The 51,473-nt window shown below is 37.9% G+C and overlaps 2 protein-coding genes across 5 annotated transcripts in view; one reads left to right on the forward strand and one right to left on the reverse strand.

The window, feature by feature from the left end:
- The first annotated feature begins 3,525 nt into the window (after nt 1-3,525).
- On the forward strand, nt 3,526-35,922 carry CASD1 (CAS1 domain containing 1). 4 transcript variants are annotated; one of them, XM_009641882.2, is made up of 18 exons: nt 3,527-3,741; nt 9,966-10,062; nt 10,768-10,888; nt 12,433-12,477; nt 14,726-14,788; nt 16,165-16,209; nt 18,854-18,977; nt 20,662-20,876; nt 21,873-22,298; nt 22,711-22,800; nt 23,396-23,515; nt 25,671-25,827; nt 27,345-27,424; nt 28,250-28,351; nt 29,686-29,826; nt 30,375-30,452; nt 31,409-31,501; nt 32,562-35,921. In XM_009641882.2, the coding sequence occupies exons 1-18, from the start codon at nt 3,738-3,740 to the stop codon at nt 32,826-32,828; spliced, it is 2,268 nt and encodes a 755-aa protein (XP_009640177.2). In that variant the 5' UTR covers nt 3,527-3,737; the 3' UTR covers nt 32,829-35,921. The 4 variants fall into 4 exon arrangements, with proteins under 4 accessions (XP_035753383.1, XP_009640177.2, XP_035753389.1 ...); XM_035897490.1 differs by lacking the exon at nt 16,165-16,209 and having other exon boundaries at nt 3,526-3,741; nt 32,562-35,922; XM_035897496.1 differs by lacking the exons at nt 3,527-3,741; nt 9,966-10,062 and adding an exon at nt 13,091-13,202 and having other exon boundaries at nt 10,800-10,888.
- Nucleotides 35,923-37,980: 2,058 nt separating this feature from the next.
- SGCE (sarcoglycan epsilon) overlaps nt 37,981-51,473 on the reverse strand; it is a 16,211-nt gene continuing 2,718 nt past the window's right edge. The window contains exons 2-9 of the mRNA XM_035897508.1: nt 50,956-51,028; nt 49,913-50,111; nt 48,108-48,270; nt 44,451-44,662; nt 43,666-43,692; nt 42,765-42,953; nt 41,125-41,168; nt 37,981-38,527 (exon numbers count right to left, since the gene is read on the reverse strand). Of these exons, the coding sequence (XP_035753401.1) occupies nt 38,511-38,527; nt 41,125-41,168; nt 42,765-42,953; nt 43,666-43,692; nt 44,451-44,662; nt 48,108-48,270; nt 49,913-50,111; nt 50,956-51,028 (924 nt within the window). The 3' untranslated portion in view covers nt 37,981-38,510. The remainder of the gene's footprint in view (nt 38,528-41,124; nt 41,169-42,764; nt 42,954-43,665; nt 43,693-44,450; nt 44,663-48,107; nt 48,271-49,912; nt 50,112-50,955; nt 51,029-51,473) is intronic.

The following is a 51,473-nucleotide window of genomic DNA, read 5'->3' on the forward strand; positions in this document are numbered from 1 at the left end:
CGGCGTTACTGCGGGCGCAGCCCGAGCCTGGGGGCCTTGCAGGTCAAGTTGCAGGGGTAGAGGGTGGCTTCCCTGTCGCTTGCTCCCGTACAGGGTGATGAACGACCTCTACCTGGCAGTCAGTGATTGATGTCTTAATGGGTGTGAGGCTTGGTGTATGGTCTTTTACTGTTTGAACCGTTGCCTCGAACATAACAAAATCCAGCCGAAAGCGAAATCAGGGGTTGTTTGGTGCCCCGTGCTGTCCGTGGCTGTGGACAAGCCGGTAACCGAGATCTGGAAGCGGTAGCTGGTGAGCGTGGCAGGGCTGCGCACGGGTGCACAGCGGTTACGGGGGTGCTGGAGCTTTGCTGATTCTTCAGGTTGTTTTGGCCCGGAAGCTATGAATCTTGGCACGATCTGTAGATGCTAATAGAACTGCTAAAGGAATTATGTTCTTGTTTCTGATGCATGCTAAAAAATGTAGTATGTTTTTGTGGGTAAATCAAAAAGCTGATCCAAAGAGAGATCACCGCGGCTGCGTTTATTGTAGGACAACTGGTGTCCTTGTATGCTAACACCTGCTGCCAGCATCCGCGGAAGACAAGGCTGAGGCAGTTCATTGTGGGAATGGGAAGGGGGGTAGGGGAGCCTTTAATATGGATACAGCTCCCTAGATTCACCCTCTGGCTGGCGTGTCAGTGAGCTGGATAAACTGCATAGTACTAAGTTGCAAGATACGGAAGCGTTTGCTGCATTCTAGAGGAGCTCAAGCATGAAGTCGTCAAACTTGGCTCTTGTGCTGTCTTCCCTAAGGCCCAAATCAGTCACAAAACCGGATGGAAGGAGGGTGGCAAATGCAGTGCTTTTTTAAAGAGGGATTGTGAGACTGGCCTAAGGAAATGAGGACTGCCATATCAAGCAGATTACAAGGAAACCGGACTGTGCATAAATACAATATATGGTGAGAGATTAATAAGGGCCCTGAGTCACAAATTGCAGAATGGTGACAATCTGCAGGCCTTTATGTAAATTGGTATCTTCTGTATGGATTTGCACAAAGCTTGCAACAAGTTCCTTCGCCTAAGGCTTTTAGTTTCCTTAATCTACTGTAGGCTAAGAGAGAGGCTTTCTAGTAACTGCTTAAAAGATGGGGCATAGAGTGAGGGTGAATACAGAGTTACCAGTTTGGTCTCCTTTGAACAAGTAACATTCAAAAGACACTAGAAAAGACATTAGAAAAGGAGGGTGGAGTGTTTATAGCAAACACAAGTTTTCAGGATAGATAAAAGCAGAGGTGCTTAAGAGCATTCTGCAGCCCTTCAGTGATCTCAAACATCTGAAATGCAGCAAATGTGTTAGGATATTTTTGGCAATTCATGGAAAACAGAACAGAAGATTTCACGGTGATACTGCACAAGTAAAGCTAACGGGTACCTTACATACTGTCAACGGTGCTGCTTTGCAGTGGTGTAATAGAGCTTGGAAAACATGTTGGTGTGGTTTCACCCAGCAGGCAGCTGAATGCCACACAGCCGCTCGCTTGTTCCCCTCCTCCATCAGTGGGATGGGGGAGAGAATTGGGAAAAACAAAAGTAAAACCGTGGGTGGAGATAAAGACAGTTTAATAAAAGAAAAAAATAACAATAGTAATAGAATATACAGAATATACAAAACAAGTGATGCACAATGCAACTGATCACCACTCGCTGACTGATGCCCAGCCCGGCCCAAGCAGTGATCACTCTCCCACCAACTAACTCCCCCCCAAGTGTGAAGTCCTATGGTGTGGAATAGCCCTGTGGCCAGTTGGGGTCAGCTGTCCTAGCTCTGCCCCCTCCCAGCTTCTTGTGCACCGGGCAGAGCAGGGGAGGCTGAAAAGGCCTTGACTGGTGTAAGCCCTGCTCAGCAACAACTGAAACGTCAGTGTGTTATCAACATTCTTCTAGTACTAAATCCAAACCAGCACTATGCCAGCTACTAGGAGGAAAATTAACTCTGTCCCAGCTAAAACCAGGACACACCTACAAAAGAGCAACATAAATGGCAGAGGAATGAAAGAGCTTCTCTAGAAGAAGTCGTGAAACAGATTAAAATTCTGTAGCCTGGAGTAATCTGGTAATGGTCTCAAATATTATGAATTATTGGGGGAAGGTAAATTCATTGTGACTGTGTCATAACAAAAAGTATCAACTGAAAAATGAAATTAGCAGGCAGTACATTTAAAACGATCAGAAGAAAGCACTTTTTTCCACACAGGACATTTTGAAACACATTTCCAAGGTTTTATACCAAAAATACCTCAGAAACGGTTATCCTGATTTGCAGAGTGGATGAGGTGGGGCTGCAAACATGCTGTACTCCTTAGACCCTCCAGCTCAAAGTTGCTGTGCCGTGAAAGCCAGGCCATGGCAGGGAAGGGATTGCTCTGTGTTTGTGGTGCTTTTATACTTTGGCTTTGAGCATCTGTCGTTAGCTGCTGTCAGGAAGAGGAGAGCAGGCAAGACCAACTCATTCACGTGAATATATGTTCTGCCATGGTGGGGCAAACAAGAAATTTAACAATGAATTAACCACGCATGTGGATGCTATCTCTCTTTCATAGATGTCCAGGAATATGGCGAAAACAAATGAGAGCTGCATATGAACAAAAAGTGGTGAAATCTGTTTTGTGGGAGGTGTGGGGTTTTCCCCCCCCCCCCATTTGTTCTTTAATATCTGAAGAAACTGATAACCTAAAGTTTGCATTAGTTAAAATGGCAACTACCTGAATAACGGAGAAAATGAGATTAAAATTAGAGATGTGTTGTGGTTTAACCCCAGCCAGCAACTAAGCCCCACACAGCCACTCGCTCCCTCCCTCCCAGTAGGATGGGGAAGAGAATTGGAACAGTGAAAGTGAGAAAACTCGTGGGTCGAGATAAAGGCAGTTTAATAGGGAAAGCAAAAGCCACGTGCACAAGCAAAGCAAGGAATTTATTCCCTGCTTCCCATGGGCAGGTAGGTGCTCAGCCATCCCCAGGAAAGCAGGGCTCCATCACGCATAAAGGTGACTTGGGAAGGTAAACGCCATCACTCCAAACATCCCCCCTTCCTTCTTCTTCCCTCAGCTTTATATGTTGAGCATGATGCCATATGGTGTAGACCATCCCTTTGGTCAGTTGGGGTCAGCTGTCCCAGCTGTGTCCCCTCCCAACTTCTTGCTGGTGGGCTTCTTGTGTCCCCCAAGCCTGCTTGCTGGTGGGGTGGGGTGAGAGGCAGAAAAGGCCTTGACTCTATGTAAGCAGTGCTCAGCAGTGACAAAAACACCCCTGTGTTGTCAACACTGTTTCCAGCACAAATCCAAAACACACCGCCATACTGGCTACTACAAAGAAAATTAGCTCTATCCCAGCCAAAACCAGTAGAGCATGTTGTTCATGGAGTTAGACGTGCCTGATGATACAGGCAAGATCCTGGTGTATAGATGTCCTGTAGGGTATATGAAGGATGGCAAAGACTGCAGTTGGCTTTGAAGAAAAATTGTATGTTAAGTCAAAATGCTTTGTTATTTCATGTCCTCTATTATTTATAAAATCAAACTTATGCCACAGAAGCTCATTGACAGTGTTGAGACTTCTAGCCTGTGCTACTGCAGTTTTTCCCTTAGATGATTCAGCCAGAAGCAAAAAGCCACAAATAATGTGTATAACCAGACAGAGAACGGTACATGTGAAGAAGGTTTTTCAGTGATTAATCCTTCTTTCTGTGCGACAGCCATGGGTATGCAAAAACTCCTTGAGAGGCAGTACTTATTTTTAAAACCTTTTTTTTTTTTTTTGAGGAAGACATTCTGAAAGTGATAAAGGCATGTAAAGGCTGCTTCTTTCATACCTTTTTCTCACTATTCCTAGGTAGGAGGGAAAGTATTAATAATTAGATTTTCTATGTTTGCAGTGTGTCTGTACATCTAAGTTTTCAAACAAGTGGCAGTTGGATGCTTTAACTGTCTGGTAGTCAGCGTAGTTTATCTCGCTCAGCTTAGAAACCCATGTTGTGCAGACTGCCATCCATTTTTCTTCTCCCATCGAAATATTGAAAAGTTCACAAGGCATCAATTAAAGTTAAGAGCGTGCATTTGTTTTATAAAGTGGTTGGTTTTGTCTTGGCTTCCTTTGGGAACTTTTGGATGATTGAGACTTCAGTTAGCACTCCTTCATTTTGTCTGATTGTCTTCACATGTAAAGGTTTCAGCTAATTTTGACCACAGTCATGCAAATACATATTATAGATAGGAGTAGCCCACTGCACTTCCCACTAAAACTTGCCTGTATGAAAGTAACTTGTATGAAAAAATGCCGGACTGGGGTTGTGGACTGTCATATTCATGTTCAGGGAGACTATCATATTTAGGGGTCACCTACATTATTTACAAAACTGAAAGTGAATTGAGAGGACTGCCTTTAACTTGTGTACAGCTTCTGTGAAGAGTTAATTGGACTCAGTGTTTACATACCATCCAGTGAAGTTAGCGCTGTGTATTTTTCAGTTATTGTATTTCAAAGGTACATTCCTAAGCCTTGTTGGAAATAAATTTCTATTTAAAATTAAGCGTTCTTAAAATCAGCACTGATAGACCCTGTTTAAAACTATATTTTTATTTTGAGTAGTAGAGAACAACTGAATTTCCATGGCTTCCAAATAGAGAGTGTGCCTTTTAGAGAAGTACTGTGAAACACAGTCTGTCCTGGCACTGAATGAAGACTTTGAGATTTAATAATGTCAATGGAAAAAACATGATTCTGAGGAATGATAAATTAGAATAACGAGCATCATAAAATTCAGATAAATTATACTCTTTGTATAACTATACTGTAGTGTATCTAAATGCAACATTTGATGAAAATAAAAGGTAATATGTTAGAAGGATAATTTACACAAAGCACAAAGGAAGAGCTTAAAAAGAATGGTCTGTGTCTTGTGTATAGAATGGCACTTCGATTTCTTTTTCTCAAGTTTTGGGTTTTTCTGTGTTTTTTTTTTTTTTCTTTTAAGATCTCATTAATGGTTAAGAAGAAGGTGTGGTATATTAAAATGAGAGTGCTTCTTTGGCTGCTGCTGTGTATTTTATCTCCTAAGTAAGACTTGGGCATTTCTGGGAAGTGCAGTCTTGTCTGTAACCTCCCATTTACTCTCTTGCCTGCTGTTTCAGTCTTGTTTTATTCTCCTCCCTCATCTTCTCCCCTCCCCAAACTTCTACTATCATGTTTAAACAGACATCAGACATCAGTAATGCCCCTAACGAGTCTCAGGAGCTTTCTAATGTTGCTTGGGGAAATAGTAAGATATTAGTATTGGGAGTTTGGAAAGAAGGCATAACTCCTCAGCCTCAAATATTATCTCTGTGTTTAAAATGTATACAGTGTGTGATGTTTCAGTAAACATACTGTAGGATGGAGGATTGTTTTATTTGTGGGTAATTATGATGGGAGTGCCGTGGAGCATAGAGCTACCAAGCTTGGGTCATGAGCTTAAGATATGGAACATGTTCTCCTATGAAGAGTTGGTGGTGTGGTTTGCTCGCTCCCTCTCTCCCCAGTGGGATGGGGAGAGAATTGGGAAAAAAACTTAAATCTGTGGGTTGAGATAAAGACAGTTGACAGTTAATAGGACAGAAAAGTAATGGAAAATAATAGTAATGATGATAAAAGAATATACAAAAGAAGTGATGCACAATGCAACTGCTCACCACCCTCTGACCGATGCCCAGCCCGTCCTGAGCAGCTATCACTCTTCCCTTTGGTCAACTCCCCCAGTCTACATACTGAGCATGATGTCATATGGTCTGGAATAGCCCTGTGGCCAGTTGGGGTCAGCTGTACTAGCTCTGCCCCCTCCCAGCTTCTTGTGCACCTGGTAAAGCGTGGGAAGCTGAAGAGTCCTTGACTGGTGTAAGCGCTGCTCAGCAACAACTGAAACGTCAGTGTGTTATCAACATTCTTCTAATACTAAATCCAAACCACAGCACTGTGCCAGCTACTAGGAGGAAAATTAACTCTATCTCAGCCAAAACCAGGACAGTTAGTAAACCAAGATTCTTCAGTCTTGAGAACTTGATTGAGGAAGGATTAATAGTGGTCTACAAATCGCGATAGGCATGAGTGCAAACTGTCTGTTCCCATGGAAGAACTAAGGAGTGCCAAGTAAATCTAGTAGAAACCATATTTAAAATAAAAAGGCAGGTGATTTTTCAAGCAGCAACTGTGGGTATGAAAATCTCTTGTAGGAGGATGCTATGGATGCTAAAAAACTGAAGAGAAGGCTGCATAACTTTGTTGGAAAGAAATCTGTGGAAGGTTCCACAAAATATGAAGAAACCATGTCCAACTCAGAAAGTCCCTGGACTGAAGACAGTTGGAAGAATATTAGACAAAAACATAATATTTACTTGCCCTCTTCTTATTCGTCCCTGAGCACTTGCTTATGGCCCCTGTTGAAGGCAGAATACCAGAATACCTTGTTTTGATCATCTGCAAAGTGGAGGGCTTTATAGCAGTAGCTCTAGTAACTGTGAGTCACCTATTCTCATAATCTAATCACAAGCAACATGAGTTTGAGAATGTTTTTTGTTATTTCTGGCAGTTTCATTTTTATGCAACTTAACTAGAAATGATAGTTTGCATAAGTGTATATGCTTGAGAATCAAGGAAATTATATTGCTTGAAAGCCAAAGTATAGAAACAGGATTTTATTTGAAACAATTAAGAAAAACTGAAACTATGGTCACTTTGAATTTATGATTTCTACAAAAAGATGTCTACCCAGCAAATCTGAGCTATGCCAACATTATTTAAAAAGTAGGTAAAGATTCAGCTTTGCATGTCATCTGCTGGGTTCTGAGCTACTTCTGCAGAATTGTTGGCAGCAGGATCAGCAGCTGTCTTGTAAGTAGCAAAAGTTGAAAGAGGAGCAGAAAGGCATTGATCAGTTGTTTCTGGAAGATCTTTTCTTTAATCTGTTCAGAAATGGCACTGTACTGAATCATGAAACAGGCACAGACTGGGGAAAAAAATAAACAGATGATCTTGCTGACCTGGAATTACCCGTACTGGTCGAAAAATAGGAGAGTTACAGAGACTACCTTTCTGGAAACCTCTTGAGTTCAGTCTACATCTATGGTCTCAGCATACTTCCATGAGAGCTCCTTTAAGTGTTCAGAAGCATGTGGCTCTCTGCGTCTGGTCATTTGCCACATCCCATTGCTGCTATGCAGCAATTAATCAGTTTGACATGGATAGTGCATGTGCATTGAGGTTAGGAAGGAAGCGTTGATTTGATTTGATTTGTGGTATCTCAAGGATTTGCTGAGAGGTTACTGGTCAATTTGAGGGAATTCCTGAACTACCCTGGGGTGATTAATAGACTCTTATTGATGATAAAAGTAGGATTTTATCACCGTATGTATATATTTTATTTAAATTTTAAACACGTTGTTCTTCTGTGTTGGAAAATCTGCCTGACCAAGAGCTCCCAAAACTGAGAGATAAGGAGTAAAGAAAGATAGTTTTAATAAAGCCAGTGTATCATGCATGTTAGGAGCATGTCACGTGTGGGTTGCTCATGGAGAACCAACCCAAACCCAGAGCTATGACTCCAAGATGTTTATCCAGACCTTTTTCAAGACTGTTACAATTCTTCAGGTTATTCCAGCTTTTCTTAGTAGCCGTGATGCAATAGCAGTGATAAGTAATTGAAGTTCCAGGAGAGAAAATAAGCCTGGTTGTTAAGAGTTGCATTTTGAGATGAGGGAATAAGGAGCCTTAGATCATGGTAAATAGTACTACTTGATTGTGTTACCGCTGCTGGGTTTGGTTGGATAAATGAGCCAAGGAGTAACAGTTGTAATACAGTCTGTTCTACATTCCCTTTTCTGATTTTCATGAAAACAGATAGGAGGAGTTTCAGGGAGGAACGTAAGGACAGAAGATGTCTTCAGCTGCCACTTCTTCCTTCCTCCAAGCTAATTTTATATTCTTCTTCAAGAAGCAGCCCACATGAGCTGCGTTGTCTGTACTACTGCGTCTGAGATGGTCTTCATGCATCCTAAGTAGGAGAGAGCTAGAGGTTTGATGGAAAACTAAGAGTTTTGGGTGTCGGCTATACTTTAAACATGCATTTTGTTTTATGCTTTTTGTAATGTCTTACGAGCTTCATAGATGGGAACCTTACCTGTTTGTTTTTCTGGGTGGATTGTGAAGGAGCAGGCAGCTGAGTATCAGCTCCTAAAGTAGAGTAGCAACATCATTGCCAATGTTAATGCAAGAGTTATCTGGAGAAAAATCTGTGGTTGTGCAGGTTTATAAAGATTCTAATGCCATATTTATTGGAAATACAGATATGTTTCTGTCAGCCATGTAATTATTAATGCTTTCTGAAGTTTAAAATGTTTATAGAAAAAATATTTCAATATAGATACTACTGTCATTCTTCCCATTATTGGGGAATTATGGAAATAAGTAATTTTCCCAATTATCCTATGCCCAACTGAAAAAAGCCCCAACAACAACAGAAGTTGAGTCAGTGCATATGAGAATCGGTCAGCTTTCACTGTGATCTTAGGACTGTAACTTGGGATATGTTTTCTTACCAAGAACATTACACAGAAAGCCTTTCTTTATCCAGTATACCTTTTTTTCCCCCTCATTTTTTTAGTGATCGGACTGTGCTCGTGTGGAAGCCTTTGCTTAGGGAAGTGATTCCACAGCTCTGTCTCTATTTCCCAAGAGCTTTACTGTAGTACTGATCTTCAAGGACTATGGGCTTGGGTCTCAGTAGACATCAGCAGTGCCTTGTAAACTCCCATTCCTGCAGACCTCAGACCTCACACTATTTGCATTGCTTTCTGTTCACCAGGTCTAATCTGCAGTTCTAGATAAAGCTTCAGATATTCTCGTAATAATTGAAGCAGAAAGTCTGTCTCATTATAATGTATGGCTCCCAGCAGCCCTGAAAAGAAGTACTAGATAGAAAATGCCTTATTCTTTAGAGTTAGCGCAAGTTTCAGTGGAGTAAAAGAAGTGTTCTCTGTTAAGTTTAATGAAGTCAAGGTTTCACAGAAAATGTTAAGTATGGGCTGTCGTACTTTGTTTCAGCACAAGCTAGCACAGGTACTTACTGTTTCATTCACCATCATCTCCCTGTTTGTCAGTGCTCTGAATTGCCAAGTATGACAAAAATGTTGGAGGGCAACTTCCCTTGCAGTGAACGGTGTTCAGTGGTGTTCAGTTATAGGACAGCAGAATCTGACATGGAGTTTGCTGGAAGATAAAACCTCACTGATTTCATAACTGAGGTCTTTTGTTCATATGAACTTAAAGTGACCTGAAACATCACCACCTGTAAAGTGATTAATCTTAATTAGTCTAAAATTTCTTGACTGGAAAAGGTAGCTGCAGTTCAGAATGATGAGCAAATTCTTGTGTAAATGTTTTTTGTTTTGCATATTAACCCAGTATGTAATTTCACCTGCCCTAAGGTGACTGATATGTCTTAAGCAAGGAGATGTAATAGACTTGCAAATCTCATGTTGAGATTCATGTTCTATACAAGATGCTGTGTATGGTGATTCTGTGTAGAAGATTATTACAATGAACTGTTGTATTCTTTAATTGCATATTAGTGTATTCTGGATAGTAGATAGCACAGTGGATCGGCATCTTTTAGTGCAAGCGCCTTTCTAGGTCACAGCATCTTTTTGACAGCAGAATTGGGAACACTAAAATTTTGTGGGTAGAGGAGTGATTTACAGAGAAGTGTGGTATAATAAGTGAGAAAGCAATTTGCAGCAACTTGTGCAAGATGATTTTACAATAAGTTTGTTTATTGCTGTTGATTGTTTCAATTCCTATGTTTCAAATATTGTCAAATCTTTTTTTTTTTTAATAGCAATGAGGCTAAGTTTTAACTTCCATGAGTCTGAATTCTAATCTTAATATAACATTTTAAAGGTGGTGATACATGTGAGTATCTTCTGTCCAGCGGGAGATTTCTTGGAGAAAAAGTATGGCAACCCCACAGTTGTATGATGCACAAGTATAAAAATAGGTAAGGAAAACTCACGTCTTCTGTTCATCTGCCTGGAAAGAAGAGTCTTTGTCTGACTGCAGCTGTAGTAATTGCACTGTCATCTATTTTTCATTTTATAGCATATTCTCTAGGTTTTTAGAAATATGCAACATTTACCAGAAGGAAGACTTTTCCTTGTACATTATCTGTGTGTCTACAGTGTTTACCATAGTTGTATTTATATATAAAAATACAAATAAATGTTGGTGATAGTAGTACTGGTAGGTGTTATGGAGAGCCACAAGACCCTGCAAGAGACTTCATAGCTTCCTATGTCACTCTCAGATTGCTGAAAGGAGCAATGCTGACCTTATGTGTAGAACTGCAAGTAAAAAAAATCCCAATAAAAATACCAATCACTTTTTTTCACCTACTAGTGAGAGAACTTTGTTTTAGAATTACACTGTATATTACCATTTTGAAATTACTGTGTATGTAGCACCACAGAATAGGAAAGCCTGCTTGGTTGTCTGCCTAATCACATTAGCAGGAGAGTTCATTTTCATTTCTATGCAAATTACACTAAACTTTTTATTAATTCAGCATGATTAAAAAAAAGATTTACCATTCCTTAGAACTGGATCTAATGCTTAGAATTATCTATATTGCTCTGTAGATTTTCTGAAGACTTTTTCCTACAATACAAATTTCCTGTAACATGAATGTTGCTATTTTGTTTTACAGTGAAGCAAAAAATTGCCTCATAGACAAACATGTTGTGTTTATAGGAGATTCTAGAATCCGACAGCTGTTCTATTCATTTATAAAACTCATAAATCCTCAAATCAAAGAAGAAGGAAATAAGGTGAGCTTGTTTATTTTGATGATGTTTTTGTTTGTTGCTTCCTAATTTACCTTGTAACTCTTCTCTGAACTTCAAAAAAGCAAGAAATGATACTGTTTGCTGGCCTAGCTATCAGGAAGAAGAACCACAGAAAAGTCTTTTGGAGAAGAACAAGATTAGACCAAGATAATTGTTTGGGTACTAATGAGATGATTTGGAATCTTAAGAAGTGAACTAGGAAGCTCAAGAGAAAGCTGGCGGCAGTCTCGGAATAAATTAATGAAGCCTACTTGTCCCATAGCAACTTATGCTTCATATTTGGCATAAGAAAATAATTGCTCCTTTGTGTTTTTAAATAGTAGTAATTCGTGGCTTAGAATTTGTGATTTTAAATGTCAGTTAAATTGCTGATCTAATCTGTTCATAAAAATCCTTGGGGCAATGACAGATTTCCAGGTCTAACTTGAGGCTGAAACTAAAAATAGCTTCTGGTCTTACCTTCCTTTTGATTGCTGCCAAAAAGATGTTTGAATTTTATAAGGTGAAGTATGGAAACTGCAGCTTGCAGGGTGGAAGGAGTAAAAAAAGATTTAGCTGTGACATTTGTTGATCAGAATATTCATTTATTTTGCTATATCATGCTGCTCAGGCGTATCCCTTTATGAATGTATGTACATATGTGAGGGAAAAGACATTTCACTTTCAACTCTAGATCATATTTGTCAATTATTTAGTATTTCTGTTGTTTAGAAGTGCAAGCTGGCCGCTTTTTCAGCAGGCAGTATGCAGTCACTTTCATTTGTCAAAACAAGATGTTAGATTGATCAAATAACTGTTTTTTTTAGTCTCTTGGTTAGGTCAAAGTTGCTGCCCAAAAGTGAGGATATGATAGAGTGCTATAATTTATTTTTAAGTCAAGAGGTGTCTTTTGTCAAGTATTTATGAAATCAAGATCTCAGTTTGTGGAAGAGAAACACACTTGTTCTTTTGGACTAGGTTGGAAACTAATATTGCATTTAGTAATATTTTAAAGGAGGATTGTGTATGCAGTATCTGACTGCTTCCTTTCTCATTTCTTACAATCTCACTCAGCAAATTTAATAATGCATTCCAGACTTTATTTCTGCCTGAGATTATTTTCTTTTATTCTTTAATTAAAACTGTTCTGGTTGTTTTGTGCAAAGAAGATGGGCAGATGAAAAGGAAGGCTAGGGGAAAGGAATTGTAAGAAAAGGAAGAAAAAAAAGTCTGAAGTTTTTCTTATTTTGGGAGGCTAAATTTAGGAAAATATTATATACCTTTGTAACAGAGTGAACAGAAAGCACTTCAGACTTCGTTGGGCAGATTTCTTCCAGGAAAAATAACTCTTTATCCAAGTAGCTTGTTTTATCAACAAAGTAACATAAACATTTTGCATGAGTATACTGACAAGTTTATACAAGAAAAATACTTCCTACTAAAGATAAACTGTTGGGTGAGAGCGAATTAGCATATGAATGTAAATTTTTTTTTTCCTTCTGAATGTTTGTCTTACTTTGGTTTTATTGTTTTGGGTTTTTTGACAGCATGGAAATATCCCTTTTGAAGATAAATCTGCTTCAATTAAAGTGGTAAGTTTTTATCTAGCATTAAATTGCAAGCCATAATAATGCATACTATTATTTCATACAATGTAATCCAAATTGCAGTTAGAGCTGGATTTTTCAAATTTCTACAAATGCTGTGAAAGTCAAAGGAAGCTTTAGATCATCATCAGCATTCTTTATAAATTTTCTACAAAATATATCACAGCGTATCTTAACACTTTCTATTTTGAATAAGATTCTTTGAGAGACTTTGGCTTTGAGTATTCTCTGTTAGCTTTGGGCATAAGCTCTGGAAGTGTGTGTAATGTTTCTTTTTGTCAGATCTTATAATTTGGCCTTTCCAAGAATAGCTTTTGCCAGGAAGTTTACTCTTCCACTGCTGTAAGAATACGTATCTGGGGCTAACTTACTTGGCATGGTAATTGTCATAATTGCCATCAAGCTCTCTATGCTATTCCAGCAAGGATTCCTTCCACTGTTTTTGCATGGAAAAATAACCACAATGTTGATTATAATGTGGATATTTAAAAAAAGAAAACAAACAAAGTACTTGAGGGTAGATTTTATGAAGGACTCTGTTCTCTGCCCTGGCAGCTGAAATGATGTCCTCAATAGCTTTCTTTGCTTCCCATGACAGCTGTCAGCAGCGCTGGGATTCTGCTAGTCATGTATTTGTTTATCCCCTGGAGACAACTCATTCTGTGTTCATGAAAACCAAAGAAGCAGTGTATTTGCTGAATTGTCTGCAAGTGAGTTTTCAGTACCTGTTTGTGTACATGGTTAAAATTTAGGGTACAGAACAACATTTTACAGTGTGAGTCCATGGCAATTGAAGCCTATGCTGTCTGACTCTGTTGCTCTGTTTGTAGTGTAATTAGTCCTGGTACAGCTGTGGAGTGGGCTGATTTAGGTAGGAGTCAATTCAGCCAGGAAGTCTGCTGCTTCCTTGTTCTGATGCCATATTTCTGTTGACATTACTGGCATGTTACCTGAATGTTCACATTCAGAATGGCTGTGGCCCAATAATCTAGATGTGGAAAATACTTGACCAACAAAAGAGAAAATCACTGGGAACAAATGGAGTGTTTAATTTTGCCTGACCCTTCTGTCCTTCAGCCACTGATGATTTTGTACCTTGGTAACTTTGATTTTTGTCTTGGTAACTTTGATTTGTGGCTCGATAGTTTTGAATCATTGCTCCGATGATTGTGCCGTACAGTAATAGAGTGAACCTTGCCATGAAACTGTTATGTTGCACTTTTGCAACATTATATTAAAACCACTTTTGCTAATACCTTTGACAGTGATTCTTTAAGCAATATGAATCGCCCATTCGCAGCAAGATGGCTGCCTGATCGCTCACAGATTCCTGCCAAATAGAGAATTAGTAGTCATAGTAGTAGTCAAGGGAACCACCAAAATCTTTAGGTCTGTGCAGGTGGAAGATAGAGATTTCCTCTCTGCTGGTAGTGTTTCTGCATTCTGCATTCTAAAGTTTCCTCACAGTAAGTTCTGCATTTGTAATCCCTGCCATTTCACTTTAATGTGTATTTGTAGTCCTTTTGATAGTTCTGCACCTAAGGAGTAACTAGGTGCTAGGTAGTCTCAGCTTTATCTGGGAGACGTAATAGCACTAGCCAAAGTCTAGACCTGTCATTCTAGATGATGGTCGGGCACGACTCCTGACATCTAAAAAAATGTCAGTAGGTAATGCATTTAATGTCCATAGCACTATTAGATTTAAACAGCTAATAATTTATGAAATAGTAATGTAAAATAGGAATTTTTTTGTTTTAAAATTGTGATTTCAAGCTATCATTCACATTAGGTGAAGTTCTGGAGGAAGAAAAAAAAAACTGTTGGTAAAAACTTTGGGAAACTGAGCAAAAAGCAAGTTGTAATAAATAAGTTATAGAGGTAATCTTGGTTTTAGCCCTGACTGCATTGGAACCTCAATGACATCCCATTTGGCAGAAGCTAAACAATTACCTTCTTGATGAAATCCCAACTCCTGAAATTTTTTTCTTTTTTCATGGGGGCAAAGGGGTTTTTGGTTGTTGCGGGTTTTTTTCTTTTTTTTTTTTTTCTTTGTTTTCCATGGTAGACCAAGATATTAGGCTTTTCATGCTAATTATAAAGGAAATCTTACTTTGGGCCAAGTGTTTTTCCTTTACAGTTGAATTGATGGCAATTAGTTTGGGTTTTTTGATTTTTTTTATTAGTCTACTGCTTGTCCGTAAGTTTACAGAGTAAATCTGCATTTATTTTACAGGACTTCCTGTGGTATCCAGAAGTTAATGGCTCTATGAGGCAACGTATCAAATCTTGGACTGAGGTTTGTCTTAAAAAACTTTATTTTAGGAATATATAGCAACTGGCTGAGGATGACTACCTTTCTTTTTTTTCCATACACACAACTATAATTACTAGGAGTCCAGCAACTTCAGCATAACTCATATATTCAGTCGGTTATGTACCAGAGATCCGAAACTTGGCATCGAAATAGTGAAAGGGGGATGTTTACTGGTATATATGTTTCTGGGCATCTCCTGGTCTCACAAGGATGGCTTCACATGGGTCGAAAGAATCCAAACCAAACCAGAAAAAAACTACTTCCTAGGAGCAGGTTGATTCATCCTATTAAGAGCTGAAAGGATTTTACTCTGATGTGACATTTCTCTTCCTCTGTGTCTGCAATGGCTCCGCTTTTATGTGACCAGCAGTCTTTCCAATTTGAGATATTCTATGATTTTATATTTATGTGAATTTGAGTGTTCCAAACTGAAGGACAAAGGCAATTTGGAAAGTCAAGAATGCCTTATTTATTTTTTTTCCCAATATTTCCCTCAAATTGCATACTAAATATTTTACATGTTTCAGTTATGATATAGGTTGTCATGTTATTTATTCAGCATAAACTTATGTATGTAATTCTGATAATGAGTAATATGTTTACAGATTGGCAACTAATTTTTTCTTGGTTCTTCTTTTGTTGACCTTTAAAAAGCCTGGAGTTATTTAGCAATGGCGCTGGCGATTCTTTTGCTACCCTATTTGTCATTCTTGCACAACACCTTCCATCAAGACAGCTGAAGTTACTTGTTTTTCTGTGATTACTACAAAAAATTGAGAGCTGCTAAATTCTTGCTGTGTCAAGGCTAAACTCATACTGAGGTGATCAGCACTGTTTGTTTCCTTGTACTCTTGTGTTTGAGTACATACTCTGTTCCTTGTCCTAGACATAGCTTTCAGACCAGGACAATAAGGAAAACAACTAACTGTTGTCCTTGGTCTGTTTTTGCAACGAGTTTATGGTCACTTCAGTCAGTAAAACAGCCCAAACAGATGTTTGAGAATGCTGAGAGACACAGAGAGAAAAAGTGCTTCAATAGTATCATCTACAGTTTACTTGACCTTAGCAGGAGATGTTAATTTAGCAGCATAATTTCTTTTTAAAAGCTATTTAGAAATGTTTGCCAGTGCTTATTGATGCTTTGCACTTTTTCAGATTCTGTTATGTGAAAATTCTGATTTATCATATATTGATGGTCTCTGCAATATATCTGCAGTCTAGTCTCTTGTAGCCATTAACTGATGGACAAGTTGAGTCACAATTAATTAAGATTTAAGTCTTACTTAACTTGCTCAATATAATAGTAAGTATAATTAATGAATATTTTAAAACTATTTTCTTTTTATTTTGTGTCTTAGGGTTCTGTGGCAAAACCTCATATAATTGTAGCAGGAGCTGCCACGGTAAGTTAAAGTAAAGAAGGAAGTTCTAGTAGCATAACTTTTATGCTCTGAAGTTGACTACATAATGAAGTTACTAAACCGAATTTATAATAAAAAATACACTCTCAGTGAATTTTCTGTTATAACAAGTAGTTCTAAAATATCAGATATATTTTGTTATGGCTGTGTAATGTACAGTACTTGCTTTTTGGCAGCAGTACTGGTTGATAAGCATTGATTAGTTTGAACCTAGCTAATAAATAAAGTAGCTTTTTTCTTAAAAGCAGATTATTCATTAAAAAAGTTGAATGAAAATACTTGCGTACTGAGATGCATTTTTAATAAACTCTTTTCAGTCACAAAATACTGCTTTTGAGCATGGCCCAATCTGCAATGCTCTTTTGAGCACACATATTTCTTTTAGACTTATCAACAACCAAAGAGATTGCACTTCCTGAATCTTGTTCCACTGGAAGTTTCTATTACTGCTGTTAGCTGCAGCATCTCAGAAAACAGGGCTGGCAAGGACCTGAAGAGGTCTCCTAACCAACCCATCAGTTTGCCACAAGGCAGGATCAGTTATACTTGTGTCACGCTTGACAAGAGTCAAACGCTTCTTTAAAACGTCCAGGGATGGAATTCAACAGCCCCCAACTAAGTAGTCTATTCAAGCAGTTGGCTGGTACGGGGAGTCAAGAGTAGAACAACTGCTCACCTCATTAATTCAAGATTCATTGTCCCTTACTTCCAAATATTTTGGAACCAGAATTTGAAAGGAATTCACTATTATAAATTCATACCAGCTCATATGTAGTGGGGGAAGAATGTGTTCCACTTCAAATAAAATCCTGTGAAAGCAGTTTGGTTTAGAGACAGTTCAGGCATTCTACCAATCTGGAAGCTCCTGGGCATTCCAATCTAGAGTGAATTCCCTCAATTTTAGGGGAAGGTCATATGTGTATGCAGACCTCCACACATTTCCTGAGGGATCAGAAATTCTCTGTTTACTTACACGTGAACCCCCAAAATTCTCTTCCTCTGTAGGATCCACATAAATATTTGAGCTTTAGGAGTCTTAGTAAGCCTAGACTATCTCTGCCTAGTCTGAGAAACTAGCATGTCTGACTAGCATGAGTCATTGTATTTTACATGGAAAATGCCATTATATGTGCATAGTGTGCTGGCATGCAGAAGGTCAAGTTGCAAAACTACAGGACTCGAAGTTAAATAATTCCTTTTACTTGTATATATACATTAGCCATAGCTCGTTGTCCTTTGTGGACAGCAGGAGATACGAACCAACAATATGTATGTGATGCTCAGCTCTTCATGCGCAAAATATTAATAGTGATATCTAGAGTTGGCCAAAGATAAATGTCCCCTATTTTAAAGGTCTTGCAGAAAAATAAAGTGCTTCAAAAATCTGACGCATCAGCAACATTTACCATGGCTAGCACTAGTGTGGTAACCTGCTACGAGATTAAACTGGTGTGTGCCCTTGGACTTGTCAGCATTTTGAAACTTACCTGTATCTTTAACTTAGCTCTGGGTTTGGTCATGTCTGGACATGTCTGTCTTAAGATGTCAACTGCATAACGGTTTATAAATAGAAGTGAAGTCTTATAAGCTGGAGAACCTCCAGCTAGTACAAAATGCAGTTGCTTGCTTATTCTGGGAAAAGGAGATGCTCTGAGAATGTCACTGCAGTGCTCTGCTGCTTAGTTCCTGACTTCCTGTTGAATAGAATGCGCTTCTTAAAACATCTGTTTAAATACTGTAGGTACTTCACCAGTAAAGAGAGAGCTACTGCGAGAAACTGCTTTTTTTCTCAAGTGTGAGTTCTCAGAGCAGCTGCATGTTATTTGATTTCATGAAGTATTTGTTTATATTTGATAATATTCTCAGGAAGTGGATTAATCAGTGTACTTGGCTTACATTGAAATTTTTATGTAGACATTTAGAAATAACAAGAGAGGTCACTACATTCAGGCTAAATTTTTTTATTTACAGATTTGGACTAAATCAGTATAGATACAGTAATACTTAAAGAAAATGCTAAATCTATTTTTCCTACAGTGTGGGAGATTCTTTTCAGTGGTTAGAAGAAATTCTTGCATGGCTATAGCATTCTCCCAATCGTTTCATCTAGAAGATTAAATCAGACATTAAAATGGCTCTTTTTCTTTTCTGGTTTTTTTTCTTTTTTCTTTGCTGATATCTGCAAAGCTGATGGAATATTGAAACTCGATGCCACCATCAAGTTTTGCTTGCACGCACCTCTTGCTGTGGTCAGTTTTCCTAGAGTAAAATTGACTGAATGGGCAATGATTTTTATATAATGTGACTGGCTTTGCTATTTCATCATTGTTCAAAGTCAAGGAGCTTTTAATTAAAACACCTTGCATCATTTAATTTATGAAAAATCAAATATACCTTAAGTTGAATATTATATACTCGGCTTTTAAATGGTCTGTTTGAATGTAATTATCTGTCTAGACAGCTGTTTGGTGCAAAAGCAATTTTTTAGCACTTCAAAAGCAAAGATTAAAGAAATAATCTAGCTTCATAGAAATAATGAAAAATACCTATTTAATGGAGCAATGGAATCAGTTAATTAAGGGTTCTCAGACATACAGGTTCTGAATCTCTTTCTTTATTTCTCCAGTGGTCTATCAAGATTCACAATGGCAGCAATGAAGCCCTCACACAATATAAAATCAATATCACTTCAATTGCACCTCTTTTGGAAAAATTAGCAAAAAGTAGTGATGTTTACTGGGTCTTACAAGGTAAAGTAATGAACAGTAGGTAACAATTTATGTTGTCACTGTCTGTTGAATCATTATCTTGTAGGATATGGAAGACTTAGTCCATGCTGCTTACTTGCAGAGTAAAAAGGGTGTTGGCTGAATTCCAATCTGTCCTTTCCTGCAGCCTTACCTAGCTGTTACTAGTGACGGAGATTTTAAAACTCTCTCATGAAAATCTTTTGCCTTCTCAACTCCTAATTCTTTGTTAGCTTCTTCCCCAATTTAGTATGCCTGTTCTCCCTGTGCTGTGCTCCGTATGTGCTTCCTGGGAGTCAAGAACACAAGTGCGTAAAACAGCTGTATTCCTATGTTTGTGTTCAATTACATTTTCAGATTACATAAATAATAGGAGAGGTTCAACAAGTGCATCCTCTGTATGTATCTAGAATTAATAGACGTACTCTAGAGAACATAGAGAATTAAAGTTTCTAGAATGAATCTTGCTTCTGTACACTGAGCACTGATGAGTTAAGATTAGGAACCAGAAATCATGGTTCAAATGAGTCTGTGATATTTTTATTTTGGCACCAAGCTTACATTCTTTTGCTTTTCTTCAGTAAAACTAAGGTACGTATCTGACACTGAACAAGGAGCTCATAGGTAGAATGTGCTCCTGCATTTAGATTATTATCACCTCAATTAGAAACATAGGTAGATTTTGAGAGCCGGTAGGAGTATACCCAGCTGTACCCTTACAGCCACATCCAAGTTCCTGTCAAAGATGGTTCTAGAGGTTAGCCTGAATCAACAGATTAATCTTCTTGCATTCATTTCAAAACCATGTTTATCTATAACAGAAGCAGTTAGCTGTCAGACCTGTCCCAACGTTCTGTTGATAAAAATCTAGTCCATTTAAGTCATCTCTGAGCTCTTTAATGGAAAAAATAAGAGGAAAAGCAGTCTGTACACATGGCGTTGTCTAGACATTGATTGTCCAAAAGTAGGCATTGAGTTAGCTAAAGTAAATCAACTTACAGCTTGTAGAGTGCATTTCACCAGAGTTATGAACACCAGTAGCTTTTCATAGCAACTTACTGATCTCCAGCTGACCTTTTGATCTAGAACCCGGTATAGCTTTGTGTTAAGCTCTACATAATTTCTGAAGCCTGCAGGCAATGAAGTGGTGTTCCATTCTCCTGAAAAACTGAAACTCTGCCATCAGTTAAACTGGAATGAACAGGAGCAAGTGGAATATGCTTATGGACTATGACTTAAAGAAATGAGAAGCTGGTTTCTTCTGCAGTAACTAGAGGATTTGAGAGGGTTTTTTTCCCTGTGTGTCTATTCTGCTGCTTACCTTCTGTCTTCTTGGCTTTGGAGTCTTTCCTTGGGGGATTCCATTACTGAGAGAAGGCATAAGCACTGCTGCAGTGCAACATTATACACTGTTTGTGGGTTTGGGGAATTAAACAGGCATTCATGTCTGGCTAAAGCTTTCTAATCTATAAGAACATATGCCTGACTAGGGAATGGCGATAAGAACATTTCATCATAAACAGCTTTCGTTACTACTCTAGTTACTGTAAGTCACTTGTTCCTCATTGTACATTTTTTCTGTACCATTAAACAATTGTGACTACCTTAATGAAAGTAGCCTGTGTAACTTGAGGTAAGTACTTGCCAAGAAGATTAATGTGCCCATTCTTTGTCCTTTCAAATTCAGACCCTGTTTATGAAGATATGCTGAGTGAAAGTCGGAAAATGATCACTAATGAGAAAATAGATGCTTATAATGAAGCAGCTGTTCGTATTCTGAATAGCAGCTCCCGAAATTCCAAAGCTAAAGTTAAAGTGTTCAGTGTATCAAAATTGATAGCACAAGAAACTATCATGAAGTCTGCAGATGGCCTGCATCTCCCTGAATCAAGCAGAGATACAGTAAGTGTTTTTATCACTGGTCAACATTAAAAAGTAGTAATAGTAAACCAAGATTTTAAGTGAATGGTCTGAAGTGACAGTATGAATGTAGTGAGGACCTGCACATTCTTCAAGAAATCTTGTTCAGAAGATCTCAGTAGGTGGGAGGGCAGTCAGTTATATAGGATGTTTAACAAACATAATAGTGAACACATTAGTGCGTAGCTGTTTTAAAATAGCTGTTAATCCACTAGATCTTTTAGATTCTGAGTGCAAACTTCATGCCTTCATCTGTATGAATGAGTTAGAGTGATAATGATTTGTAAAGCAGTACTAAGAAATAAGTCTTAAATTTTCTCCTATGTGCCCATATAATTTTGTTTAGTAAGGAGTATGTAAAGGATGAGAAAACACAATATGCACCTTCCTGGTTGCATGGAGTGCTACTGACTTTATTTCTTATTTTATCTTTAACCTACCAATATATGTGTGCATGCAGTGAGCCCCTCTGAGCTTTGTCAGTCTGCCCATCTTGTGACTGAGCTCTCCCGCTGTGTCACTTTTAGTTCCACTTCTTTGCAGGTTTCAGTTGCTTTCAAGTAGTGGATGAACTAAACTTCATCTCACCACAGGTTTCAGTCTCATTGTCATATTTTAGAGACTTTCTTTACCATGGCCCTTTAGGACCCAAGTTTGTGAGCTGTTTTTCATTCGTCCATTTTGCCCTTTATAGCTCCTTTTACAGCCAGTATAGAGAACCCTTCTGTTGTAAGGATTAGGATCAGCTCTTTTTGCTTACTTCAAGAAGCTCAAGGGTTTCCTGTTTGGAAGAGATGTCTTGACTGTACTGTTGAATGGAACTAGGGATAGGGGGGTACTGCGAAATTTTATCTGTGTAATGATAAGGGAGAATTGTGTATGTTTTATGTCAATGCATGATCTAGAAGAAAATTTCTTATGATGAAAACGTTAACTTTTTTAATTAGAGATTGACAAAATTGCCTATTTCTTTGACAGAATGCGATGATTCTTATGAACGTCTACTGCAATAAGATAATGAAGCCCATTGACGGCTCCTGCTGCCAGCCTCAGCCTCCTCTTACTCTGATACAGAAGTTAGCTTTCTGTTTCTTTACTTTGTCTATTATTGGATATTTAATTATCAATTTAATTCATCGGAATAATTTTCGGAAGAACAAATCATGCACTGATTTGGAAAGTGGAGAAGAGAAGAAACCTGCCATCAGCCCTCCTAATGTTTCTACTTTAGAGATGCTCTTATACTCCTTCTGCAAACTTGGTCTGATCATGACCTATTTTTATCTATGCGACAGAGCAAATCTTTTCATGAAGGAAAATAAATTTTATACACATTCATCTTTCTTCATACCAATCGTCTATATCTTGGTTTTGGGGGTATTTTATACTGAAAATACCAAAGAGGTAATGATCATGTTGGCATCCTACTTATACATTGTTTCCCAGTTTGAGTGTAAATAATTGCTAAATATTGAAAGTTAAATTTTCTAAGTCAGTATAACTTATCTGCAAAAAATGTACTTACAAGCAATAAAACGTTTGTATGGAATTAGATGCAAAAGCTTTTTGAAAACCTATGGGTATGAGCGCTTTTAGCCATTGTCACTCAGTGACAATGAAGTGAGCATAGGTCAAATACAAGAGAGTGTAGAGCAGGTTAAAATCTGGTAGACCTGCATCCACTAGACAGAAGTCTTTTATAATTGAGACCTATTTACCCATAAAGTGGTTTATTGGTTTGAACTTTTTCTCCTCATTTTGTAGATGTTCGTTGTACTTTTTGGAATAGCAACACTCTTGTTTTGTTTTGCATTAGACTAAAGTGTTAAATAGAGAACAGACTGATGAATGGAAGGGCTGGATGCAACTTGTTATTTTGATTTATCATCTCTCTGGAGCAAGCACTGTAAGTGATTTGAATTTCATAATTTTTTTTAAGTGGGAATGCAATTTGGGTATGTTACTTCAAAAGAAAGATTGTACAAATGCATATTAGAGTTGAATAGAATGAAAAACTCATGCTATTGTTCCTGTAGTTTTAAAAAAGGTATTAGCAGAATTAGTTTTTCTCTCTATTTAAAGTGTAGATTTCATTGATAAGAGCATTTTATGCATTACTTAGCCAATGAAAAAATATACTTGTTTCCTCCACATAGAATATTACAATAGTTTATTTATAATTGCTAGCAACACTTCATTTTTATGTTCACAACTTGAAACCGATGAGGGTAAGCGTTCAAAGATCCTTTCTTAACTGTCTCTTAACTGGTTAGAGAATATGGGAAGTGTAGAGCAATAAATAGCAGAAACTCATTTTAATGTCAGAGAGGTTAAGGCAACAAAAGAGCTTAGTAAGAAACAGGGAAATGCAGCATAATGTTTCGTTTCTTAGTTAAGCCTGATGTACTGCAATGCAGAAAAAGCATAAAATAGGGGGGAAGAAAGGAACTTCAAAAACATTTATGTGGCCTTTATAAAAGGTACTTTATTTTTCTCAACAGTTTTTGCCTGTGTACATGCACATTCGAGTTCTGGTCGCTGCATATCTGTTCCAAACAGGTTATGGACACTTCTCATATTTTTGGATAAAAGGGGACTTTGGTGTATACAGAGTGTGTCACGTAAGAATATCTACTTACCGTTTTTATAAAGAAATTTGTTCAGTTAACAAAACATCCATAATATATCCATACTCCCTAAATAATGTGATATGAGATTACTTAACCGAGGTTTGCACATTAAAAATGGCTATTGTTTCTATGTAATCTGACTATTTCATCAGTAGTGTTTATCTAATACAAACATATAGCATATAAATGATACTTGCAATATAAAAAATGTAAGTATGTAGCCTTTAAAATATCAAGAGAAATATTTTCCAATACATAGCAATGAAATTTTCATTGCAGTAGCAATTTGTAATATATAAGTAATGATCCAGGTAGGCTGGCTGGCAGTAAAGAGGGATATCACTGACAACAAATTTTTTTGCTAAATCTTCCTAGATTTATTGTGTAGTCACTGGTGAGTAAGAGGTTTGTGTGGATAGCTGTGATGTTCTGAATCGCCCTCTGGGACAGCCTTTCTCCAGTTACTATTGGGAGTAGATAGGTGATGTGAATGTTCTCGTCTGCTCTCTCTTGCTGGCAAAAAAACTGATGGTTTTCCCAAATTAGCCATTGGAAAGATTTGATTTTTGCTTCTCTTACCTTGTTCTTGCAACCTCAGTCTGTTCCATGTTGATATTTTCCTGTGTTTTGAGGTTTTTTTAATTATTAGTATGTTTCTATTAGAGTTTTCTTGATACAAGTAGATAAATGTTCGTTGAATCCAAAAGGCAGTTGTGTACACAATTTCTTTCTTTTTTTTTTTGTCCTCTTCCGTGAATAAAGATAATTAGTCAGCAAGTTATCAGCACATTGGTTTGCTTGCGCCCAGCATGGCAAGTCTTTATGTAGGTAGAACAAATGTCGTCTTGTCTCTGATTTAAATTGAAGTAATTTCCACTTGCTTAATTGTGAAAGCTTTTAAGTTTTGTATGCATTTTGGATTCTTTCCTCACTTGTTGGTGAAATTAAAAACTTTTTGATTGCTTGGTTGAGGCCATTAATAGTGTTCCAAAGCACTTGTGGTATCTTTCTTTCCTTCAGGTGAGTGATCTTTTGGATCCGTTAAAGAAACGCTTCATGTTGCTCTTTTATTAAGTATACAACTGTTCTGCATTGAAGTCAATTACTGATACATGAGCAAGAGGCATCACTGTAGTATTTGTTACCTCTTCCAAGACATAGCAAAGTGTTGCCAAATATTGTACATTACTTTTTCTTTCATTCTCAACTGAGAATTTGTTGGGTTGGTTTTTCTGTTGGGACAGTTAGTTCTGTGTACCATTTGATATAGAGAATATGGTCAGAAACACCACACCCCTCTACTGTTTTTCTTTAGAAACAGATAAAAAATTCACAAACGTATCAGATGTATCTGCTTCCTTTGAAAAACAAATATGCAGGTTTTATTTTTTTGTTTATTTAAAACCTGGTGGGTTTTTTGATCTAAAAGCCTTTTCAGTTATGGGTTTGAGTTTTCAGATCAGAATGCAAAATAGGGAGAAAACAAATACTTTCCAGTCAGCTATATTGATTCTATGGATTGTTTTCTTTTCCAAAGATACTGTATTGGAGCCTACATTTGCTAATGATGAAAATTAATTTTTGCACCATAATAGTACTGGAGAACGTACCTATTTTTGTGGTTTCCCTCCCAGGTTTTGCAGTGTGTGCTGTAGAAGTTTAAAAAATGAAAATAAATCTGTAATTCGTGTTAAGTGTTATATTTGTCATGTAACTCAGGTCATCGTGCTTATTAAACATATGACTACAGTGGAACTGCAGCACTGGTAATGACTTTACCCTAGCTTTAACTGAGCTAGCCCAGGTGCTATGGGAGTGAAAGCAGAGAGGCATTAACAGTGTCCAGCAAGTGGAATACTCAGTCCCCAGCCTGGAGTCCGTTCTATTTTACCCTATTTTCAGTGCTATTTCTACCCAAGTAGGCCCATGTAGGACAGATCCAGTACTACAAAATCGGCCATCTTATGTTGCATTATTGATGTTCCCCGAGATACTTACCCATGTTACAACTAAAATATAATCAGCATGTGAGATGTAAAATACACAGATATTTTCATATAGTGCTAAAGAAACATGTCCCCCATCTCTCTCAGCTTGGCCTCCCAGCTTATATATCCTCAGTCTTCCCTCCTCTGACTCCTTCCAGGTTTTATTTCGTCTGAATTTCTTGGTTGTCGTACTGTGCATAGTGATGGACCGACCTTACCAGTTCTACTACTTTGTGCCATTAGTCACTGTCTGGTTTATGATCATTTATGCCACCTTAGCTGTATGGCCTCAGATAGTCCAGAAGAAAGCAAATGGTAAGATTTTTTTTTTCCCCCTTCTGCTGTAAAACATTTGCACGTTACTGCAGATGATAACCATACAGAAAACGGTATTGTTAGTACATCTTGGTCTCTTTTTAATATAGTCAAAATATGTTAAGCAGCTGTTCACAGAAATATGGTTTGTCATGCATGAATTATATAGCAGTTGAAAAATGTAACAGCTGATAACTAAAGTCTATGTCTGGTTACAGTCATATTAGACTATTTTTTAATAGGTTTTGACCGTCAGAAATGTATTTTATCAAGAGTTGTAACATTACTGAATGCAAACTAAAAATGTAGGTTCCGCCATTTATGCTAGCTGAGATTGTTGCTGTAGTGCACTAATCGGTACGGCACGAACAGTGAGCGTTTAGACTTTCTGATTCTGCATTGCCAACATGTCCCATCCATCTTGAGCACTAATTCTACCATATCCTGCCAAGTAAGAACTTGGGGTTTGTTATCTCAGTATCCTAGATTAAGTGAGCTATCAGAAGTATGTCTTGTGATAGGGATATTTTAAATAAAAATTGAAGTGGAATCCCAGTGTATTTTATGCACTGCAGTTCGTTGAAGAGCTGTCATCGTATGGTAAATGCTTATTATTTAATTCACCTAAAGTAGAACTAAAACCATAAGAGTCTCCAATCCTCCTTTCCTATTGATGGAGTAATATCCAAATTTTACAGTCTGCAGATATGTCAATGAAATATACCAAATGCGTGCTAGGAGTAGATGCTGCAAAAATATAACTACAGAGAATTTTTTAAAGGTATCTCGAAGGCACTTCTGTTCCAGATACAGAGAAATGACGATTGTGTACTTGGGAGCAATAGTGTATTGTGAAACTAGAAAATCTTTGTATGACAACTTTCACTTGTTTATGTCCCTGTTTACAGCTGCCACTTTAGATGGCGAGAGAGGGAGATGATCCCTGTTCCAATGTTGAGGCTGGGGTAGAGCTTAATATCAGTTGACAGCTTTGAGGAGTGGTTTCTCAGTCTTGTCTTAACAAGATACTTGTCCTTAGTGACCTGCAGTTGATACAACTGGTACCTCAAAATTTAATAATACATGCTCTATTTATTTCACATAACAAAAGCTGTTGGGCATTTCGTTTTATTTATTTATTTACATTCGCATAGAGTAAGGACTGCCTGTGCAGAATGTTTTGGAAAGGAGAGGCTTTAAAATAGTGTTTCTGTTTGAACACTTGCATTCTCTTCTTTCTGTATGTATGTTGTCCCTGTTTTAGGCATGAGGCTTCATTTAGGATTAATAGGCTGTTAATTGTTGTGAAAATTTATTTTAATCTCTTAAAGTAAAATTTAATATGTAAATGTAGGTAGTGATAAAATATTGCTGGTAATATTTGAACATTTATTTATTAATGTATCTATTACTAAGCATAGCAACAGTAAATAATTGGCAATTAATATTTAATGTGTCCTGGGTTTTGCTGTTGAAAATTTGATGACTGTGTACTGATTAATTTATTTCTTCCTCAGGGAACTGCTTATGGCACTTTGGTTTACTGCTGAAACTGATTTGCTTACTGACATGTATATATTTTCTGTCATATTCTCAGGTTTGTAAGTTTTGACTATTTTTATCCTTTACTACCTAAGAGTATATAACCTATCTCTACTTTTTAATGTGCTCATGTATCATAAATACATAAGAAAAAAAAATGGAACCTTTCAGATTTTGTATTTGAATTGGTGTGGATGCTGGAAAAACCACAATTCTGTATCTTACTCATTTGTAATGCTTGAGATGTTTTCAGTATACTATTATAAATGTCATACAAAAGGTCTATGCTTTGGGTTTGGGCTGGGGTTTTTTTTATGTGCTTAAAGTTACTGATTTTTGCTAGCATATGGTGATACATATGGTGATAGGAAGATCTGTGTCTCTTAGAGACCCAGTGTTGGCTTTGATACCTTATCAAAAGACTGGTTCTCAAGCTAAATTAGCAACTTGCTGCATGCTGTAAGTGTAGCTGACAGAAATAATGACAGAGCTTATCACTCTAGGATTTTACAGGGGGCTTGTGTGGTTTTAATCCCTCAGTGGTTTTAAGCCTGTTGAACTTAGTCTTCTGCAGAGTATGCACTCATAACCCAACACGTCAGTAGATCTCTCCCATTAAGACTGCAGTACAAAGCGGGAGGCGTGCAAATACCTTTATGGGAAGCAAAATTGAACCCCTCTCTCCACTGAAGCAATATTTTGGGTTTTTTTTTTTCCTTTTAGTGGGGGGAGTGCCTTCTAAGGAAGCCTGTTATTTTGGTAATGCCACATAGCTAGTGAAATAGGGATGTGATAATACTAAAGGACAGCATATTGATTTAATTTTAGTAAGTATGGTTGACATCGGTGTTAATGCTTTTGCCACGTTTATTTTTTACAGGGCGCATTTGAGAAGATATTTTCTTTTTGGCCACTGTCCAAGTGTTTTGAACTGAATGGGAATGTCTATGAATGGTGGTTTAGGTGGAAGTTGGATCGCTATGTATGTAACATTTGCATAAATTTATACTGGTCTTTTAAGTGTATTTTTTAATTTGGAGGGAGGGAGAGTTGTTTTCCTTTCCTCCAGAGAAAGCAGGAGTTTGTCCCAGTTTAACAGAAGACTAACCTGCATCCACCTTATTTCTGCAAATGTCTGTCAAAGCCTTGCTTAAAAGATGGATGTTGATTTGTTTGCTGCTGGATCCTGGTTAGTTTGCTTTTAAAAAATAAAGTCATAAACTGACCTGGATTTGTCTTTTTCAAAAACTTTACTGTGAAAATTTAACACCTGTAGCACTTCAGGCTATTGAAATACAAGGCAAATTATTGTGGTGCGCTTCTTAATAATATTTTTTGAAAGTGGTATCAATTAAGGATATATTTCTTTTACGGTAACCTTTAAAACACTTTTAAAATCTGGGTCTTGATGACCAAACCAGGTTATTCGTGCATGTATTTTTGAATGGTTTTCCAGTGAGAAAGAGCTTTCTTTCCAATTGCTGACCCTGCAATGTGGGGGGATAGAAGAGAGAGACACTGGGGGTTTGGTTTGGGTTGTTTTTTTTTCCCTTCTTGGTAAGTGGAGTTTCTAAGATGGGAGTCTTTATCTATTAACCTTACCCTTACGGGATCACTTGCACGCTTCTCCCTCTGGCAGTCTTCAGTAACTGAAATTTGCAGCGCACACAGTTGTCACGTCCTGGGCTGCTCCATCAGCAGCGCACACTGAGTCGCGACATTTCAGACTTGGAGCTCTGTTGCTTGTGAACAGTGTATTCTGTGATGCTGCTGAAGAGGCAGTCCCAGAATAAATATAGAAGACAAGCACCGCATGGGCCTGAAACAGCATCGTGTCTCTAGCTAATGAGAACTTGGCATAAGATCATAAAACTCTCAGCTGAAGAATTGTGTCTGTGAGAGAGGAAAGCACTTGTAGTGCTTCTTGAATGTTTTCACCTGCCAACTTGGGAGAAGGCCAGAGGCTCATGGTTTTTCCCCAGAGAAAGCCCATTTCAATGCTGGCATAGATTGCAGAGGGGATAGTAGGAACTTGAAAGCTTCTTGAAATTTCATTGTCATGTCTTTAATGCTCTGTGAAGCATGAGTAAGAGTACTTTATGTGTAGTTTTTGAGCTGAGTTAAAAATGCAGCTTATGACACCCTAGTGTAGAAAGCCTTTTTTTGTTTGCTTCAATAAATCCGGGAAAGGACCTTTTGACACCTAAGCTTTGGTATTACAAATAGTTTATCCTGTAGCATTTCTGTTAAGAGTTTGTACCTGAAGTACGTATAAAAGCCATGAAATATTCATTGCATTCTGTTTGTCTTTTACAGGTGGTTTTTCATGGGATGCTGTTTGCTTTTATTTATCTGGCATTGCAGAAACGTCAGATGATATCAGAAGGAAAGGGAGATCCTCTCTTCTCCAACAGAGTTTCAAATGTTTTATTATTTATTTCAATTGTATCCTTTTTGGTACGTACCTATTATAACTGGTATGATCAGGTTTATAAATCTCTAAAGAATGAAGTTTTCTGAAGTTCTTGTTTAGAAAAATATATTGATTTAAAAAATCAAGTCTTGATCTGGAGATATTTCAGCTATGGTTTTGTGCACAGCCTTACCTATCTACTAATTAAAATACTTTCCCTTGCAGTCAAGTGTAGATGAAAACATCATCACTCTCTCAGTTCATTGCAAAGGTTACAGGAAAGTTGGATCATAAAAATAGTATGGTAGATATAATGCAGCTCTTATCTCCACTCTTGATTGCTTGTCTATTTCTGATGAAAAACTTGTCAACAGTGTGGCTGCATCTTAGAGTATGAATAAGTATGATATTCATCAGTGGCAAAGAAGAACTTGAGAGAAACACAGAACTAAGCACAATGTATTTTTTTCTGTTACCGTCCCACATCTTAGTGCACCAGCTACTACTGAAGCACTTCAAAATAGCTTACCTCTTGTTTTATTCTTAAATGCTGCATATAATTGCTACACAGACTGATTTTTATATCTTTCAGACATACTCCATATGGGCTAGTAGCTGTAAAAACAAGACAGAGTGCAATGAACTACATCCTTCTGTTTCTGTGGTGCAGGTAATTATAATTATAGTCCTTCTCCTTACAGTGACAGAACTGTCTGTTCTTGTTTGGGCTTTTTTAAAAATTGTTTTTGAATGTATTTTTGTTTTAGCATGGAGTGTCAGATACTGAGCTTCATTCTCATGTCTGAAAGTGAAAAAGGGCTTAACTACATTGCTAGCTGTTTTTCATTGTCTTTAAGCACTGAAATCGCATACTGTGATTATGCTTTAGGTTAACCTTTGTGTCGGTTTCATATGCACTGTTTAAGTCCAAACCCAACTTTTGGCAATTAGCCGTGGACAAGAAGAAAGCTGAAAGAAAGCATGAGTGTTTGGGAGGTGTTAGTGTAGGAAGCAACCTATGGGACCCTGTAGTCACTTTTAGGCAGAGAAGAGGTAGGCCACAGGGGCATGCATGTGGTTTTTTTAAATTTAGGTTTTCCTATTACTGTGTCCCCTGCCCCACTATACTCCAGCTGTCTGGTTCTATTCCCTCTCTGTTTCCTTTTTTTTTTTGAGAGCTTGTCCTGCTCTCTTGAGGGTGCAGCATGTGTGACTTCATTTTTTAATATTAATGTGTCCATCTTGAAACCTTCTCTTTAAAAACTGAGGGTTAACTCAGATTTGTAGCCACCTTCATTTTAGGCTGGCATGGTATAACATGTTCTGTAGCTACACCTAGTGAGTATATAGTAATATCTATCAACATCAAGGCCATGATTCTACTGAAGGTATAAATGTGACTTGCTGTGCTATAAGAACATGTGTAAGAGATTTTCAATTTCAAGGCCCACTTTGTTAAGTATAAGCTGCATGAATTTTTGTTTGGTTTATATATTTATTAGATTTTAAAGAAAAAGTAATGCATGATGCACTTCATTTTAGACAGTGAAAATTAATAAACCTTTTGTGTGTGTGTGTAATCCACTTGTCATCAACAGTCACCTTTTTTTGCCTTTTTTAAAAAAGATTTTAGCTTTCATCCTCATCAGGAACATTCCTGGATATGTCCGATCTGTGTATAGCTCATTCTTTGCCTGGTTTGGCAAAATTTCTCTTGAGGTAAGTAGAACGATCGGAAGTACAGTAAATTGAAACTTAGAAACGTAAGGTGGTTTTCTTATCTAACTTGTAGTATAACACATAAATAGTGAAAACAGTTATTGGCTTATTTAATATCACGCTGTTGTGTTTGACCTCTTCTAGCATTGTAGCTTCCATCTACACTTAAAAATAGCAGTCTCACAGTAGCAAACTTATTTTGTATGCTGGTTTGCAGGGGGCGGGGAGAGAGTTTAGGTTTGTGTGAGTGGGGGCTTAATGCTGGAGCAAGCTGTGGTGTGTATGCAGTTGGAAGATAAAAATTTAAGCCAGTTGAAGAGTCAGTGTGAATTATACTGATTAGTCTAAGTATACTTAAAAATACGTTTGCGCTAGAAAGCTTCCCTGCATTAATAAACAAATGTTAACTTTACAAACAAAACCCTTCTTAGTGCAGCTCTCGTTCCATTGAATGTATATTTTGAAACAGTAGGATTTACCTTGCTTTCTATTTTATTTGATGTTTAGTAATATTAAATGTTTAATTTTATTGTATTACTAAAATATATTTTAAAAAGGGAAAGGAACTTACAGGAGAAAATCATTGTAATACAACGCATATGTAGTACATGGGTTTGAATTTTTTTTAAAGGATCGCATTTTCACCGTTCAGATTCCTGGTGAACTTTAAGGTGCTGATCAACTTTTGCATTCATCAGCAGTTAAAGCATCATCTTTTACTTGCAGGCATGTTAGTTGGGTCCCTCGCCAGCAGTGCAGTAACTGAGCAGAGGCGCACTCCTCATCTCTTCTGACATAATGTAAACGATGCTCCCCTAGGCCACGTTTGGTTAAGGGCTAAGCAACCCCATTTTACTCTGTACTGTAGCAGACTAATAGCTTTGTCTCCCAGCAAAGACGCATGGAAAACAGCTTCTCAAAGTATGTTACTTAACAGAAAAAGTCTGACTTAAGCAGAAGTACAGTCTGTCAGTTGATGCAAGAGTAACAATTATGTGTTCTTACAGAAGTAAAAATATTTGCATGTAAGTATGACTAAACACACTCTTCTCTCTTTTAGCTTTTCATTTGCCAATACCACATTTGGCTGGCAGCAGACACAAAGGGGATCTTGGTGCTCATTCCTGGATATCCGATGTTTAATGTTCTTGTCAGCACTTTTATATTTGTGTGTGTGGCACATGAAATTTCTCAGATCACTAATGATCTAGCACAGATTGTGGTTCCTAAAGATAACTCAACTCTGCTGAAAAGGTTGCTATGCATAGCTGGATTTTTTTCTGGACTGCTCCTCTTCTCAGCAATGCAAGATCAGTCAAGGCATTAACTTGAAAAGATTCTTGGAACCTTTCTTCAGGTTTACTTTGTGTCTGCCTGAACAAAAATTCTCGACTGGACATAGAAGAAGACATTTAAATTAAGCGTGTGGAAAATGTATATAGTGCAAATGTACATATTTTGTGTGGAAATACCTTTCTCAAATAATCTGAGAAACAAGAATGCACTGTACAGAATTGCATGTGAAAATGAGTCTTTTCTACTGGATATATGTTTCTGTTTACATATCTGTTTAAACGTGACACGAAGAAGTGAAGTTAAATGGTTTAGCAATATCATGTGCATACCACGGAATTAACTTTACCTGGGGTCAGCCAAATGAAGAGCGGGTGCTGCTAGAGTACCGCCTAGACGTAACACATGCTGTAATCACTCTCATCAAGGAACAAAAAAGAGCAAACTTGAGATCCTTCGTTAATGGTCACCTTTAGCTGATGGGAAACATGAAGTTACTGGTAAACCAGGGCATTTTTCTGAACACAATGGTATTTTTTTGTTTAGAAATTAGTATTTTGGGTGGAGAATAGTATTACGTTACATGAAACCCTTTATACGTGGAAATAAAAAGTCATCACCAATTCAGTGATTTAAGATTATATACAAGTTTACATAATATTTTATGGGATTTTTTAGAAATTTAAGATGTTTTCAGCAAATACGGTGAATTCTGAGGTGAAATTTTTTTATAAAGAAAATTGATTTTTTTTCGCCTAAAATTGTTTGCTTTGTCATAAATTTTCCACTAATCCTTTTAACCGTGTGCAGTTCTCTCTGCAATCCCAGTGAAGAAAGAGATGAGTAATTTTCAGAGACTCAGTTCAAGATGGAGAATTTTTGGAAGACCTCCAATCTTTTCCAGGCAGGTGAAATCCATCATACCCACTCCACCAGATCTTAAGGAAACGGGAGAACAGGGGAACGGTGATCTTCAAACCTCTCAAAAACCCGAGTTTGTAGGTGACTTTGAACTAGGTCTCGTTATGGAACTGGTGCCATATTCTATCCCATAGTAACATTTCCATTCAAAAGGATGCGAGTCAAGGATGCAGGTCAAGCTATTGCTGTCAGGAGGAGGAAGATGAGGAGGAGAAGGAGGAGGAGGGATTGAGCAGTCTCTCGTTGCATGCAGACAGCCGAGTCTCAGAATCACAAATGGAATGAAATTAGAGCTGTTTGGAGGAACCTTTTTTCCCATCCTTTTTAGTAGTGCCCATCTTTCTTATGAAGTCCTCCCCTTAGCGTAAAAAGTAAAATTGAAAGAAATAGCCCTTCAGGGTGGCAGTGACAAGCCATACTTCATGTTCCGCTTATTCAGTGAAGGTATGGTCATTTCTTTGCTGTTTGTGGTTTTGGTTCAGGTGATAATTTGACCTCTAGTTGCTTTTTCATTTTATTCTTCTACTGATTACTTGTTAGCAGTCAAAACTAGGAGCACAGTATTGGTTTTCCAAGCATACGTGCAATCATGTAGGATTATAAACCATATGAATCCCAATTTGTCCCATATCTCCTGTCATGTACATGTTTTTGATCTTATCCCAGTTAAAAAACTGAATTCAAACTTGCAGCCACCATGAAGTGCAAAAAAAAAAAAATTGTGAAAAGCCTGGCTTCGATTTTGGTTTTGGTGGAGAATGGTTTCTTTTAGATGCTGACCGGTCGTTCATCATCAAAAAGAAAAAAACCAAAATCACTCCCTTGCCCCAAATTCAGCAGTTTTACTGAGTCTGCCAGCTCTTCTGAAGCTGGTGGGAAGACACGCGGCTATTTGTTCTCTGCGCGCACTACTTCCAGCGTTTGGCAAGTTAACCTCCTTCATCAGTACATTGCAACGGCCGGAAGAAATGGTGTAGGTGAACGCTGTAGCGGGGGACAGGATGCGTGGCCTTCGTCTATGCCAGTATTAGGAGCAATGGGGAGCTGTGCGTTTGAGGGATAATTTTTGTTTTGTTCTTCACAACTTAAGTATTGTAGATATAATTTTATTTATCTGTTGTACAGACTTGGTTAAAAGATTTATTTTTAATGTTTGAAATAATGCACTTGTTTACTATTACTGTATGTGGGATAAATATATTTTCTTTTCAGGTTATGTAAAAATATGAAGTAATATAAACATTAAATAAGTGTGCTGTGGATGCTTATTTTTGTAATGGGAGCAGCATCAATTAAGTAAAAACTTTTTATTGCTTAATTCTAGCTGGGCTACAGTTCACTCTTATGCCTACCTTAAATTACAGACGAGCATTGCAGTTTCTCCTAAGGGATATCCTGGATACTAGGACTTCAAATGCAGGGTAAGTGTTCACTTCTTGCATCACAAATCATTTCAGATGTAATGCAGGAAGAAAGTCCCAGATCCGATGAAATTACAGCTCTGGTAGCCAAAACCACCCCTGGAGCTCGGGGGATTTCTGCAGAACTCCGCAGCGGAAGTGTTGAAGATTTTTTTCCCCCCAGGTTACAAGCTAGAAACTCTGCGGCAGAGGTGTGTGACCTGGCTTTTCTTCCGTCTGGCAACATCAGGAAACCCATCCTTAAGATCTGTTTGGGTTAAGGAACTTAGCTTTTAGTTTAGCTACTTTGGTCCCACACTAAATAGAAGAAGGGCTCCTTAGCAGAGGATTGAAAGCAGTAGCTGCTTGTAGAAGAGGGGAGAGGATAATACCTGACGTGGGCACCCAAACTGACGGGTGCTGATACTCCCCATCCATCCCTGCTACCACACTGGTTTCGGCATCCCCCCCGGGTTAAACAGAAACCCGGCACACTCAGCTCCACCTCAGTTCTGGGGCACTTAGCACCCAGCATCACTGTCCCTACTGTTAGCAACGGTACCAAAAGGGTGTTCGGGCATCATGATGTAAAATAACCAGGCAACAACATCGCTACTTTATCTTTTCCTGTTTATTAGCTTTCACATTTCATGTATTTACAAAGACATCTGTAGTGCTTTCTATTTCATTTGTCACTTAATACACCAGCCGTTCATACCGTCGTTATACATCGTTAAAAGAGGCTGTGAATTTACCATTTTTAACTATCTGCACTTTTAACTATTACTAAGCCTTTAGCCAGCTTTATAAATCTACGCTTCCATAGTAATTGTTTTAATAAGTAAAAATAAATAATTTGTTATTAAACTTACCTCAAATAAGTGAAGCTTTCAATCATAAAATAGCTCAGGTGTGCTCAGTACCCACGTCACCTACATCATTCAAGTCTTTTCAGAATAGGTGGAGCGCCCACTGGCACAAACTGATCCTCTATGCACATACGTAACAGTTTAAGGAATTCCCTTAAGTATATTGGCGCTGTTCTGTATTAATACAAGTAAGATGGGAGCAGCTCAACTGGTAGGTAATTGATTGTCATGTCACCCTCAAGTTATCAGAAATCATTACGATCCAAACACAAAGTTATTTGCAAAGTTTAGTCTTGGGTTGCATTAAAAATCAGCATTTAAAATCCATTCCATTCATTCCTGCTGCAAAGCGCTGACCGCCCCTACATCTGAAAACGGTAGTAGAAACTGGCAGAACCCCAGCGCTGAGTGTACGCAAATCTTCACAGCTTGGCTGAAAGATGCACATTTTTAAAGTACTACAAATCTCGGGGTGCACTTGCCTGATTTCACTTTTCACGGCTAACCACCCAAGCTGCTGGGGAAAAGGAGGGGTCTCCTAGGGGGCTGATGAAATCTCTTCCCTGGTACCTGCCGGATGGGGTAGGCAGGCATGCCGCGTGCCGCTGTGGAAGCCAGTCGGCATGGCTCTTGGGGCCAACTGTGACAGGAACTGCCTTCAGTTTTCAACGCCTCTGACCGCAGCTTGAGCTGCCTCTCGTGGCGTAGGAACCACCAGCACCCTGCCTCGGGCCAGATGCGCTGCTAACCCTGTGGGTTGCGCTTGGCACTTAGGGCAGCCTTGCCAACTCTGGCGTTTAAGGCTTGACAACGCACAGGCGGGCACAACCTACCGAGCACTGCGTACTTCGCTGCAATTGTTACCAAACTCGATGCACGGACTGTGCTGAAAAAGCAGCTCAGGGCTGGTTTTAACTACCTGCCGAGGTGTTGCGTTCAGGGCCAAGCCTACAAATGTATCACCGTTTGCTTAAAAATGAACACAAAATAAGGTTTTGTGCTTTGAAGTACCAGGGTCATAACTGTAAAAAGAAAAAACCAAAAGCCAGTGACTACTGTGGTCTTTTTACAAACTCTCGTAGCCTTACTTTACAGTTTCTTTTTTGCCTCAGTCTCACTTTCCCAAGTTACTCAGAGTTTCTCTTAGCAGAGACCTCGGAAACCTCAGCTAAGGAAATGTAGCCCGCATTTAGCAATTTTAAAGCAGAGGCAGCTTTCTGCTTACAGTGCAATGTCCTGGTGAACACACGGCTTCTGAAAGAGAAAATGTTACAGAAAAAAAGACAAAGCCCAAGTGTCAGCTTAAACCAGTGTGATGCTTTGAGGTAAAACCCCACGAGCTGCTGGTGTGAGCTCTTACAGCTGCAGACCCTGAAGTCCTGTGTTGTGCTGTATTTGAAGATTTAAAGCAGCACCAGAAAAATGCACTTAAAATATGCAGAAAAGTGGCAGGAGATAAATTATCGCCATCTATTGAAAAATAAGGAAACCTCAGTTCAGATCCTTCGCATTACTGAGCGCTCAGCTGCACAGCCAAATGCCTCTCAAAGTAACCACTTCCCAGGGAAGTACGTATTTAATCAACTCCTTTTTCAGATGCTAAAAAGTAATCCTTGGTTTATGGGATGGCTCATTCTCCTGCAGCTCTTCTTGCTCCAAAAAGAACGAAGAATGTGGAGGATATAAAAAATAAACCGCATTGGGGCATCAGGAACATCACCAAAAAAATTTTAAAGAGTTAAAAGTTTGTCCATGTAAAGCCCAACAAAATTTCCCCTTGTTTACTTGCAGACATTAATTTCTGCCTCCAGTAGTTCGTAACAGTTTCTTCTAACATGACCAGATGAATGAATGGACAGATTTTAAATGTTTTATTGCTTACAAGCTGTCAAATAGGTTCAATGTCTGGAAAAGGAACCCAATTTTCAATTGGAATAGTTTTAGTTTTTTGAATTTGGGGGTTGGGTCGGGTCTTTTCCCCCCAAAATAACTTTGCTCATTACATTTTTATAAGCTCTAAAAAATTAATGCCTAAAAAATCTGGAATACTATTTCTGAGCTTCATCATATTGCACAAGTTTTCATGCTTCTACACTACGGCTTTTCGCGTGCACACGCAAGGCAATTGCGTCATCCCACTGAATTGGGTCTAAAATCCTTCAAACCTGGTGCTTATTTTCAAGTTTTGATTTCCCTGTCAAAACTCTCAGGAGAGATCACAAGACAGAATAAAGTTTCATATTTATTAATATGTATATATTCGAAAGATTATTTTCTGAATGTAACAAATATAAAAAGTTATCAGTGTTTACAAATCGTCAAAAATGTCCAAAGTACAAAAGGATACAGTACATTAGTTACATGGAAGTGATTGTACTCTCTGGCACTGAAATCATCTTAATACTGTGGGCATGCACAATATACACCAGAAAAACTCATGCATTGATCAGAACAAAGAAGGAAAGAAGACAATGATGTGCTGCTTTCTCTGATTACAAATTCATTGCTTCCGTTAGTTTTCGTTCCTCAGGAATACCATTTACCTGCAAATAGATGAGAATTTATACAATCCATCAGGGGCAGACGGTGCTTCAATGATACTGGACTGTCAATCGCTAGCACAGCACGTAAATACCACTATTTATGAGTCCTTTATCAACAACCACATTGGAGAAACGCCACAAGTACAGCCTGGACCAAAAGACAATGTCTATGTGAAAAAGCTCTGCCTGCTGTCTTCTGGGAGAGATCTGGGAAAAGATTGTTTAACGGGGAATTTAATGCTCTATTTGGAACCTAACAGACTCCACAGGGAGACTGCGAAGCTCAAAATGGAAAATGCAGTGTACAGTGTTCATGCACTATTTAATCTTTTGCATTATAGGAATATCCTATGAACTTTTTCCTGCAAGCACCTTAAGCACCATAAAATAGTCCTTGTGAATTTTGCCAATCGACAGAAAGGCAATTATAAAACTTAATACACCTTTTCATTTTGGAGACCAGTAGCAATTTTCAGCAGTGTAACATAAATGTTAGATGTGAGTTGTCATCTTTCAGACAATTCTTTCCCAATTATCTTTTAACTTTGTAATATTGTTGAGCATTTTATGTCATCTATTAAGCCTGCATTTTTTATAGAAGGTTTAAAAAAAAAAATTATTTTTTATGGGGGATTCAGGTAGTTCCTGAAAAGGACAGCGCTTATTAGACACGGTCTGCTCTTCGAATTACTAAGTATGGTCTACGGAAACTTTAAAATAGAATTATTTTCTTATTCATGGTGGTGACCGACAGTATGTTAATAATCCTGAGTAACTTACTGGGAATTCTCTGTAGGAAAGGAAGAAAATTAAACAATGAATGCCTAGTTCTATAGGGGTTTCAGCCTTAAACGTTTTAGTTCTGTAAAATTCTTACTTGAACTGATCAATAAAATCGATTGCTAAATTTGTACTGATGCTACTGAAAATCTTAGGGGTACCTGAATTTTGTTTTAAATCTTAATGCTCTAAAAACCTGACCTTCTGACAACAGAAGCCACAGCTATCTTTTAGAAGATAAGCTGCAAGAGGCACAGGCCATCATGGCATGGAAGCGCTTGCAGTGTCATCTGCACATCTGAGTTACAAAGGAAGGTGTCACTGCAAACTGAGAAAAGAGGGGGAAACATTGTCTGGCCCAAATACGTTCCCTCCCCCCACCCCAATTTCTGAGAGCTTGTCGCAGGCAGTGTCTGTGATGAATATGAAAGAACACTGGTATTCTACCAAAATAATGTACTACAGAAAATACAGACGCGGGAGGATTTTTAAGATCTCTTTTTCTGGCAGTTCTTCATTGCGACTTGCAAGCGACAAGCCCATGCTAGCTTATGTTTCATACCTTTTTAAAAAATTCTCACTGCTGTCAGCATACAGTGCTATCAGGTGATTTAGCTTCTTTTTTACTGCAAGACAGACTGGAATTCTTGTGACAAAACAGCCATAACAGAAGAGCTGAACTGCGTGACACACTTACTCTGCCTTCTAAATGCCTGCAGTAGTGAATGCTAAGAGCTACGCTAAATGTCAACCCAAACCAGGGCTGGAGGCTCTGGATGGATGCTGCCAGGGTCACCCGCCATTTCCAATGTATGTATAATAAAGCAGACAAATGGCAAAGCTAGCAGAACTGCAGTCAGGTTTGGCTTTTTATAAATGTGTTTTTAATTTGCAGATAACAAAAAAAAAAGCCCACATGGGCAGAAGCATCTATTATATACTTGCCTCAAATCTTTGAAATGTTGTCATACGAAATTCTCCTTTAATCCCCGAAAGCAGTAATGAAGAAGAAGGATTTTGAATGAAAAGAAAGAGTTGCTTACGTAACTCCTAAATTAAAACAAGTCTTCCTCTTGGAGCTGTAGTTCCCGTATTATGTTCAATACATATATACCTGGAGTTTTGCCTAAATACCTCTTTGCATATTCAAAAATTATACTTTGGCCACATTTTCCTTGTATGATCCTCATCCCCTTTCACTTGGCTATGGCTGTAGCTTTCTCTCAGACCTGACAGGCTAACTAGAGGGAACAATCAGCCTTAGTCGATACCCGATGGGATCATTCACGGCCTCGGTCAGTACATTAGGATTTGTGAAAATGACATGAAAGTGATGACTAAGACATGGGAAACCTGCAGCATGGGTATTCACCTCACCACAGATTCCCCCCATCAACTCTTCACATTTAGTAACGGCAATAAAAAGCTCCTTCTTCAGAGCTTAACTAGAACTGGTGGGAATTAGAAATGCTGATTTCCTATGAAGTTTTAGAGAATCTGAAGAGTGTAACCGCACCTGGGAATCTGGCTACAGCTTCACATTGTACTAGACAATTATTTACATGAGGATGTTTCCAAATTAGCTGTACCAGATTCCAGTGTCTCATGCCGAGGCCTAAAGTAGCATCTCTCCTACCTGTTCAATCAATCCCATCCCAAAATTGTCACCAATGTATCAAAAAAATTCTGGAATGACAATGCTGCAATACTTCACTATATTTGAAAATGCCTTCCACTGTCCACGGACTGTATGTGCTTTGACTACTGATTCCTCTGCACTGGTCACTTAACAGTTGCAGCCTTTTCTCAGTACTGACCTGCACTCTGCTGCTGTGGAATCCGAGTCTGATGTGGCAGGTTCCTACAAAAAACAACTGAATATCTTTAATGCTTCCAGACAAACTCTGAAGTATGCTATACATAAAAGTTCAGTATTTAAAATTTGGGGGGTTGCTTACAAAGCCATAATTCACTTTCACTATGCAAATACAGTTGTCAAAAGGTTAGTCAAGTCAATGGAAGAAAGAAAATCAGTGGTAAGAGGTCGTTCCTACTGTTTTACTTGTCAAGTAGGTTCAAAGGCTCAGACTTAGTGAAACACCAGAGGTGACAAGAGTCACCGGAGGTTTCTGATGTTATGCCAAGTTTGGTTTCCATAAGTGATGACTAGAGAAAAGGTGGCAGTCTTTGCAACTTAATTATTGACTGCGGAATGAATGAATGTTCAACTTGTTTTACACATCAGACCAGTTCACTTATCAAGGCAAAGTTAAATTTTTCTGTCTTCCCCAAGTGCCTTTTAAACAGCTACCAGATAGTAAGGTTGTTTTTACAGAAAAGCATTAGGGGTTGGAATGTAGGTGAAGCAGATAAAATACTCTATGCACAACTTTAGAAAGCCTTTGGTACCGGCTTTGGCACACCAGTCATAAAAAATTGCTATTCTGAATAGAAACTGTAAAAGACAGGGTAGAGCACTTTGCAGCAGTTGTGCAAGGGATAATTCATACAGCTCAGCTTTCCGGAGAATTTAGCTTTGGGACAGGGAGAAGAAAACACTCTTCTAGCACGTATCTACATTACAAAGGGAATTCAGGGCAAGCATGTGTAAATTAGGGCCAAGTTAGTGCTGGCAGTGGACTGATATGACTGGGGCCATGCAGGCTGGCCAGCTGAGGAGCTACCACCATAGCACAGCACCAATAAGCAACGCAGCCACTTCTGAGCCCAATGCCTCCGATCTGCTCAACCCCAGACACCCCAACCAAACCTTCCTAGAAATGCCTTTTTTCTACAGCACAACCGACTTGTCTGAATTAGAACACGTGCAAAGCACGAGATGGGTCTGTCTCCATCGTTTCATTAAGCTACTGATCAATGAACTTTAAGGAACAGAAATGAATATTTTTCTGGTTTCTGTCTTGGAGGGAGGCTGGCAACAATGGAAACGGCTGAGAGCACTGAGTGCTTCCATTGGCAAGTCTGTATTTATTATCTGTGTAATGGAATATGCTCTTCTGTTCAATGTTAACATTTCAAACATAAACCATGTATGACAGGTACGTGACTAACTACTTACAAAGTCTGGATTTTCTGGTATGAAACTACCACCAAGCCGGTGGTAGTTTTTCATCAGAACTCCGAAGACACGGGTTTGTAAAAGAGAACTAAAAAACTAATTGATTCCTCTGACAAAAAGTATTTTTCTCCAAAATATGCAGAAATGCAACTGTTCCACACAAAGCTTCTTGCCAAGTCTGCAGACTGAAACCCAGCCATTTAACTTTATAACAGAAGGCCTTTCTTTCTGCTTGAAATGCAAACATCAGAGCAATCTCACACTACAGAATCATTACTGATACTTCCATAATAAACACATTTCAGATGGCAAGCACTGGAATCCATAGCTGAATTGTGCAACATAGCGAGTATTAAAAAATAAAATCTAAATACTTACTGCTGTGTTTGCATCAGCGGCATACTGGTATTATCGTAGCTGTCGGTGTGAAGGGGCGGCACAATCTCACCAGTAACTGGGTGAAACACGGGAAGCGTTGAAAGAGGCCATGCAATCTCCCTGTTTTTAGACATGTCACGAAGCTCTTTGGTTGATTTCTGTATAGCACTGTGGTGAACCAACTGGATGCTATGTCAAAAGGAAATAAAAATAGTAAATACATATTTTAAATGCTCTACAAGATGGATAGACTTTTACAATTATTGTTTTTCTTAAAAATACAAGGACTTTGGCGCATGCTACAGTCTATAGTGCAGCAATTACAGTAAACCTTTACAGAGTTAATTTAATAAATATTGGATTTATTTAGTTTTTAAGGCAGTAATTAGTCCATTAGATTTTGCTGTCTGGATAAGTATTTTTCATAGGATCCAAGACTGTGCAATTTACTGCTAATGTTCCATTTATTTGCTGCAGTTAAAATAAAAGTTTTGGTTAACTCCTGATTCTTGTGGTAGGCTCATAAAAGATCACAGGTTAATTTTAAAACACTCCATAGCATAAGCGCTGGATACCTTCCAGGATATTTGTTCTCCTGTCCATTGCCGTTATGATATAGACTGGGGAGTCCAATAACCAGGAGTATAAATTACATACTAACGTATTTATTCTAACAGCACTACTTTATTTGGAATTGACAGTCATTAATTTCAAACCCTTTTTATTCTGGTCTTCTATCCTTGCCAGGACTCTGATTTAAAAGCAGCTTTCACATTTATGAATTAAACCATGGATTAGAGAGAATGAAAGAAGAATCTGACACACATGTATGAAGCATGACGAGCTACTGAGAATGAAAATTAAATGGTAAAAGAAAAATAACAGGAAAGAAGACACTTACTCTGGTGTTTGCATGTTTCTCTTTTCCCTAAAAACAAAACAAAATTTATGAATTAAATAATAGCATTGATAGTTGGAACATTAAATCTATCTGATGATGAAAATAGTACATGATGTAGAAATGCTGACAAGGTTATTGCCAAACGCAACTTGGCAGCATTTGCAACGGGTTTATGATGAGGCCTCGATGAACGCACGTATAGAGATGTGATACTGATGACAGACACACACACACAGACACACACACAGAGAAATGAAAATGCAAGTCAAAGAACAAGCTTCTGGCTAAAATAAATTCTGTGACAAAATGAAATTGTAGTTTGTGTAAGAAATGGCAGAAATTACGTTACTTGCTGCTTTCCTTTTTATGTGTTTTTCTTTTATAGTATGTCTAAATTCAGTTCATAGCCTTGACCAGGTTTATTTTATAAAAGCATTTTAGAAATTACTTAATATTATTTTCCTGAATCAATGATCCTTTATTAGTATTTTATTGGTTTGGGGCATTTTGGAGAGTTGTGCGTATGTGGAGATTTTGTGGAGTTTTGTGCATATGTTGAGATTTTTAACCCTTTCAACTAGAACAATTAAAGGCCCTATATCCATTCTCTTGGAGATTACTGTGTGTGCTTAGATGAGAAATAGTTCAGTATTTCAAGCAGAAATCTTTCGGCCTGTTTAAAATGTTTTTAATGAACTGAATGGAATTCTTCTAATAAATAGTCTTCTGTGCGTTATAATCTTAGAAAAATCTACAGTTACTTATTAGTGTGTTAAAGTACTCACACTCCTTCCCGTCGGCAGCACATGATATAGGCAAGTATTAGAAAAAGCACCAGTGCTATTGCCGAGGGCACTGCCAGTGTAATTAGGAAATCCGAGTAATAGTCTCTGCTTTTCAGTGTGTCAGAAGGTGGCTTGTATTCTCCACCATCAGGTAATATCCCCTCTCCACGGATCACTTCCTGAAAGGTGGAAACTTGTTTTGTATTGTCAACCTGATACCCAAGAAAAAAAAAAAAGAAGGGAAAAAAAAAAAGACAATTATATTAACAAAGTAACAGAGTGTAAAAACAGGCAGTATTTAACCAGCCATAACATATAAAAGAATCCGTATTACACATTTGACAAATTCTATACAATTTCATCCAATCACTTTTTTTTTTAACTGATAAAACCTTACATTTTGTTGAAACTTTCTGATCAACGTGATAAGTAATATCACTTTATTACTTTATCACATTATTACTTTGTTTTGTGCCTACCAGGGATGCTATGGTTTTTACAGATTAATTTTAGGAATATCTCACACAAATAGTATTTAAGTAAAAATGCAGTAAAACATTTTTATTGCAAACTAATTATTTGATACTGATTTCTTTTTGATGAATTAATCCATTTTGTACTAGTCTTCCTAAACAACAACACTGCCCTCTCTTGTATGAAGGTGGTAGAGATGAAGAGTAGAGTACCGATGGATTTTCTTCCTCCTCCGTCTACTGAGCTTCGCATCCAGTGCTCAAAAAAGCAAGAAGCAGGAACCGAGCTGCTGAGGACTGAGCGGCTCTGTTGCCTCCCCACCCACCCGCTGCAGGAAGCACCCCGACACGAGATGTGCATTTAGGTAATCAAGCCAGAGTGCCAAGGTTTTTCTACCTCCTAATTCAACTAACCTCCAGAAGGCTGCGTTCCTGCTCACAAGTCATGTTTTATTTCATTTCTTATGTCTGTATCTAATGTTCCCAGAAATGCAACCTTTTTTGCTGCTGAATTTCCTATTGCATCTAATTGACTGCCCTTCCCACACGACTTTTCAATTTTCTGCCTCCATTTTCTTGTTACCTTCAGTTAGATGTTAGTTACATTTTACCAGTGTTTGTTAGTTTTAAAACTCTGTCCAGATCACTATTGAAAATAAGGTATATTTGCCTACATGCCTGACCTTTTGCCTGACTGTTCATTGAGAAATCTTGCAACTGATGGTCATTTCTTTATAATTTACACTTGAAGTCATAAAACACTGTATTAAAACGTATGCAATGGATGAACAGGTCTTCATGGAATGCCAGAAATAATGTTACGTTGAGCTTCAGATGCATACACATGTATATATACATTATAAGTGCAAGACAGTTTGACAAAAATCAATTTATATATGTACTCATTGAATTCTGCAGTGTATTCTGTGTTATGAATGCTACCTGGCTGCTTAGCTGAATCTCAAGCCCTAAAGCAGACGCACAAAAAAAGACGTATGCAGCTACTGATGTGACTGACAGAAGCCCACACAGAGTGGGAGAATGAGCTATCAGAAAGCGTTAGTCACTCCACACAGAGTGGGAGAATGAGCTATCAGAAAGCAGCGTGAAGAGGAAGCACGTATTAAGTTGCCCCTCTTCAGTATTTGGGACCCACAAGCTTAAACCTACTCTTTGTTTTAGGTGCTAACTGCCAACGTCACCTCATAAAAAGCAGGAGGAAGAGGATCCGATGGCTGCATTTTCACTCGCTGCCCTCTGTTGTGGTTATGGGAAACAGAGCTCAGCTCCCTCCCAGCCCACGGATCTTGGGGACCTTCCTGCCCCTTGGCTTGCCTCGTGAAAAGCAGACTGTGATTACACAGAGGGAAGCTCGGCTCCATTTTCCCTTTGATCCACCAGGTTACAGCATGCAGCAACAATGCTGCTGGCAACAGTAAACCCCCCGAAGACTGCTTAAATTCGGTTATTGTGGCATGCTGCCGAAACAAGCCCCAAGTTCAAGAAGGTTGAGTTACAGGGTGGTGTAGAGAATGACGCTTCTCTTCGAGAGCCTGTTCCTGTTACACAAACTCTGCTGTTCTCAAAACAGCACAACAACACTGCTTTGTGATTAGTTTATGAGCCACTGTTACTATCGGACGTTTTTTCTGGACAAGTACTTCCTAACCTAAAAGCTGCTCTTCATTCCTTGTGGGTACTGTTCATCATCCTTGCACTAGTGCACTATTCCTCTCCTGTTCCTTTTGAAATTCACCCTGTTTTCTGAGGCTATTTATCCAGTTTCTCAAGACCTTTCTGAATTCTATCCTGTCCTTCAATGTACCTGCAGATCCTTTCCGTTTCATGAGGCCTGCAAATTTAATTTAATAGGCACATTCCATCATCCAGCTTATTAATGAAGAATGGCAAGGAATTATTAATAATTCTGCTATGATTATGCTAACCAACCAGTTCTCCACTAGGTTCTAACTTCATCTAGGCCATGTGTCTGAGCTTGCTTATGAGATGGTATCAAAAAACCTTACCAAAAAGAAATTACATCTGCTGCTGTACCTCTGTTCTGCTTCTTTCTTGTAGAAGGCAAGCAAAGACATGACATAGATTGTTCTTGTTGAAGGCTGACTGCCTTCTACTATTTTTCAGGTGCTATGGACACATGTACCTTTTGCAATTTCTCAACAGAAAGCCAATAAACAGTAAATAATCTGGATATTCTTTTGAAAACAAATAATTTCTAGCTTTCTAACAGCTTTCCTAATGTATAGTGTATAAGAAGAAAGGGTTGGAAATTATCTAATCGATTTTGTGTACGAATACCTTTTCTCATACTCGCTACATGTTTTACATTGTACAAAACCCTTTCATATCTCACTTTCAGTTTTCTCTTGGGCAATGTCTCAAGTAGCTCAACAATCCTCTAAGTTTATGTACCTTCACCACCTTCGTTCAAACTTATCTGCAACATTCTCTTCCAATACAGTATTATGTCTTGATTTTCCTTATCAGAACATAACAAAAATAAACTTAAAAAGCCTCTTTGGGAATTATACTCCTTCCATGGCAAATAGTCTAATGTTCAGTTATCATTTTTCTTGTATTCGACTGAGAAGAATGTTCCCATTTATTTTGATTTCATTAGTCAACACTATTTTCTTTTCTTTTTCTATTTCATTTTTAACATGAAATATGTTTTAGATAATTTTCAGAAAGATGTTTTTAACAGCATGGAAATACTATTTAACTGGTCAGTGCTGTAGACTCAATATTTGAGAAAACATATATATATATACACACATACAAACACAAATTTTAGGAAAGCAAGTGTAACTAGCAATATCAGCACACTGAATTAATGAACTACACTTACCTAAATAATTCTCTCATTGCCTTTAGTTCTGTAAGCCCTAGAGTTCTCTGGCCATTTATATGTATCACCACTACTGAAAATGAATATGGTGGTTTCACTAGTGCTCATCTCTAATAGAATTCAGCCCACATAGCAAAATCCTTTCACAGTCTTAAGAGTGTCTGCTAGATGGAAAACAATGTCCATCAGTCATGATAAAGTGGAATTTGGCAGAGCTGTCTGGCCAGGCTGGCAAAACTCTTACCTAAATCATGTCTGGCACAGAATATTGTACTTACACAAACATCATTTTTGTGCAATAATAAAACAACTCACCAGCGAGATTTTACACCAGTCAATATGGAATTGAGTACGGAATTTTTTATCACAGGTTATTACAGGCTCCATTTCTTGACTGCATCTCAGCTGATTTTGTGGGTTTTCCACTTCTCGTAAGCACGAAGAGAATGGAACATCTGCCCCAACCATAACATACACGCTGCAGAAAGAGGTGAGTGACAGTCAGGATACCTCTCACAGATCCCCAAAGGACAGTGACGTACTCTTCCAAACATCATTACTGTTCACAGTAACATTCCATTCTGCTTTAAAGACTAAAATTACTTTTTAAAATTCTTTTTCTTGATACCATACTTTATTTAAGCATATGAATAACAGACTGAAATAGAAAGGATTTTTCTAGCTACTTATTACAACTCATTCTGTTTTGCTGCATAGGTAAATGTTTGCTCACCATTAGAGTTGTCTATTTCTGTGAAGTCACAGAGCTCCAAGTGTAAGTTCCTCATGTCAGTAAATCTCTACAACTTTTGAATATCGCACTGAAAGAGTATAATTTTATCTTTAGGAAATTTCAGTCTTGCTCAGCATAGTATTTTGTAAGAAATTCTCCCCCTGTTTTCAAATAAAATTCATGAGGACTAGTGATTTCTAAACCTAATATTAACATGAAGCTGCCAAAGCCCCCAGCTTCTCCTAAAAGATTCCGTACTGTAGCTATGCACTGCCAACAAAATTTGCAGAATGCTGAAAATTGAATGTAAACTTAATACTTCATTTAGCATTACAGTACACAAAATAGGATCCACTGCGCTAACTGCATTATTCATTTTCGTATTTGAATATGTAGAACGATGCTGGAAAATACAGTCTGCAGCACCAGGTAATAATGTATCAATGGATCCTGAAACACAAATTAGGTCATGGTTGCTGTTTGCTATATAAGGCATTACCTGACTCAAAGTTTGAAACATAGCCATTTGTGTTAAGTGGTTCCGCTATTGCTGTGGCTAGTACAGAAGTTGTTTTCCTTCTTTAGATGTGCTCAGAAACTCCAGATGCACAAAAGGGCTCTGAAACAACCACCTTTTCTGCACACATCTTCGGATTTTGAACCTTCAGCCCTTTCTTAGATATCACAAAGTATCTAAAAATAACTCAGCATCTGTATTTTTGCCAGGGAAAAGCAGTACCACAACAGTATTTTGAAAAGACTTGAATCCTTATTAGTTTCTAATTGAAGTATTATATTTCAGACCAGAATCTATGGTTATGAATCACAACCGGAAACAGTGCGTTCCTGCAGTCTGCACTCAGTAACCTAAATTCCCCAGGTACCTCAGCTGACCACTTTCAGATGCAAGCCCAGCAGTGCTCCTGACGCACGTAACTGAATTTCACTAAGGAGGAGTACAGCTACAAATGACGCTGTTACATGCTAAATGCCCTTAGGAATACAGTGTCTTTGTAACTTATGCTCTATCACATCTTGTTTCAAAATTTTACTATTGGATACTCGAAGAGTATGCCGAATGACTGCTCAGAAGCAAGACTGGAATTACAAAATAAGCATATTTACTACCAACTGGTTTATAATTAAGGGAATTTATCAGTATTCCTCAGATTGTAAAATCAATATATAGCAACTGTCGCCTGTTGAAATGATATCTAACATGATAAACCCATGGTACAACAACCTAATACCAATCTGGATTTCCAAAATATAAACCAGCAATTTTTGCAAAGTTTCTAGAAAACATTAAAAAAAAAAAATAAATAAGATTTTCAGCAAGAAAAAAAAAAGAGTAAAGCAAAAACATTAGACTGACACATGTGCTTACCCCTCTTTCATGTCATTAATAGGAAGTGGAACCCTCCCTCCCCGGTCGAGGGCTGAAGTAATATTTATAGCATTCAAGCGCTCTGGCTGCCACACATTTTTCACTGCTCCAAGAAAGTCGCCAAGAACTTCACTTGCCAACATTTCTTCTACATTCATATTCCTTATGAAGAACTCCGCTTGATACGGTAAAGGAAAATCTAGTTGTGATGAAAAAGGAAGAGTTTTGCCTTAAACAAAAGCTCCATAACAAAGAATTTGAAGCAATGATTAACATAATACCACTTTAGGATTGATACACCGTTCCCAAAATCTTGTATTTGAACTCACTCATTTTGAATCTAATGTGACTGTTTAATTAAATAGCTGGTACTGTTAGCTGTTACTTAAGCTGAAAACCATCAGCTATTTATAAAGCAACTGGGAGATGAAGGAGCGGACTAGAGGAAAAGAGTCCCAGCTGGTAAATCTTCGTTAACCAGATAAAATTATATTCATGCCAATTTTGGCATCAAAACTGATCTGCAGTGATAATGGATTCCAACCTGCAATACTCCAGACTATAAATATATAAATATGAGGGAGAAATCTAATTTTAAGGACATAAACTATTCATTTTTTTAAGTGAAATGTCCATATATGCCATAATGTGTTGTTTTCTGAATCTGCCTATACACTCGTTCTCTGCACAAAGCACGTGCAGAGCTAAGCAAACCAAACAACTTGCAGAGAGTAAAATCCTTCATGTAAGGTCCATTTGAAAAGCCAGGGGAAAAAATGGAAATTAATTATAAGAAAGCAAACACGCTTTTTTTTTTTTTTTAACAAATGAGGAATAATAGTCTTACCTGACAGAAATAATTTAGATAAAACAAGTCGAATCAAAAGAGGGAAAACTCTCTTACTTCCCCTTTGTGTCCTCACATTTGGCTTGAACACCAGACAACTATTTTACATTTATTTTTTAATCTTAAAAGAATAGGAGCCCGTAAGATGTTTTTGCTTATTCAGTTCTAAACTCAACAGGATATTTTCTGTACATACCTTCTGCTGACATTATATTAATGATCAAATTATGTCTTGCTGTCTCAAAGGTACGCCTGTTATATGCAGTGATCTAGTGTAAAAAAAAAAATATATGATTGCAAAACAACAACGCAAATATGAAAATCAGGTAAATAAAACATCAACGTAAAATTAAATTGATAATTTAGAAATACTTAGCACATTTTAAATACTTTATCTCCTTATTTTGAAATGTATGAACATTCATTCATTAATATACAATTTGAAAGGTAAAATCTATTTGATGCAGTACTACCTTCAAGTCAGGATACTGGAATTTTCTCGACCAGTCTATAGCCAGATACAATTATCCAAGGGATATATGTGAATAGAATATATTCTGTTCCAGATAATTCTGCCATATATGCGTATTCTTTCTTTTCTGGTATCTTTGATTGAAGAACAACCATAAGCAAAGACTGGTTTCTCCATTTCCCCTTCCTCCCTCCACACCAATACCGTGGTTCACTGATACCTCCTAGGGAACTAAACTAGAT

The sequence above is a fragment of the Egretta garzetta genome, unplaced genomic scaffold (genome assembly GCF_000687185.1).
Source record: "Egretta garzetta isolate BGI_Z169 unplaced genomic scaffold, ASM68718v1 scaffold30, whole genome shotgun sequence".
In the NCBI taxonomy this organism is placed as follows: domain Eukaryota; kingdom Metazoa; phylum Chordata; class Aves; order Pelecaniformes; family Ardeidae; genus Egretta; species Egretta garzetta.

Bases quoted from the DNA above. Each gene is read 5' to 3' on its own strand.
- CASD1 (XM_009641882.2), top strand. The intron at 10,063-10,767 runs GTAAGGAAAACT...TTTGTTTTACAG, and splicing joins ATGCACAAGTATAAAAATAG to TGAAGCAAAAAATTGCCTCA. The intron at 18,978-20,661 runs GTAAAGTAATGA...TTTCAAATTCAG, and splicing joins TGTTTACTGGGTCTTACAAG to ACCCTGTTTATGAAGATATG.